The 72,089-nt window shown below is 36.8% G+C and overlaps 1 protein-coding gene across 1 annotated transcript; it reads right to left on the bottom strand.

The window, feature by feature from the left end:
• Nucleotides 1-43,337: 43,337 nt before the first annotated feature.
• TYRP1 (tyrosinase related protein 1) lies at nt 43,338-59,843 on the bottom strand. Its single transcript, NM_001297495.1, is given in 8 exon segments — nt 43,338-44,243; nt 45,146-45,292; nt 47,569-47,748; nt 50,709-50,876; nt 54,639-54,843; nt 57,406-57,728; nt 58,812-59,281; nt 59,730-59,843. Coding segments are annotated over 7 exon segments (1,614 nt in total). The 5' UTR covers nt 59,197-59,281; nt 59,730-59,843; the 3' UTR covers nt 43,338-44,037.
• Between the last annotated feature and the right edge of the window lie 12,246 nt (nt 59,844-72,089).

Raw genomic sequence — 72,089 nt, 5'->3', positions numbered from 1 at the left:
AGAAGAGTCCTTTATTTTAGGTGTGCTTCTGCTTCATACTATCACCACTTCTTGTGTGTGAGCATATTCGACAATCTAGATTTAGGACTCATTCTTTATGATAAAGGATTAATCTGTCTTGGCAAGCTTGTTTCAAAATGCAATTGCTCCCTGAAGAGTATGACCTTAGTGGTTCAGTATGCTTTCATTTATCATAAAAATTTTGCCTCTGATACAAGGGAACCCACATGGCTGGGGATTCTGGCAAGCTCAAAGCTTGAGCTAAGTGCTGAGAGGACAGAAAGTGGTACTACAAGCAGAGGCAGAGTATACTACGCAACTGAAGATGAATCTCCCATGTCACCACTTTAATTTAGAATCCATTGCATTTTTCAGACTGTGGGTCCTTCAGCCATGGTGTCCATAAAAAATAACACATATCTCTGCCATTAAGAGATACAAGGCCACTCAAGATGATGTGGATTTACTTTTCCTCTGATGAAACTTGATTGGAGAAAGAGACATTAAGTTGAAGATAGCCCAAGTCTTTGGGCCCCCACATCCATGCGGAAGATGCAGAAGAAGCTCATCTCCTGGCTTCAAATCAACCAGCTCCGGCCATTGCAGCTATTTGGGGAATGGACCAGCAAATGGAAGACACCTCTCTCTCTCTCAAATAAATAAATCTTTAAAAAAAAATTACGATGGGAGATCTGGAAGCACACATAGAGGACTGGGTGACTTTTTCTAGTATCCTCAGTAGAACTGAAGTTGAAGTCAACAGCAGGATGGATAGTTACATGCTTTGCTTGTTTGGTAGGGCAAAGGAGAAAACGAACAAAGAAGGGAATATTGCAATGGCGAGTATGAAAGTCTGAGTTATAGGCCCTGGTTTGGAAAGAGAACACTGGGGCATGGGTGGGAGGGAGAGTGGGAAGTATAACTGTTTCTAAGTCTGTATGTATGAAATACATGAAACTTGCATAACTTAAATAAAATTTTTAAAATACGATTAAAATAAATAAATACTGCAGAAGAAAGAGAACACTGCAAATTGAGAAACACAGAATTGGAGATTTTTAGGCCTTTCAGAAGAAAAAGCAAAAGCTTTAGGAAAATAACTTGTCAAAAATCCCATCAACAGTTGGGGCCAAGAAAATAAAGACAATCTGTTCGTCTCTCTTCCATTCTATGCTGTTCTCTAGAGAGAACGCTCTTACTTAATACTCTGTGGATCTCTGGGGATATAACATGGATAATTCTAGAAACTTCTCATAAAAATACCCCAGAATTATTACAAAGATACATATGAACATATTTTATAAAAAGTTGTCTAAAATTTCAAGATTCATAATATGAGAAGCTTAGCACTAACCTCTCTAGTTTTGCAATGAACCAGGTTCAGAATAGAAATATGCCAAGAAAATTATAGTTAATTCATTTCATTTCTAAATGTTAAAGATTTCTATGCTAGTAATCTTTTAGACACAAAAGAAAAACTGTAATGCATTTAATTTTCTTTTTTTTAATTATCTACTTCAAAGGCAGAATTACAGAGAGAGAGGCAGAGGCTGAGAGAGAGAGAAAGAGAAAGAGAGAGAGAACTTCCTTCCATCTGCTAGTTCACTCTCCAAATGGCTGCAGCAGTCATGTCTGGGACATGTCTAAAGCCAACAGCCAAGAGCTTCAACAGGTCTCTCACATGGATTGAGGGACTCAAACACTTGGGCCATCCTCCACTGCTTTCCCAGGAGCATTAGCAGGGAGTGGGACAGGAAGTGGAGCAGCCGGGATTCAACCCAGGGCCCATATGAGATGTTGATGCTACAGTTTACAAGAATAGAGGCTTAACACTTCTCCCAAATTTCTGCTATGAGTTCCATTGAATATTTTTTCTGGTTTTGAATCAGTTTGATTTTACAAAAATTAAATTGTGTACGTATTCCAAATGTAATAAGTTAGGCTTTTCATGATCTGCATAATTCATTAATTGTATTTTTTTCCTACATGTAAGTGTCTATTTCAAAGAGAGATTTCTCACTATGAATGCCTTGTATGAATAGACTACTGTTCAACTGTTACCCTTAATCCTAAACTGCTAATGCTTATACCATAATCAACCAGCTGAGTAAGTATGTGTATCTTAACTCACATTAAGTACTTACCTCACATTAGGTATAAGAGCTTACTTTAACTGCCATTAATATTTAGGTAAAAGTAATTTTCAGAAAAGTAAGTATAGACTTGAAAATATATAAAGTAATCCTAATCTTGATAGTGGCTGAGTCTTCTGCTTCCCCCCAATACACATGCATATTTAACATGCAAACAGGTAAACATAGATTCCAGTATATAAAACTAGGAATCCTACATGTTAAATAAATTCTGAGATAAACTGTAGCAAAATAATAGAAATAATATAGAAAATATATTTATGTTGCAATTACCTAGCTGGAACAGTTTTTTATTTAGAATTAATATCATGTCACAACAGAAGATATGCAAATCTATGAGGCAGCAAAACTTTATACTGGTAAATTGCTTTTTAAATTACATTTTGCATTTCAAAATTAGTGGAGTAACCATACTCAACTCCACTTCTCACTGAATACAGCTACAAAGCTGACCAGAATCCGTGGAGCAGCCATCTGAGGACACTTAAAAGCGAGTGGGGGGGAGACAGATTAGGAAGCAAACAAGAACACAAAATATAAATAATCCCATTGTGAGTTACTTGTGTTGTTTTGTTTTGTTGTGTTACCATATTTCCTGCATGGATTCAAATAAAGCTGAAATCTGAAACTATGCAGTAAGTAAAAACAATAAAAACACCAAAGAAACTTCTTTCTTTATTGTCTAAGAGATGACAATAAGGATAGAGAAATCAGAAAAAAAAAAACCTGTTTTCGATTTCGATCTGTTTTGTTCTTTTCTTTTTACTCTGTCACTGCCTTCAATAAAGTCCCAGTGCTAAGCTACCTTTTCGCAGCATATTGAGTGCTTAGCGCAGCAGTGATGTCAGCAGCTGGTAAACACAGAAAGTTCCCTTTCTTGAGACAGGGAACCCTCCTGTCTAACCAGAAGGCCTATGATTCCTGTGATCCAAAGAACATGCAGAGAATTTCCGTTGGTTTTTGTCTCTCTACGCTGTTGCTGATTGGCTCTAGACACCAATCAGTGACGGGAAGTATGCGGTAGAGCAGCAAAATGAATACCTTGGTTCTCTTTCCAGGAGACTAGCAAAGAGGGCCCCTGAGAGCTGGAGGGAGACAGAGTCACCCCCACCCCAGCCCAGTCACTTCTTTTTTCTGCCTCTCACATGACTAAACTAAAATGGTATCTTCCAGAAAATTAAAGAGATGATACTTCAAATTCATTTTATAAGAACAAAATTATCCTGGCGTGAAAAAACGAGGAAACAGAGACAAAATTTGCCTCATGAACACAGATACAAAAATCCTCAGCAAAAATATTAGCAAACCAAATCTAATCACATACGAAAAGAATACATAACAGCCTAGTGGAATGTGTCTTGAGATGCAAGAGTAATTCAACATTTGAAAACTGAGTTAGGCAATCCACTCTTAATAAATAAGAAAGATAAGTCACATGACTATACTCATTCCGAAACCATACATCACAAAAGCTAACATGTATTCATGATAAAAACTCTAAAGGAACCAGGAATATGAAAGGAACTTCCTTAAGCTGATAAAGGGCATCTGCCTTAAAGTAACAGACCTAATGTTGAAAGGCCATGGGGCCGGCATCCTGGCTCAATCGGTTAATCCTTTGCCTGTGGTGCCGGCATCCCATATGGGCGCCGGGTTCTGGTCCTGGTTGCTCTTCTTCCAGTCTAGCTCTTTGCTGTGGCCCGGGAGGGCAGTGGAGGATGGCCCAGGTACTTGGGCCCCTGCACCAGCATGGGAGACCAGGAGGAAGCACCTGGATCCTGGCTTTGGATCAGTGTAGTTCCGGCCATAGCAGCCATTTGAGGGATGAACCAACTGAAGGAAGACCTTTCTCTCTCTGTCTCTCTCACTGTCTATAACTCTACCTGTCCAAAAAAAAAAAAAAAAAACATATATAACATACTTTCAATTTACTTTTGAGTCACAGGCTTCACTACATAGATAATTTAACAAGTAGAAAGCAGAAAGCCCATTGTTCCACCAGAGTATAGACAAATGCTAAAAAACAATAACCAAATCTAAAGGTATCAATTTCATTAGTATGCATTACATTTTTTTGTCCCCTATCTATTAGCTTTCAGAAAACATATACATTTTTTTCTGGGTCTGGCTTATTTCACTAAGCATAATGATCTCCAGTTGTATCCATTTTGTTGCAAAAAAACAGGATTTCATTCTTTTTTATATGCCTCACACTTTATACAAGAATTAATACAGGATGGTTTAGAGATATAATTTCAAAGATATAAAATAGATTTATTTTCTTCAAAACTTTTTGAAGAAAATAAGAGAAAATGTCTATAATCTCAAGTTAAACAAATTTTCTTCTTCTTTTATTATTATTATTATTATTATTCCAAAACATGATATTATTCCAAACATGATCTATGAAAGAAAATGTTTTGGACACTGGACTTTATCAATATTAAAAAACACTTTCTGTTCCACAAAGTCCCTATAAAGAAAATATAAAGATAATCATATACTAGGAAAATAATTGTCAATCACATATTTAACAAAGGACTTATTTTCAATCCCATATTCAAAAACCTCTCATTACTGAAAATACTAAGAAAATAAATAACTGAAAAACCGAGTCAGTCATCTAAATGGACACTTAAATAAAGAAGATACATATGGGTGGCAAATAATTCCATGAGATGTGTCAGACTCATTGCAGATTAGGAAGATACAAAATAAATAAATACATAAACCACTACACAGTTATCACAGTGTCTTCACCCTGCTACATCTCTCCTGGTTCCTCTCACCTAACTTGTTTTAGTAAAGAGATAAGAACTTGCTGGTGTTAGTGGTATGTTTGACTAACAGAATTCAGGGAGAATAATATTCTTGACCTCATGCTATCATCAAAAGAATTGCAACTTCTTTTTGATCCCCTTGGAATACATTTTCATAATGCCTGTTCTGAGTTAAGGCAGCTGCTATGAAAATTACTGTGAGTCCCAGATGTGTGCCTAGAGAGCCATCATAGTCATCCTTCAGCTGTGTCATCCCAGCCCAAGCACTGAACATGTGAGTGAAGGAATCATCGTGGATATTTTAGCCTTAGTAGACACCAAATGAAGAGCCAAGACCTCAGGCATCTATCCACAATAGAGCTATGCCAGCCAGCTATGCCAGGTGGTTGTTCTAACCACCCAGATGAAGTGCTAGATATTATAGATATCACTTAACCTGTTACTGTTTGATAAATATAGAAACTGTGGTTCTTAGCTTTTAAATCAACATTTACTGGAAAATAATTACACACCAGACATATGTTAAGTGTTTTGAATATATTACTTCTGCTAATCCACATCAGCTATGTAGCAGTCATATTAATAATGCATTATCATAATTTTATAGATTATGAAAATGGGACACAGATAGAATATATTTTCCTTACGAGGATATATTTAGTAGATTGATATGGCTCCTCATGTCTCTTTTCCCTTTTCCTTGATGTCTGGTAATGTTCCACAAACAGGCAATATTTCACTATCCTGATTCCCAAAGTGATGGCTCTGAAATAGTGTGATAGGCTGTGGCTGATCAATACCTAACCTTGCCATGTGAGTGAGACCACTACAGTTTTAGGATCTCTGTTACTGTGACGTATCCCAACTTGTCTTCACCGACAGTTTCACATAGCTAATAAACAGCTGCATTCTGAATCCATGAACTTACTAGTATGCTTTCTCTTCATAGCCTCAAATAGTATCCAATGACACATTTAATGTGGAAAACTGCAGGCTACACTTAATATACATTTTGAGTCCAATATGTGTGGCTAGGGAGCCATGGTAACCACACTTCATATGCAACAGCTATCCTAACCCAGGCACTGGTCATGTAAATGAAAGAATCATGTTGAATATTTCAGTCCCAATAGACTCCACGTGGAGAAGAAATAAGACAGTAGGTACTTCAGATGTCCCTCTACAAGAATCATTCCAATCACCATATGTGTGCAAATTTCCAAATATGCTCTCAGTGAAATTATAAATGTTGTTTGCTATTCTTTCAAGGGAGTTAGTTTTCTCCATTCTGTGAGAAAAGATCATTAAAATTGCCAAATCAGGTGATCAGGCTGTGAGATCCCGTAAGCGCAGATGCTAACATACCTATAGATACAATGTAGAAAAGATTTGAAATTTAAAGTACTTAGAAAATTTAAATTCTCTCATCTATCAAATCTATTATTGTTGCAGTCATGGTTTTACCTTGCTGAGGTGGAAAGACTAGGTTTATGATTCCCAGAGACTTATGTCAAGAAGAATATATATGAGGAGGAGAGAGAAATATCCCATTAATAAGTGCGGGAAAATGGGTAAGTGACACAAAGCATCAATGATCAATATAGCATGAGAGCATTCAGGAGGGAATACTTAACATTGATGGGAGATGGACAAAGCCTTCCTTTAATGTAAATAGCACTCCTTAGACATCCAGAGAGGAGCATGCTGGCCAAGGACAAAAGCATGTGTGAATCCCTGGAGGTGAGAATAACTAGACCTTCCTGGGAATAAGTATTGTAGAATTGTTGAAGGCAGTGTCTCTCAGGGAATAATAGGAATTGAGCCATAAACTGCAGTTAGGAAGCAGCACTGAAGAAAGTACTACGTGAATCAAGCCCAATTCATCCTTTCCTGGATCTCTGAATCATCGGTCTGCAGGGATGTGGTGCTCTATGTGTGTAAGCAGCCTTTGTCTGTGAAGAGGAAATGACAGCATGGGCTGGATTCAGCTGGCCAAGTATGACTGGCTCTTGTGGGGACCCTGAGGCAGGTTTTACACAAAGTGAAAACTACTAGTTTCACATTTCTCTGAAATATAAATAAGTATCTACAATATGCAAAAGATAAAACTTAAGGTATGCAAGTCATGGTAGATAAGCGGAAGCTTGCTTGAGGAAGGACAAGTGTTTTCAACAAACGATAATGGATAGCAGAATATCCATATAATACAAAAGGAAAAGAACATTTTCCTTTGCCACATTAAAAAAAAAAAAGGAAATGGACAACATAACTATGGTCCTATAGCTAAAAGTACAAAGCTTTTAAGAGAATACTTGGAATCTTTTTGATTCATGTTATTTGTGCCACAGAAAGCAATAATCACAAAAAGTTAAAGAAACCAGACATGAGAGTATGTACTGTATGAACTCACTTATATAAAGTTCCAGAACAGAAAAAAAAAAAATCAGAACTCAGGCTTATTTTTGGAGATATGGGTGTAAAGATTCAATGGCAAGAAGTATGACAAATCTTTGTCGGGAGATGGTAATCTTTTATATTTTAGTAGGATGTTAGGGTTGGACAGATGTATATTTGTCAAAATTCTTCAACAAATTAGACAGGCATTAATGTTATTTAATGTTATGCATTCTGAAGTATATGGTGGGAAATGTACTCATAGCCACAATTTATTGTGAAATGCATCAAAAAATAATGTGAATTAATGGATGGATGGAGAAATAAATAAATAGATTACAAAGAATTTTCACTAAAATGTTAATGATACCACCTAGGTTTTAATTGTACAAGCTGTTCAGTGTATTTTTTTAAAAAATTTACTTATAAACGTACTGAAATTTTTCACAGTAAATGTTGTGGTCCACATTTTCCACTTATATACATTTAGAACAATAGCTAATTCTCATATTTCTTAGACAGTTCTAGACTCATATCCACCCACTTACCCTCCCTTCCATTAAAGCTGAAATGAAGTCACAGGGTGGGTGGGTATTGTCATGACTAGTTAATAAGCAGCTTCTTGCCACTCCTCATTCCAACATTCTGCCTCAGGGCTCGGGGCTGACAGTAACAAAAACACAAGTTCCCTTTGGGAACACAAGCTGCAAGCAGAAAGACAAGAATGAGACCAGTATGAACAGTTAAGGTTGAAGGTTTTGTTAACAAACCGTGGGAACAGGATTTTCACCAAATGATTGGGATGTCCCAGTTAGTAGAAATTTTACAGATGTTTTAGAATGTTTTTAACCTGAACAAAACTATTGGAGACAGTAAACTTCTCTCTTAAGCAGTGTCTCCTACTTACTTTCCAAATAATAAATTTTATCTTAGAACACTGTAAAGTAAAATTCATGCATTTAAAAGTTTATATATCTGTATTTTATTTGGAAAATGGACGTTTTGAGAGAGAGAGAAATTTTCCATCCATAGTTCACTCGCAGATGCAAATACCTATCAGGACTGGGCCATACAGAAGCCAGGAGCCTTGATCTCCTCTGGGTCTCCCACACGAGTGGTAGGGACCCAAGCACTTGAGGTATCATCTACTGCCTCCCAAGGTGTGCATTAGCAGGAAACTAGAATGGGAGGATAGGTAGGACTTTCTGACATAGGGGTATGGAATGCAGGAGTTCCAAACAGCAGCTTAAGCCTCTGTACCACCACCCCCATCACCAATTCATTTATTTCTCACCAGCTAACTCCTCTTATCTCGAAAGAATTATCAAACATTGAGTAATACAAGCCAGAAAACTAGTAATAATTTCTGGTTACCCTATTTCCCAATCTATTCAATCTATAATCAAGTCTTGAGAATTCCAAATGTCTCATATTCTTCCATTTCTTTCTGCTCCCATTGTCTTTCCTGTTAGTACAGGTTTTTTACATCTTTTACTTGGATTCCTGTGAGTCTCTTTGCTGGTCTTCTGATTTGTTTGTATTAATAAATGTATAACAAATGTAGATGCACGGGGTTGGGTGTTGTGGAGCAGTGAGTTAAGCTGCTGCTTGGGACACCTGCGTCCCTCATTGCAATACAGGTTCAAATCCAAGCTATTCTGATTGCTTCCAATTCAGCTTCTTGCTAATGTGCCGGGAAGGCAACAGATAATGGTCCGAGTACTAGGATCCCTGACATGTGTTTCAAAACTGAATGAAGCTCCTGGCCCCTGGCTTCAGCCTCACCCATCCTTGGCTGTTGTGGGCACTTGGAGAGTGAACTAGCAGATAAAAAAGATTTCCCTCTCTCCATTCTGCCTTTCAAGTAAATAAATAAATAAATCTTGAAAAAAATGTAGCTGCAAGATAACTTACTTAAAATATTTCATTGTTTTCTCCTTGTGCTTTGTCTTAAACCACCTTATTTAAAATAATTTTGCAAGCTCTACCTTACACCCCTGATTTATAGCTCCAGAATCATCCCATTCCATTATTGCCATGGCCAAGACAGCACACTCTGTAGACTTTCACATGCCACATCCTATCTGTGGAATGTTCTTCCCCCAGTCTTGTGTGGTTAATTGTTTCTGTTCTTTTGGGTTTCAACATAAAATATCACCTTTTTAGAGAGACTTCCTTGACCATCTTGTTCCACTTGGTGCTCACTTTTTGATATATCTTGTAGATGAGTAAGATCAAGCTTCTATCTAGGGGCTGCTCAAGTTGATCTATTCATACTGTATTTTGATAGTTCCCCAAATACTTTTGGAGATATTTTTGAAATTATTGAAAGAGATACAAAAATATATTTATGGAAACTAAGAATTGTTTTTACATTGATTTAGGTCTATTTTATGATATGTAGACGTGACACTGATTAAATAAAGCTTTAATAGTGTTTCTGAATTTCTAGATTTTGATTTTTTAATTTTTAAATTATAATTAGATTTTTATTTTTAATCTAGTAGATAATTAAAATGATAGTGCTATAATAAGAGATGCATATTTTAAAACAAGAGATGTTCTCATCCATAAAATGTCTGAGACACTATTCCATAATCAAAGTTAAATTTGTCATATGATATATATTTATCTAAAACATTTATTTATTTACTTATATGAAAATCAGAGACACACACACGCATGCACAAACACACTCAAACACACATCGAGAGGGAGGGGGAGAGAGAGAGAGAGATAGGCAGAGAAAATGAGAGACAGGGATCTCCCATCTACTGGTTCACTCACCAAATTTATGCAATAGCCTGGCCTATACCAGGTTGATAGTAGCCAGGAACTCAATTGAGGTCTTTCATGTGGGTGGGTGTCAGGAACCCAACTTTATGGGCCATCACCTGTTTTCTCCCAAGGTGTGCATTAATAGGAAGCTGGAAATAGAATCAGGACCGGGACTTAAACCCAGGCACTATGATATGGATGTGATGCCCCAACTGTGCCTTAACTGGTACATCAAATTTCTACCCTGATTTTATTTATTGACTATTTTGAATAAAGTTTTCTGTATTTAGAACTAGAATATTATAAATTAAAGGAATCATTGAGATATAATTCAATTCATTTTTTATTTTACAGGAAAGGAAATAGAAAATTAGAAATTTAAAATATCCTTCCAATCACAAGATAGGAGGGTAGAACTAACACATTGGTGTCCTGTGTTAAAATCCAGTGCTCTTTCTATTTCCCTTAGTTTCCTTTTTTAAAATTTATTTGACAGGTAGAGTTATAGACAGTGAGAGAGACAGAGAGAAAGGTCTTCTTTCCATTGGTTCACTCCCCAAATGGCTGCCACGGCCAGCACTATGCCGATCCGTAGCCAGGAGCCAGGTGCTTCCTCCCGGTCTCCCACGAAAGTGCAGGGGCCCAAGTACCTGGGCCATCCTCCACTGCCCTCCTGGGCCACAGCAGAGACCTGGACTGGAAGAGGAGCAACCGGGACTAGAACATGGCGCTCATATGGGATGCCGGTGCCACAAGGCAGAGGATTAACCAAATGAGCCACGGCGCCAGCCCCTTAGTTTCCTTTTGACACTACCCTGTAAAAACGTGGTCAGTGTGGAGGGCATTTGGTGCAGCAATTGTTTCTTCTTGGGATGCCTGCATCCCGTATGAGAGAGCCTTGTTCCATTCCTGGCTACTCCACCTCCAATACAGCTTCCTGATAATGCAAACTTTAGGAAAGAGCAGATGATGATGGCTCAGGTACTCAGGGCCCAGCCACCCAAGTGGGAGACCTGGCTGGAGTTTGGTGCTCCTGCATTTGGCCAGTAACAGTCCTGGCTTTTTTCAGCATTTGAGGGAATGAATCAGTGCATGGAAACTCTCTCTCCCTCTCCTCTTCAAATAAAATGAAAATAAATAAATAGTTTTTAATGGGGTCAGAGACCCAATTCCTAAGCTAAGTGTCAAATAAGTCCCTTCATTCTCTTTCTCTCTCCCTTTGGTCTTCTCTCTATGTATTTGTGCAGGCTATAAATTTTACTTTATCATGTGTTTATTTTTTACTGGTAGGTAAAGAAATATTTAGCCAGCTGCCAATTAACATGGAAATGACCACACAAGAAAAATGGTTGTTAAGCAAAGGTAGTGTAATTCCCTACAAGTAATCAAGTAATTGCACTGAGAACTATAAAACGTGCGCAGAAGTGCATGTCACCAGCAAAGCATCCCTTCTACTCACATTTTTCTTGAGCCTCCTGGAGCAACATAAAATCTGTTCACCGGTGCCAATGGCAACAAACTCAAAATTTGACTTGTAATAAAGCCTGATTTTCAAATGTTTCTATTGGCTATTCTATTACACAATAGATTTAATGATACAGTTTGATGTTACATGTTTTCATAGATTTCTTTTGAAAAGCCAAATTGAAGTCAGTTTTAGGGAGAAACATAAAAATTCTAAAACCCAGATGCATCAGTGTTCAATTTGCCAGATTTAAACTTAGAGCAGTTTTCACCAAGTTAGAGAGTTTCTATATCAATAGAAAAAAATACAAAACTTTCTTCATTTTAATTTACTTTGAATTCAACTTGGTCCCCTAAGGACAGATGCACACCATATTTAGATAACTGGTGTCATTTTCCTCGTACCTATTTAGTTGTTATCAGCTGAATGCTTGTAACATTCATTTGGAGCAATTGCAAAGGCAGATTCCTGAGTACCACCTTCAAAGACTGTAGTTCACTAGATCTAAGCAAAGCCAGAATACTTGATATTTTTAAGACTTATTTATTAATTTGAAAGTCAGAATTACACAGAGAGAGGAGAAGTAGAGAGAGAAAGGTCTTCCATCTGCTGGTTCACTCCCCAGTTGGCCGCAACGGCCAGAGCTGTGCTGATCCAAAGCCAGGAGCCAGGAGCTTCTTCTGGGTCTCCCACGTGGGTGCAGGGGCCCAAAGACTGGAGCCATCTTTTGCAGCTTTCCCAGCCATAGCAGGGAACTGGATCAGAAGTGAAGCAGCCGGGACTAGAACTGGCGCCCACATGGGATGCCGGCACTTCAGGCCAGGGCATTAACCTGCTTCACCACAGTGCCGGCCCTGAATACTCAATATTTTTAACAGTCATCCCTATGTGATTCTGATGCAGGTGTCTGTGGACAACACTTGGAGGAAACATTGCAAGCTCAGTGATCATCATTTTGCAGAGCACAACCTTTCTTCATCCAGGAACGTGCAACTTCAGGATGGCCAAAGACCAGACAGTGATCTTGGAGAAGGATAGTTTTCCAACTATTTGGGCTTGGTTGGAGAGATTCACCCTATGATAGCAGTAATCAAGGAATACCTATGTCTGCCCTAAGGTAAAACAGCTGTCTCATTACAGACTTTTTGAGAAGATAAACCATGAAGCTATTGCCAGACAGGAAGATAAAGTTATCCCAAATTTGGTATGCAATATTCCTTATTCAGTCCCTACCTACACAATAAACAGAGCTCACAACCATTTTACAAAGAAATAGTTCAAGAATACTTTTACTGAGGACTGTGACTACATATGAAATTATCTTGTTCTTTTGTTAATAGCTGAAATGTCCCATTAAGAAGATCTGAAAATGGGTAGCAGATACTGCTACTTAACCACATGGCTCAGCTTCCTAGAGGATCTCTGAGGAAAAGAGAGACTAGACTCATTAAGAAATGAGCTCATTAATGGAAAGTAGTGCATTCTATCACATGAATAAAAATAATTATATAAAGCCACTTCTGGAAATATATCAGAACTATCAAAATAATCCACCTTGGGCACATGTTGCATTCAGAATCCAATGAAGCTTTATGGCTTAAGTGAGCTCAGCAGGAAAGGCTTTGTATTATTAGATGTAAAGTTCCTATGTGCCTAGGTTACCACACATTTTCTGCATTAGTGCCACTGTATAATGACTGTAAATAGGCTGACAGAGGCTCATTTTACTGAAGGTAAACAACTGGACACTATTGGTTAGTAGAATTTTGGCCTAACTTTGAAGCCAAGAAGCAAGTGCTTTGAACAATAGTACATATCCTTAAAATCAGCGCCCTTGTGGACAAAGTACAATTCTACAATTTCTCAGTTTCATAGATGCCACACTTTCTGCACACAGTATCACATGCATGACACATACTTTTTGCACTATAATCATTCACAAACCATGCCGTACTTGTATTCCATGACTGAAATAAAATTTCATTAGTGGAATCCCATTTTATACTGAGGGTAATAATATATTAAATTAATAGATGAGTTTTTCTTAACTCTGACATTTTTCCTAGACCTTTTTTTTATTTTTGAAACTTTTAATATCTGCCATGCACATCTAGCAAGAGATGGCTATTCATTTACAACAGCATAGTATATTTGTTTTTGTTAAGCTTATGTAAGTGTTCTGGGCAGATTTACTAAAATATCTATGATTTTTAGGGGCTCTACCATCTCCCTAGGTGAAGACACTATTGTGATTATTTAAGCTGTAATTATAAGTATCTGAGTCGTCATGTAAAACCTCTACATGAATATGTCAGGTTCTCTCCTTCAGAGTAAGGTCATTGCTGGGCCAGTCATCCAGTAGAAATGGCTTTTTCATTTGGGAAAACAGATGTGAGATACAGAGCTCTAGTAGGAGTTCTAGGGGAATTTCCAGTTGTTAGTCCCACCCTGGAGAGTGCCAAGACATCTAGAAGAGAGCTCCTTGGAAGATGGGTGTCCAATTTCATTTCCTTAATGAGGAGGCCAGGAGGTCAGATCAGCTGCTGTAAGTTCTGCAGTTTCAGGGTTTCACAGAGTTCGTCTCTGCACTTGGAGCTACAGATGAGTTGCACCAAACCAAATAATCAGCATCAGAACCAGATTATCTGCTTGAAGGGTAACACAAATCATAAAATGCAAGAAAACTAAAATTCATGGAAAACCATTTAAATCATCTCTGATTTTAGTTTAGTAGAATAAATATAGAAGGAAAAACATAAATTTTTTTTGAAATCCATCAGTGCATACTTCTTTAAAGTAACCTGATCATTTGGGCAAAATTTCCCATCATTAATTCTTATGGTGATGGATTAAAAAGTGCAATTTCCCCTAGCATTTACAGTTTTTTTAACACTATTTTTAAAAAATAAGTAAGGAGTAGTTGTTTGATCTAGCAGTTAATTTGTTACTTAGGACACCCTGTCTCACATGGAAGCACCTGGGTTTGAGTCCTGGTTCCGGCTCCTTGTTTCAGCTTCCTGATAATTCAGACTCCGGGAAAAAAGAATAATGACTCGAGTAGTTGGGCTCCTGTCACCCATCTGGGAGACCTAGAATGAGTTCCCTGCTTCCAGCTTCAGCCTGGCCTATCTCTGGCTGTCCCAGGCATTCTGAAGCAGCAGATGGGCACTTATTCTCTCTTTGTCTCTCCTCGCTCTGTCTCTCTTTCAGATAAATTATTTAAAATTAAATAGCAATAAGTGGCACAGCATAGGGAAATGTGATTAAATATTAAAAAAACTGCTGATTAAATGTGTAAGCTTAGGATTATGACCAAAATATTAGGGTAATTAAACTTGAAGTAATCTTAAATTATCTATCCTTATTCCATTGTCTTTTATTGCCTACAGGTATCATACGTAAAGCATTTCAAGTTACCTTTTGAGGAGGAGCAGATGAGCAGATGTACTTGGGACGGTCGAACAATGGTCTTTTTCACATTGCTCATTTTTATTGCTATTAAATCTGCATGTGCTTTTGTGTATAGCATTACATCCTGCTTCTCTCTTCCTACACCAACTGATGCAGCTTTGAAAGTTAAAATTTGTTCTCCGTATCCACCTTCAGGAAATCCTTCAAAAGTATTTTTGTAACTTCCTGCATCCTGATTGAAATTTTATTTAAGATAGCTTGAGAAAGGAAGAATATTCAGTAACTCCTATCCTGTCGTAAGCCTGTTATAATTGCGGCTTGTTCAGACTAATAAAATGACCTCATCTCGTGCAAGCACAACAATGCCAAGCCATGGTTAAGTGTAGCTGGTAAGAGATAGTCAGCCAACCCACTTTCATAGTTTTTTTTGTTTTGTTTTTTTTTGTTTGTTTGTTTGTTTGTTTTCAGGCAGAGTTAAACAATGAGAGAGAGAGACAGAGAGAAAGGTCTTCCTTCCATTGGTTCACCCCCCAAATGGCCGCCACGGCTGGCGCCTGCGCCTATCTGAAGACAGGAGCCAGGTGCTTCCTTCTGGTCTCCCAGGCGGGAGATCCTCCACTGCCTTCCCGGGCCACAGCAGAGAGCTGGACTGGAAGAGTGGCAACCAGGACAGAATCCGGCACCCCAATCGTGACTAGAACCCGGTGTGCCAGCGCCGCAGGCGGAGGATTAGCCAAGTGAGCCGTGGTGCCGGCCTTCTGTTCTTGTATACACACTAAAGTATATTTGTAAAGAGACCGACAGGTCCCTTTTCTTTTTATGGACATTCATAGCTTTGATATATTAGCCAAAGCAATGATATTGTATTGTCAAAGTTACTGCCATGATACATCTGCAGAATTCTTGCCCGGGAGTCCAGGGATATTAAAAGCATTACAATAGCATAATGCTACAATATTTTCATTTGGCTTTAGCAGCAGGAAGGTGAAGATATTGGAAAGACAATGGCTGGATTATTTGTCCACCAGTCTGCTTGTAACTTTCTGAATGTATCAAGCATGGCAGATATCTGTCACACTGGGTCAAGACTTACAGTCATAGTTAAGAGCAAGTACATATTTATGATCTTCCTGATGAAGGATCAGCCATTGGATGTTATCCTGAGATAACACTGGTATCCTGAGACCCAGGCTGCAGCATATGGGACTAGAGTTGTAGATCTGATGCAAGAGTAGAAACTAGTGTAGTGTATGACATACTGATCCAATTCTTCTTACCTTTTCAGGATTCTAGACTGAAACCACTTACTAACTGAAGTCAGGACTTAAAATAGAAAGGATACAAAATCTAAGAGAAATGGAGCTATGAGATGAACTATAGTTAGTAGAGGAGGAAAAGAAAGAAAAGAGAAAAAAGAGACTGGTAAAGAGAAAAGCAGGGCATTTTGTGTAAGAGAAATGCAGAAAAACTGGTCATTCCTGTTTGCTCAGATAGCTGATGACTTGCTGAGCTCAGGTTAATGCTGTATGGTTTCCTTTCTTGTGGCTGCTGTAACAAATTATGACTTCTTGATTTGAAGCAAGAGAAACTTATTCTATCACAATTAAGCAGGCCAGAATGAGAAACGAATGTTTGGACAGAGTTGTGCTCCCTCTGGAGGCTCTGGGGAAGAAACATTTCTGTGTCTCCTCCACTTTCCAGGGGCTGCACACTTGGCTTGGTTGTGGGTCCCACAGCAGTCTCTGCCCCTGTCTTCATATTGCCTTCTCCTCTGTGCACCTGCGGCTAATCTCCCTTGACCTGCTCTTATAAGAACACTTTCCATGGCATTTACGGCTCACCCAGATAACCCAAGACAGTCTCCTCATTTTAAGATCCTTAATTTAATGACATTTGGAAAAACAAAAACCAAAAAAAGAAACACACGTTCGAAATAACATTCAGAGGTTCCCAGGATAAGAATGTGGGTGTGTCTTTCTAGGATATCATTAGTCTACCTCGTTGCTCATAAGGTTCTTTGAAACAAAGCTCATTTTTCTGAAAGGAGATTTGCTGCTGCCAGGGGTTTCTTTTGAAATTAAAAAAGGGGGAGTCGGAAGTTAGATGTGACTCAGCTCTCCATAAGGTGTACTAACCTCCAACCTTCGTGTTTGAAAGTCAAGGTCACAGTGAGGGTATCATATGAGTAGGGAAGAGGATCATGCTTCGTCTTTACAAGAAAATCATGATATAGTTCAGAATTTATCTTTGACAATCCCAGTATAGTTCTTAAATATTCATGTTCACAGATATGATCTCCAGAAAAGAAAAGATTAGAATTATCTTTCCCTAAATTAATAAAATGGTCGAAGTTATGCTACCGATATTTTATACTATTCATTTGATAATAATTATTCATCATCCATGGTTTTCCAAGTTCTATGTAAGACCCTAAGTTACAAAGTTATACAAATAGATCCCTTCCTCCAAGCAGCTCAATGGCTGATGAAAAAGAGACACACATAATAGCCAAGTGGTCTGATTTTTTTTTTGTAAAATAAGTGGATACATTGGTTAGAGAAAGCTCGGGGAATCAAGGAATTTGAAGTCTGGGAGATGGTAAGGTAGAATTTGCTGGTTGGTTGACTTTGCGAGTAGGGTGGAGTGCTAGACAGAGAACATAGGAAAGATGCCCTACTCTAGAGAATACCTTCTGGCCTCCTCATCAGATGCTTCAGTTCCACAGTGGTGGTTTTTATTTTTTTATTTTGTTTTTGTTTTTGGCGTAAAGCCTATGTAACCTGATAAACACATTTTAGAGGAAACACTTCATGGATTACCAGTTATTTATTTATGCTTTTATAGAAACTGCTTTCTCAGGTCTTTTTATGAGAGCAAGTTTTAGGGAGAGCTGTGTAGAGGGAAAATGAAGATACAAAACACTACATGCATGTGTGTGCGTGTGTGTGTGTGTGTGTGTAGTGAGTCTGAATGCTAAAGGGATACAGAAAAAAGAGAGAATAAAAGATTGTACAATGACTCTGTTGCTGCATTCTCTTTAGCATATAATCTCAATACTTTCAATGATTGTGTGAGCTGTGTCTTTTATTTTATTGTCATAATTTTGTGTAAAGAAAACAAAACTTAAAAAGTAATTCACTAGGGCCGGCGCCGTGGCTCACCAGGCTAATCCTCCACCTTGCGGTGCCGGCACGCCAAGTTCTAGTCCCAGTCGGGGTGCCGGATTCTGTCTCCCGGTTGTCCCTCTTCCAGGCCAGCTCTCTGCTGTGGCCCGGGAAGGCAGTGGAGGATGGCCAAGTACTTGGGCCCTGCACCCCATGGGAGACCAGGATACGTACCTGGCTCCTGCCATCGGATCAGCGCAGTGTGCCAGCCGCAGCGCGCCGGCTGTGGCGGCCATTGGAGGGTGAACCAATGGCAAAGGAAGACCTTTCTCTCTGTCTCTCTCTCTCACTGTCCACTCCGCCTGTCAAAAAAAAAAAAAAAAAAAGTAATTCACTCATCCAAGATCACAAAGCTGGTGTCTAACCTGATATTTTAACCCACTCAGAGCACAGTAGTTCTATCTTGGGGAAAAGATTGTGCAAAGGAACAGAGTCAAGAAAGACTTCAACTATTGTTAAGTAATGCAGTGGACTTCAATACAAAACATAAATGGGTAGTTGCAGGTGATGAGGCTGAAAAGGTAGGTAAAAGTAAGCTGGAAGTGACTCTTCACAACTTACTACTTATGGAATGGAATCCATTTTCCTCAGGTTGCACGAATACTCAGTGGAAATTACTTCAAACAGTCCAGTGTTAAAGCTACTGATAAGTCTAAATTTTTCATGTTTCAAGAAGAGTAAGTCCTTCAAGAAAAGCAGGATCAAGAGGCTCTCAGAACAGTAAGGCCTGAACTCACATGTGATTGGTAGGAAACCCATTACTTGACCAATCACTGTTGGTCTGTGGAGTCTGCATTAGCAGGAACTCAGAATCAGCAGCCAGAGCTGGGTATCAAACCCAAGCACTCTAATATGGAATGGGAACATCTGAAATGCTAACCTAAATACCTACCTCCAAGGTGATTTTTTTCTTCTCTTCTCTTTTATAACTTGCACAGCATTTTAAAAAGAAATCCATAAGTGATACTTATTAAACATTGGAAGAGTCCCCTATAAAATATGGATTTTTCTATGGAAAGAAAACAAACATTGAAAATCTTGAACTTGCATGTCATGGGGTTCAGGACATGTTATGTCAAAATGTGGCATCTTAGCATTTGGATAGTTAAAGCTGAAGGTGTTTGAGGAAATGACAAAACAGAAAGCTCTCTCTGACTTCCTGCCCTTCTCCTCTAAAGTGGGTCATAAAACTCTCATTTAAGAGGTGCCCTTACAATACCTGGAGGAAAGGAGTATTCTCCTCCACAATGGACGTTCACTGAGAAGAATCTCAGAAGACAGGTGACTACACTTGGCTTGTGCTCTGCCTCTTTTTTTTTTTCTCCCCAACTCTCCATCCTTCACCAAACCTAGCATTTAAACACTCAAGTTTAATATTTTTTCTGGGCTTCATTTTCATATGGAGGCCCCGTGTCAATAAATTTTTATACTTTTCTATTGTTAATTTGTCTTTTGTTATGGAAGACTCAACCAATGGACCTCCAATGGATACTGGAGGAGGAAAAGAAAAATTGTTCCCCTATGTATGCTCCAATGAGAATGGTTAGCTTCAGTTGGGTCTCAGCTGTTTTTTTACAAAGGTAAATGTTTCTTGATGCATAGCAGTCGTGTATAATGTCTGCTGGTCTCTGCAGATTCCTACTGCAGTTTGCTGGGATTCTTAACAAGAGTATTTGGGTACTTGCTTACCACACACTCTTTTCAGAACCATTTTATAAATGTGGATTTTCTATATAATAAGAGATAACATAGAAATATTATAGGAAATAACATCCAAAATATAGAAAACTCTATATCTTACAAAAATTTGAAAACTCAAAGTCCCTCTTGCACAGCAGGCTTGTAATATATGGAAACAATAAGCAAATACATGAAACACTTGCTACAGCCTATAATTTCTTTACTTGAAGAAGGTGTGTTTTACAGTTGCTTTGATTAGTAGACTGTAAAAGCACTTTAGGAAACTACATTTGCAGGCAAATAAGAAAAGTGCACAATGGATCATGCTCACTGAACAGGTTCTGTGTCATTGGATTTTAGCAAAGTGGCTGGGCTTTAAAAGTGATACATGGTACCCAGTAGGGCATTGCAGTAACAAACATATCTGCTTACAAAGAATTTTGTTGCATTTGCTTTTGTCCTTTCATGGGAGAAATATGTTTTGCCATGTGTCATACAAGATGATGAAAGAAAGGCTGAAAAACCTCACAAAAGAGCCATCCATTTTCCAAAATATTATTAGTTATATTAAACAATGATGGCGAAAATTTACAAAGAATAGTAACAGAGATCATTTTCAATATCTATAATTTGGTAAAAGAAGGCAGTATAGTATAATTTTAGTCTTTTTTTACAAAATTTCTTAAAATTTTAGATGCTGTAAGTGGAGGAAGAAAATAGCTGGAATAACAAAAGAAATATTTTGGTGTTGTGGGGAAATTTTTCAAAGTCCTGTTTTGGTGTTTTCTTTTTTCAAACACTTGTAGCTATTGGAAGATAGTCTAGAATTTGACAGATATTCTTCAGGTTTCCTACATTACACTTATTACTATGTGTGAAATGATAGGAAGAAAGATCAAGATGTATTGATAAAAGCTGTAAGTTAAGGTTGCCATTTTAACAAGGTTTTACTATGTAAGGGGTTTCTTTAACTCCTGAGAACCTGACAGCTTCACCACCGGGGAGCCTTGTTGTAGTATGAATTGGGAAGGGCAGTTTGGACATGCAACTGTGGTTTAATAAATCAGTCTTATCTTGGCCTCATAGTCTGTATTTGACTATATATAACTTAGAGGTAAAACTTTTCTTCAGAATAAAACTCTTGAGACCATCACTGTGGGGTAGTGGGTAAGGCCACCGCCTACAGTGCCGGCATCCTATATGAGTGGCAGTTCAAGTCCCAGCTGTTCCACTTCAGTTCCAGCTCTCTGCTATGAACTGGGAAAGCAGTAGAAGATGGCCCAAGTCCTTGGGCCCCTGCACTCATGTGGCAGACCTGGATGAAGTTCCAGGCTCCTAGATTTAGATCTGCTCACCTCCAGCCATTGTAGTCATTTGGGGAATGAGCCAGAGGATGGAAGATTTCTCTCTGTCTTTCTCTACATCCGCCTCTCTATAACTCTGCCTTTCAAATAAATCAAAAGATATTTAAAAAAAAAAAAAAGAAAGTACTTGATGTTATTTGATGTTACATGGCCTCTCAAAACCTCCTTTTATCTTCAATATAGGAAAAGGTTTATTAAAAATATGAACTGCACTATGATTGTCATTAAATGTATGGAAATAGTGCACCCCAAACAGCTTCACTTCCCTACAGGTTTTGGGACTTTATGCTTCTTCACCCATCCTTTCCAAAAACCTAATTACAGGGTGGAGAATCTGATAAGATTACCCATATTTAGATGTAAATATGTGATAAGACTTCAAGAGTCAACTGCCCTGGCACGTGTTTATCAGAGATCAAAGGTTTTAATTCAAAAGAATGAATTTTCATGGAATCTTAGGAATTAACTACTTATTGGTGGAGATATACATTTACTCAGATAGTCATTTTATACTTTGTTTTCCAACCACAAAAATGTTTTTCATAATGCTAATTAGACTACCAAAATCTCTGGATAATAAAAAATATTAGTTTTAAAAATAAAACCAACTCTCTCTCTTGAACACACACACACAAGGTTTCTTCTGTTTCTTAAATATCTTCTACCCAATATTTAAGCAAGAAGTATCTAATCTTTTTTTTTTTTTTTTTTGGACAAGCAGTGTTAGTGAGAGAGAGAGACAGAGAAAGAAGTATCTAATCTTTACTTCAAAGGAGCAGAACTCCCAAATAGAACATCATTGCTGGTAATGACATTGTTATCAAAAATATTTTCATGGCAGAATGGGTATTTGGTGCAGCAGCTAAGATGTCATTTGAGACTCCCTGCATACCATACCAGAGTGCCTGGGTATGAGTCCTAGCTCTGCTCCTGATTGCAGCTCTCTGCTAATGTGCACCCTATGAGGCAGCAGGTGATGGTTCAAGTACTTATGTCCCTACTGCCCACGTGAGAGACCTGGGTTGTGTTCTGTGCTTTTGGCTTTAGTCTGGCTCAGCACCAGCTGTTATAACTGCTCGGGGAGTGAACCAAAGGATGGGAGATCTGTCTGTCTCAGTCTCTTTGCCTTCCAAATAAATAAATAAATTTTAAAAATATTTTCACTTGGAGTTAACACTGTGGAGTAGCAGGTAAAGCTGCCGGTTGGAGTCCTGGCTGCTCCACTTCCAGTCCAGCTCCCTGTTGAAGGCCTGGGAAAACAGCAGAAGATGGCTCAAGTGCTTGAGCCTCTGCACCCATGGGGAACTTGGGTGAAGCTACTGGCTCTTGGCTTTAGCCTAGCCCAGCCCTGGCCTTTGTGGCCATTTGGGGAGTGGACCAGTAGATAGAAGATTTCTCTCTCTCTCTCTCTCTCTCTCTCTCTCTCTCTCTCTCTTCCTCTCCTTTCCTGTAATTCTGTTTTTCAAATAAATAAATTAATTAAAAAATTTTTCTTCACTCAACAGCATTAGAATTAAGGAAGCACTTGTATAGTTGCAATTCTATCATGTATACAATTAGGTAAAAGAGCTTTGATTCTTGCATAGTGAGCAAAAATATGCATTAGTTTCAATTTTAAACCCCATTTAAGATTTAGACAGAATCTCTCTAAACCAGCAAAGTTAGTGGGGTCAGCATTCTGAACTGAAATATTAGCTTTAGACCACTGTTGAGACTAATGGGCAGAGTCTTGCCATATTCTAAACTCCTACCACTCTTTTTAAATTAATTAATTAATTTACTTTAATATAAAGTTAACAGGCTTAATGTAGTTCATGGATGCAATTCTAAGAATATAATGATAGTCTCCTTCCCATTGTCTCCCCTCTCCGTCATCTCTCTCTCTCTCTTTCATTTTGTTTTTGAGAACCGATTATTTTCTTTTTTAATTTTTTTAATTTAAAAAATTTTTATTTATATAAAGAGAACAAACTTCATGTATTTTACATGTACAGATTTAAAAGTATAATAATACCTGCCACCCCACTCTGCCTCCCATCTTTCCTATTTCTTCCTATTTTTTCTTTTAATTTTTAAATGGTATACATCCTGTTTACTTCATAATCACAAGCTAAAAGCCCACTAAATAAAGAATTCAACAAGTAGTAAGTAGAAAAACTACTATTTCTTAAGACTGTAGACAAAGCCTGCAAACAATAATCAAATCTCAAAATGTCAATTTTGCTCATTTCCGCTGGTTTTTTGTACTATATACATTAGTTATTGCAAATCTGAGAAAACATTTGATATTTGTCTTTTTGGGACTGACATTTCACTAAGCATAGTGGTTTCCAGTTGCATCCATTTTGTTGCAGAAGACAGAATACTACTGGCAATTTACCCAAAGGAAATGCAATCAGCATATGAAAGAGTTATCTGTACACCCATGTTTATTGCAGCTCAACTCACAATAGCTAAGATATGGAATCAACCCAAAAGTCCATCAGCTGATGAATGACTGAAAAAAGAAACTGTTTTATAGGTATACACTGTGAAAAACTACTCAGTTATAAAAAGTGATCACTTTTTAAAAAAGATTTATTTATTTATTTGAAAGGCAGAGTTACAGTGTTAGAGGCAGAGAGATAGAGAGAGAGAGAGGTCTTCCATCCACTGGTAAACTCCTCAAATGGCCACAATGGCTGGAGCTACACCGATATGAAGCCATGAGCCAGGAGCTTCATCTGAGTTTCCCAAGTAGGTGCAGAGCCCAAAGATTTGGGCCATCTTCCACTGCTTTCCCAAGCCATAGCAGAGAGTTGGATCAGAAGAGGAGCATCTGGAACTTGAACTGTTGCTCATATGGGATGCTGGCGCTTCAGGCCAGGGCTTTAACCCACTATGACACAGTGCAGGCCCCCACATATTTTTAATTTACATTACAGTCAAAGGCTTAATGCTTCACAAAAAAAAAAAAAAAAAAAAAAAAAAAAAGAATAAGATGAGCCCTATTCATAAAGCTACAACAATTTGAATACATTGGGATAAATTTAACCAAGGATATGAATGATCCCTACAGTGAAAATTACAAAATATTAAAGAAAGAGAAGAAGACACAAAAATATGGAAGAATTTTCCATGTTTCTGAATTTGAAGCATTAATATCATCAAAAAACCATACTACCCAAAGCAATTTACAGATTCAATGCAATCTGAAACAAAATGCAAAATAGGTTTCTCTCTGATTTTGAAAAAATGGCCCCAAAATTCACATGGAATCTTACGTGACCCCAAGCAGCTAAAACAATCCTAAGCAATAAAACTAAATCTGGAGGCAACCCATTGCCAAATCGTAAGGCAGTAAGGCAGTTACAAACAAAATAGCCTAGTACTGGAATAAGAATGGAAATATGACATATGGAACAGATTAGAGATCCGGAAATTAATCCGCACATCTACACCCAAGTAATCTTTTAGAAACTAACTAAACCCACTTCCTGGAGAAAGGACAGTCTCTTGAACAAATGGTGTTGTGAAAACTGGATCTCTGCATGTGCAAGCATGAAACAAGATCCCTACCTTACACCCTATACAAAACATCAACTCACTATGCATCAGCGATCCAAATCTAAGACTTGAAACCATCAAAATGATTAGAGTAAAACAAGTCTTGGCATAAGCAAAGACTTATTGGATAACACCCCCTAAGCACAAGCAATAAAGACAAAATAGACAAACAGGGGGCCAACACTGTGGCGTAGCATGTAAAGCTGCCACCTGAAGTGTCAGCATCCCATATGGGCACCATTCTAGTCCCAGCTGCTCTGATTCTGATCCAGCTCTCTGCTGTGGCCTGGGAAATCAGTAGAAGGTGGCTCAAATCCTTGGGCCCCTGCACTCACATGGGAAGACCCAGAGGAAGCTCCTGGCTCCTGGCTTCAGATCGGTACAGCTCCAGCCGTTGTGGCCATCTAGGGAGTAAACCAGTGGATGGAAGACCTCTCTCTCTCGCTATCTCTCTGTCTCTACCACTGTAACTCTGACTTTCAAATGAATAATAAAATAAATCTTTGGAAAAATAGACAAATGAGATTACATTAAGCTAAGAAGCTTCTCTCCAGCAAGGGAAACATTCAACAAAGAGACAATCAACAGAATGGGAGAAAGTATTTGTGAACTATACATCTGATAAAAGATTAAAATACATGATATATAATGAGCTCAAGAAACTTAATAGCAACAAAACAAACAATCCAGTTAAGAAATGGGGTAAGGATATGAACAGGTATTTTTCCAAAGAATGAAATTCAAATGGCCAACAGATGTGTGAAAAGATGCTCAGAATTACTAGCCATCAGGGAAATGAAAAAAACAAACAAAAAATAAACAAACAAAAACAAACCCTACAAGAGGTTTCACCTCACCTCAATTAAAATGGCTATCATCCAAAAATAAAAAAAAAATAGCAAATGCTGGTGAGGATGTGGGGGAAATAGTACCCTAACACACTGTTGGCAGGAATGTAAACTAGTACAACCATTATGGAAGACATTATGGATATTCCTCAGAAATCTGAAAGTAAATCTACCATATGACACAGCCATCCCACTCCTGGGAACTTACACAAAAGAAACAAAATCGGCATACAAAAGAGATATCTGTACCCCAATGTTGATCTCAGCTCAACTCATAATACCTAAAATTTGGAATTAACCCAGATGTCTATCAACTGGTGACTGGATAAAGAAACAGTGGGATACATACACAATGGAATACTACTCAGATATAAAAAAGAATGCTATCCTGCATTCACAACAAAATGGATGCGATTGGAGACCATTAATTAAACAAGCCAATCTCTAAAAGACAAATATCATATATTTTCCCTGATTTGTGGCCACCAACATCCAGAGTACCAAAAAAGTGATGTACATGAATGAAATTGACATTTTGAGATTTGTTTATTGTTTATAACCCTTCCTATCATCTCTATCATCTTGAGAAACAGTAGTTTTTCTACTTACTATTTGTTAAATTTTTATGTAGTACAATTTTAAGCTTATGATTATAAAGTAAACTGAAATTATGTCATTGTAAAAGTTAAAAGAAAAATAAGGAAGGAGGAGGGAGGGTGCGAGTGAGGCAAGAATATAGGGTGGAAACCATCATCATGTTCTTAAAACTGTATATATGAAATACATGAAATTTGTTCCCTTTCTAAAAATGGAAAAATAATTCAATAAATAAAAACTAAAAAGATCACAGTTCATTCGGAATAAAGGCAAGAGCTAAAAATAATAATCAAATGAAAATGTCAATTTCACTTATGAATAGTTAATTTTTTATTGCTTCACTGTCACCAGTTATACTGATAGGTAACATTTAAGTTGATCTGCTGAACTGCAGATAATTCAAAGGCTACTACAAGGTCTATTGTATAGGTGAGGGAAAGGTGGCTTAGGTGACTAGGTGCTCATAAAAAAAACTGGTTCAACAGATTCCAGCCCAGATGGTTGAAACCAAAAAGCAGTTTGTGTTCTTTCAACTTTAAGGCCAGATGCAAGTCCTGTGTTTACTGGCTTATCTTATTGTCTCTAATCATCATCATCATTTAGACTCTCAATTTCTTCTCTATACTAGGTACTTTAAATGCATCATAGGTTTCATAATGTTTAAACTTACATTTCATAGCTTAATGGTAAGCTTTATCCAGTTTTTACAATAGAAACAGAGAGTGACAGACTTAAAATTATACTAAGCAAGTTTTTAAAAACCTTTGGGTGATAACACTATCTGTAAAAATGACCCTAGATCCCTTTGGTTTAGAAAGATGATTCATATGTTCTCCATGATCAGCAACAACTAACTGAGCACCAAATGGGAAACCTGTTGAAGTGAAATGGACACTATGAGAAACAGTGACCTGATCAGCCCTTGTCCTGACTGTTGATGTACAATGTAATACTTTTATCCCTTTTAGTATTTTTTTTTTGTTCTAGTACTATTGGTTGAACTCTGAAATTAACACACAATTATTCTTAGGTGTTTAAATTTTAACTGAAAAGTGATCCCTGTTAAATAGAAGAGTGGGAATAAGAGAGGGAAGAGATGTACAATTTGGGACATGCTCAATCGGACTTGCCCCAAATGGTGGAGTTAGGAACGTGCCAGGGGATTCCAGTACAATCCCATCAAGGTTGCATGTACCAATGCCATCTCACTAGTCCAAGTGATCAATTACAGTTCACAATTGATCACACTGATAGGTCTAAGTGTCAAAGGGATCACACAAATAAGACTAGTGTCTGCTAATACTAACTAATAGAATCAAAAAGGGAGAGAACGATCCAACATGGGAAGCAGGATACACAGCAGACTCATAGAATGGCAGATGTCCTAAATAGCACTCTGGCCTCAGAATCAGCCCTTAAGGTATTTGGCTATGGCTGAAGAGCTCATGAGAGTATTTTAGGCATGGAGAGCCAAGACATTCTGGGGAAAAAAAGACCTAAATGAAAGATCTCTGCGAATGAGATCCCAGTGGAAAGAATGGGGCCATCAAAGAAGGAGGTAACGTTCTCTGAAGGGAGGAGAGAACTTCCATTTTGACTATGACCCTGTCAGAATAAGATCGAAGTCAGCAAACTCAAAAGGCTTCCATAGCCTTGGCAACTCATGACTAGAGCCTAGGGAGATTACTGATGCCATAAACAAGAGTGTCAAATTGTTAAGTCAACAACAGGAGTCACTGTGTACTTACTTCTCATGTGGGATCTGTCTTTAATGTGTTGTCCAATGTGAAGTAATGTTATAACTAGTACTAAAACAGTATTTTACACTTTGTGTTTCTGTGTGGGTGCAAACTGATGAAATCTTTACTTAATATGTACTGAACTGATCTTCTGTATATAAAGATAATTGAAAATGAATCTTGATGTGAATGGAAAGGGAGAGGGAACGGGAGATGGGAGGGGTGCGAGTGGGAGGGAAATTATGCGGGGGGAGAAGCCATTGTAATCCATAAACTGTACTTTGGAAATTAATATTTACTAAAAAAATAAAGTCTATCACTCCATAAAAAAAGAAAGATGATTCTAACAACTATCCAGTAATTTATATTCTAAATTTTTGCTTTCACAAATATCATCAATGACGTATCAGTTTGACCACCTGTATTGCACTTGTGAGTAGAACTCCATTGCCAGAAGAACTCCAGCGTTGAGTAGAACTCCACTGTGCACACGTACATGCACCATCCTGGGTGTACACATAGGCAAATACCCTAACTCCATCTTTGCTTGAGCTCCTGTATTTGTGATTTTTGTCTCTATTGAGAATAAAATAGTGCCTTCTGGTGGAAGTTGGATGATATGACAGTAGGCCTTTGCAAGTTCATTCAATTCAGTTTTGTTCAATTTGATAAATATTGACTTGGTCCCACCTTGTGCTAGGTACCCTGCAAAGTATCTGGTCAAAGAAATCAGTAAGATGTGGTTTCTTGAAGGCTGCACTTGTGGAAACTACCGAAGATGTGTCTTAGGCAAGCAACAGTGCAGAGAAGGACCACAGTCTAGAGGAGCTGCATGACCTTGCTGGGTGTGGGAGATTCTTGCCTGGAAGACTCCTGAGAAGTAGTCAAGTGTGAAAAAAGTAGATCCAAGGGAATAGCATTAATTATAGCACAGAAAATTTTATAAGTGGGCTTTTAGAAAAACAAGCAGCTGGTAGCCCTAACACTTAAAATTTGGATAGAGGAAGTGATGAAGGATGAGCCTGCTCTTGGTAACTCTTCTTTTCAAATAAATAACAAATCTTTTAAAAATAAAAATAAGGTTCAGATTTAGTGGACAAGCCTTTTGTAAGACAGAAGGATAACATCAAAAATCAGAAGACTGTGGTGGCTCAGCTTCAGGTTCTATCAGTGAAGGAGAGGCAGGGCAAGGGGAATTGTAGGAAGGTCACATGGACCTGGACTCAGAAAGTCTCAGCTGTAGACAGCCTTACCACTAGCTTATGTTTTTATTAAACTATATTTTTAATCATTATTTTGTATTGTTTGTCTATTTAAAAAAGATATTTACACAAACACTATATCCCAGCAGCATCGTAAGAGATCTCATTTTACTGTGTATCTTGTTTGCATTGGGAGGCCACATTCAGCTACTGACCCATACCATTTTCATTTGTGTAAGTACACATGTGATATTTGCCCAATGGGCAAATTGCCTAGGGATGCATTTTTCAGAGAATATCCCCATTGTTAAGAAGTACATAATTGTATAGAGATTTGGGTATTATTATATTACAGAGGGTAATTAAAACTGAGAATGATTGAAACCACTTAAGCAATTTGTATCCTGCAGAGAACAGTGGACCAAGGATGCCCCCATGGGACTCTTCTTAAGTCTAAATGATAATTTTAGCAGGTCAAGTGAATTAACCTTTCTTATGAAAATTGTGGCTCTTTTTTTTCAAAAAAGGAAAAAATTAGATTCAAGAGAAAGATTTTGAAATTTTCCTCTAAATGGTAAGAACAAAATGTCTACTATGAGGATAGTTGCAGTAGAAATATAGAAAAACAATTTTTTTTACATGCAGAAGAGGGAAAATAACTGGAGAGCAGGAAATTTCATGGATGATTTATGAGGATAAAGCAGAATTCTTCAGTCAGTTTTATAGTCTGGATTCACTGTCTTCCATCATTGCCAGGAGAAAGGCTAAGGATAAACTTTTCATGGCAATTTAATGAAGAAAATGAGGAATTTGGAACTATTCTCATTTTTTACAGGTAATTGCTGAGGCAATTTCTCAAAATAGGCATACAAAAAGAGCATTTATGATGTACTGAAAAATAGCCCCCAAAATATCTGCATCCTAATCCTTGGAATCAGTGGATGTGCCCTAGATGGTGAAATAGACTTTACAGATATAATCAGGGTGAGCGCTTTGAGAACAGGAAGTTCTCCTATATTACGTCAGCTGGCCCTACATTCACTCACAGCATGCCATTATAAGATGGAGAAAAGGGAGATGTGACAAACAGAAGCCAAGAAGGTCATGTGATAAAAGCAAATAGCTAGAGTCAGAGAGAGAAGATGGAGTCCAACAGGGTTTAAAGATGGAGAAAGGTACCGAAACCACAGCATGCAAGGGATGATGTTCTAGAAGATGGAGAAAGCAGGAGAAAGATTCTCCCACACCACAGACTGGTGAGGAAGCAGGATCCTGACTGCTGATTGGTTTCAATGCAGTGAAAACGATTTTGGAACTGTGGCCTACCGAACTGTACATAAATTTGTATTGTTTTAAGACACTTTGTTACAGTGGGAAATAGGAAACCAAAATGATATATTTTGAACTTAGAAAATAACTTCTCTGAGATCTCCCAAAATATGCTTTAAAAAAAATCCCTTAAGCAAAAACAACAAAAAATGGAGCATCAAAAAAGTTGGCACCATTCCAAACTTTCTGGAGCCCTTTAAGAAACCATCTCTGACCTTCAACTACAAGAACAACATGATCAGTACACTGAATTGGTTACGGAGCTATGAAAGCAAAACAAGTAGACTAAAATGTGATGCTCAGGATAGATAAAAGTTTGTTTCTCATCCAAACTGAAGAATGAATAAATATACATTTAGTTAGTAGACAGGGCCACTTCATTGTGGTTTCTAGTTGAATTTAGAGTGGTTTTGTTTGCTTTAAGTTTCTGCCTCCTTTGATCAGATAGGGACCACTGAACATCTTGCTATAATTGGGGGGGGGGTCATCTGTGAGGTCATTAAAACTCCATTTTTAAATTTTCCACTTCTCCAAGTTGGCTCTCTTCTCAGATAACAGATCCATGTTAGTTAAGCAAGTCACAAATTGTCCAGAGTGATCAGAGGCTGTGATTGCTCTGACTCTGAACTGAGAGCTCTGAGAGGGATCTCAAAGACCCCACCAGCTTAGTATCGCTTCTTGATTGCTGGACATGGATGGGATGATCTGCCTGGATATCTCCAGGATTATCTGGAGACAGATCATACCAGCAGGCATGTAGACACATGCAGTGCTATACACGCACAAACATCTTCTATATGTCATATAAGATTGAACTGAGAAGTTTATGGAAAACCATCAAAGTTATTTACATTATCTAAGTTTTTTATTAAATCAATTTCTAACTCCCAAGATAGGGAAATATTTACCCAAGAGAAAGAAAATGCAGCAAAATGTTAACAATTGACAAAACAAATTCAATATATGTGAGAAATAATTTTTGGTTTCTTCAAATTTCCAGGGGTTTGACATTTTTAAAAAATGTTGGGAGAAAAATTAAGAGCTATAGTATAATGCACTTTTGAGACTCATTCTTTCTAAAGGTGCATAAATATCACTGTTGTTTCTCTGTCCTCCTCATTGGGAAGCATCCAGTTGGTACCAAGGCATCTTAATTTGGAGAGAAAGCAGAGAAGGCTTCTTTATGGCTAGAAGAATGAGAATTCCAGTGTTGTAAACATCAATGATACATGCATTAGAATCTGTGTATGTTGTTGTGTTATAATTATGATTCTATATAGTCAAAACTAAGCAAACCTACACTTGGTACAAAAAATAAGACCCCATAGCAAGGGGCATGTTCAATTGTGTCCAATTCTTGTAGTGAGTAATAATAGCTATGTAAGATCAAGTATTGAGCTTTTAAAATGTTATGTTTTTATATAGGACAGGACAAGTTACATTCAACAATGAATGATAGGCTTTTGCAAAGCCAAAAAAAGATGTAGAAAACAATGTGTGTTTGCAGAAATATATCATGGCTACATTTTGTTCTTTTTACTACAAAATCCATTCTGTCATGTGCAAATGAACATTCACAGTTGCAAATTTAGTTCACTTTCCAAAGAAAAATCTTTCAAATGTATAAATAGTACAGACTGGCAATAAACATTTATTTTACTGTGCTTTTTTATTTTTTCATTAAATCAAAGGTTTGCAAGTTCTGAGACTATACTGACACCTAGAGGATATCAGATTTAAGCATCATTTATTTCTAGTGGGCTTCACAGGCTCTTGCTGATAAATTCCCCATGGCTAGGGCTTATTTATTGTGCTGTACTTTCCCCTTCTTTTCTAAGCATGCTTTGAATTTAGTTTCTATAGAAATATCTTGCAATTAAAAGTATAAAATAATGAACAGAATAGAGAAGAAAAGAACTTCATCTGTTAGTGGGATAAGAATTCATATACACATTTAACTGTCTGTGTCACTCAGTAATGCTTCGCTGTGGACTCCATAGTTGAGAGGCAATTTTTAAAATTCAGATATAATTCATTTTAATAAAATGTATTATGCAGTATATTTGGAAGAATAAAGTTCGTATTGACATAAAATTATATTACAAATATATGCCTGATGGTTTGGGACTTGTTCTATGTCTACACATGCTGGAAGAGTTTATTTCTGTGTTTTAAATCCAAATTGGAAGATCAGATAAGGAAATACATTTTCCCCTTAATTTGGAAAACCAGATATGCAAGTCTGATATTGTCTTAAATACAGTTCCTGCAGGGTTTGAATTGAAGTATCACAGTCACTATGACACTAAATAGAGAGCACTAAACATTTGGGAAGGGTTTTAGTCTTTCCATGCTAAAGGGACATAAATACAATTGGAGGATGCAAGAGATCTATTTTGAGGTTGCCTCAAAAGCTGGGAAAGCACAAAAGAGGCAGACGGTGCAGCCACAAATGAGGCTTCTGAAAGGAATGTTGCCAAACCCAGGAGCTCCCACAGCTATTTGCATAAGTGCTAGCAAAGTTCCTCAGCCGATCTGGTCCTGCACCCCAGACGCGGAGAAGCAGATGAGGCAGCAGATGACCGTCTACATTGCCAGGGTGTGTGAACCAGCGAACATCCCCCACATTACTCACTAAGTAATGAGGAGGGGACTTCGATATGTTCCACAATTCAGATGGGCCTGCCAGTTGGCCCCTGGGCTTCATTCTGTGTGATCCATACACAGCGGAGACACTCAGGAGGCAATGCAAATGAATCAACAGACAGCGCTGAGGTCCCAGCAGCAGCAGGCAAGGTACAGCCTATGCAACAGGGCGTGATGACAGATAATTAGCTGTGACATGCCCCTCGATGGCAGTAGGATGAGAGCGTTCAGTTGGAAACCAGCGTGCAACAAGGAATCAGGAACCAAGAGATTAAAGTTTGGAGCATAAATTCTTTTTTTTTTTTTTCTTGCCAAGCTACTTTTGTTTCAGGATGTTGTTAGATTTAAGGTTTCAGGATTCTAGGAATAGATTTTAAAATTTGTTAAGCACTTGCTACATTTCAAGTGGGGGATATATCATGCTTTATCACATTTAATGTTCTAAGAATCTATTTGTAAAAGCAGTCTTTATTTTAGGGATTTGAAATAACACAGTTCACTGGAGAACATTTTGTTAATGAATAGAAGAAACAGGAAACCAATCTAGATATGTGTGGCTACAAAGTCTTATAATATTTTCTATCATAAACAGATGTTGATTTTTTAAATTGAATAGAAGTCCCTCACCATGCTTCCCCATCCACACATATACACTCTTTAATATATGTTTTTATTCAACTTGGGTTAAACAAGTTTCTCTTATGATGTTGGAATTTTATGTCTCTGTATTTTTGTTTCTTCTACAAAATTGAGTTGATCACTTAAAAAATTTCCTGAAAAACTGCCTAACAATGGGGGAAATTTAGATGAGGTTTATGTATTAGAAGACATCATTAAACCCATATTAAATTTAATGAAATTTACAATTTGGTTATATTTTTTGGAGGTTCACACTGAAACAAGAATAAAGGACCACAGTATCTGCCATTCACTAGATATACTTGGATGGACAGAGTGACAAAATAAATGTGCAAAATATTGACGATTGATAAATCTAGGTACCACATATTTGGGAATTCTTTGTGTTCTTGAAACTATTCCATAAATAGGAATTTTTTTCAAGGTACAAAAAATGAATTATCTTTTCTAGCCAAGTTCTAGGGCAGATTTTCTATGAAAGCTTTAGGTGTACACCTACAAAGTTAACTATCGCTTCCAACAATTGCATTCTCAGTGGCTCAATAGAGCTGATTCCCATAGCTGGCTACCCTTTCACCCTTGTCACAAATTATCAATGTCTTTGTTACTGGCATAATCATCAATTGTATGTGAAATCATTTGGGTGCTATGCCACTCACTCTTCATTTTATGGCCGGAAGGACCGGATAATCAGTGATCATGATGAGGAGGATGTATATAAGTGCTTTGACTGATAAAGAAGGCGTATTTTTGTCATTATTATTTAGCTGGAAATTTCAGCTGTGTGGAGATTATTAATTACACAAATTCTTGCACCAAAAAGAAAATTGCAATTCTCCTGCTTTCAGATCACAGGCAGAACTTCACAAACCAGAAAAGGGACAGCATATGTCTTAACTGTTCATTTCAGTTGGAGGCATTTGATGTTCATTACCAACATTTTGAAATATGTTCAAAGCTGCCATCTTGTGGTAATAGTCTGTTCAATTTTTAGCAGATCTATTGACAAAAGCCTGTCTAAACATGAAGACTAAAAGGAAACAACAATACAGTAATACATTTGATGACAAGGCAGAAGGCTGTATTTTGAAGCCTAAATGTAAAAAAAAAAAAAATGCCAGAGTGTATTTTCATGTGATCAAATTGATTAATTAAGTTGTTGCCCACTATCCTAGCAGTTTATGTACAAAAGTAATGACAAATTTTGTTTGCTCTTTTTTCCATCTTTCATAAAGTAAAGGTCTAACATTTTCTATATAATAGAGGAGACAATTAATTATAAATGTCCTGCATAGAAGTTTTGAAACAAGCTGTTCTTCACTGAGGGTTCCAGAAGGAGCATCTTCCTCTTTAAAATCTCTGCCTTGAAAATTGAGTTATGGGCCGGCGCCGCGGCTCACTAGGCTAATCCTCCACCTAGCGGCGCCGGCATACCGGGTTCTAGTCCCAGTCGGGGCGCTGGATTCTTTCCCGGTTGCCCCTCTTCCAGGCCAGCTCTCTGCTGTGGCCAGGGAGTGCAGTGGAGGATGGCCCAAGTGCTTGGGCCCTGCACCCCATGGGAGACCAGGAGAAGCACCTGGCTCCTGCCTTCGGATCAGCGCTGTGTGCCGGCCACAGCGCGCCAGCCGTGGTGGCCATTGGAGGGTGAACCAAAGGCAAAAGGAAGACCTTTCTCTCTGTCTCTCTCTCTGTCCACTCTGCCTGTCAAAAAAAAGAAAAAAAAAGAAAATTGAGTTATGAAGATGTGGACATGCCCCCACTCCAACCTCACACACAAATCAGTTATTTCAATCCCTTCAGATAGCTTCTTCTGGTTGTGTCTCTTTGTTTCTAAATAGTGTGTTTAAATTCATATTTATCCATATTTTAAATTTAGGTATAGTATGTTTTGAAGTTCCTGTGTACATAATGAAGATTTGACTTTCATCATAGTCCTGCCGCCTGTGCATTCCATGTCACCCTGTTCTCCATTTTCTTGTTTAGTTATGCCATATTTTTTGTTGTTAATATATTGTTTTCAGTACTTAGATTGAAATTTTATTGTTTTTAACTTTCTAAATAGTATATTACAATTGCATTTTCTTTATGATACATAAGACCATTTTCTTGGAGTTAATACTTTCCTCACTTTTTAAATTTGCTAAGTGTTTTATGTACTAGGATGAATTAATCTCCCTAACTTGATAGAACTAAATATGTCATTTCACTAAAATTATTGTACTCTTTTATTTGCTCCTTTGGAAATATGTCTATTATAGTTTTCTATCCCCTTTACTTAATATAAAATGTAGTTTTTAAAAAAGATTTATTTATTTATTTGAGAAGAAGTTATAGACAGGGAGAGAGAGAGATGGAGAAAAAGGTTTTCCATCTGCTGGTTCACTCTCCTAATGGCCACAATGGCCAGAGCTGTGCTGATCCGAAGCCAGGAAACAGGATCTTCTTCTGGGTCTACCATGAAGGTGCAGTGGCCCAAGGACTCGGGTCATCTTCTACTGCGTTCCCAGACGATAACAGAGAGCTGGATTGGAAGAGGAGCAACTGGGACTCGATGTGGTGTCCATATGGGATGCCAGCACTGCAGGCAGATGCTTAGCCCACTACGCCATAGCGCTGGCCCCTAAAATGTAGTTTTAATGTTTGATCATTTCAAAGGAATAGATGAGGTTTTTTTTTTAAGTGGCAGACATTATTTGGGCTAGCTCAATGTTGAATCTTCTATATAAAGGCTAAATGCAGAACTTTACATACACATCATTCATGGATATAAAATAGATCCTAAAGTAAAGTTGTATCTTACTGATGTGTTGAGATTTATGAGAAATGTAATTTATGAATATACAATGGGATGTTTGATTTGCAAAATATTTGCAAATATTTATTTTTTCTTTTCTTACTATAAAATTCATACAAATGGTTAGATTTGCTTACTTATACTTGAAATAATTGATAATGTAATTAATATTTCAGTAGTAATTCATTCAGGCCATAAGAATTATTGAACTACTTTGTTGTTTATATAAAATACATCTTTCCAGTAAGAGAAATGTTTGTGTTCCCAACTTATTATTCTCTGCATTATCAATTTTAAAAATTCTGGTACCTTAATCTCCTTCCTCATTCTGATATCATAATTGTTGTCTTTCATTTGCATTAGCTATGGCATCATTCTTTCCAACATGTTATTACTTTTTATAAGCATTTACCCATACACATAACACAGACACTCCCCTAGGAATGAAGATGGATGACAATATTGCAATGAACCTGGACTTTAATGTACTCTGGAAACAAAAGTGTTCTTTAAAGACATTGGCTTAAGTTTAGGGAGATTTGGGGGGAATTTATGGGTGCTTCAGCCCTTGATGGGGAGGGATGGATGCCCCAGGAAAACAATGGATAATAGGTGACTTTATAAACAATTGTATGTCAGCAAATTGTGTAACTCAGAAGAGATGGAAATAGCTTAGAAAAATTCAATTTGAGAAGAAATATAAACCCTGAACAGATTAACAATAAGTACCAAACACACACAGACAAAATTGTGGCCAGGATGACTGCATAAGGAAATCGTACCCAATAGTCAAAGAACAGATAATAAAAATCATAATTTCTCCTAAAACATACAAGAATGAGGAATATTTCTCAATTTTTTAAAGATTTATTTATTTGAAAGGCAGAGTTACAAAGAGAGAAAGGGGGAGAGAGAGAGAGAGAGAGAGAGAGAGAGATCTTCCATCTGCTGGTTCATTCCCCAAATGGCCACAACAGCCAGTACTGGATCAGAATGAAGCCAGGATCCAGGAGCTCCTTCCAGTGTCCTGCTTCGGCAAGGGACCCAAGCACTTGGGCCATCTTTTGTTGCTTTCCCAGGTGCATTAGCAGAGAGCTGTATTGTAAATGGAGTGGCAAGCATTTAATCAGTGCAGGTGGTAGTTTTAGTCACAACACCACAGTGTCGGACCCAACATTTCTTTTTTTTTTAAAGATTTATTTATATATTTGAAAGCTAGAGTTATACACAGAGCGTAGGAGAGGCAGAGAGTGAGAGACTAAGAGAGAGAGGTCTTCCATCTGCTGGTTCACCCCCTAATTGGCCACAATGGCCGGAGCTACGCAGATCTGAAGCCAGGACCCAGGAGCTTCTTCCAGGTCACCCATGGGGATACAGGGGCCCAAGGACTTGGATCATCTTCCACTGCTTTCCCAGGCCATAGCAGAGAGCTGGATCGTAATTGGAGCAGTCAGGACTTGAACTGGCGCCCATATGGGATGCCAGCACTGCAGGCAGTGGCTTTACCCTCTAACTACAGTGCCAGACCCAATATTTCTAAGCTTATTTTTATGGGGCACCATCACCCTGATACCAAAGCCAGAGAAAGCTAATGTAATAAAAGAAAACTATAGGCCAATATACCTGATGAAATATTTGTACAAATCTTCTGGGTTTGGTTCAATATACAGAAGTCAGTAAATGTGGCATAATATATTGACAGAATAACCTTTCATGGTAAAGCTGCCAACAAATTCAATATAGAAGGAATTTGTCTCAACACAATAAAGTCCAAATATGAAAAGCCCATAACTTATATCATAATCAGTGGGGGAAAACTTAAAGCATTTCTCCTAAGTTCTAATACGAGGCAATATTGCCCATTCTTACCACTTTTATTTAATGTTATTCAAGTCTTAGAGCAATTAAATAATAAGAAAAATAAAACTGGAAATAATACATAAAGTAGAAAACTATAAAGACTCCACAGAGAAGGGTTAGAACAAATTATCCGTTCAATAAAGTTAAGGTATACAAAATCAATATACAAAAATCAGTTGTGTTTCTATATACTAACAAGAAACTGTCCAAAAATGAAGGTAAGGAAACAATTCCTTTGCAACATCAAAAATAATAAATTATTTAAGCATAGATCATACAAAGCATAAGAAAGATACTTACTCTACAAACTATAAAACATTGATGAAAGACATTGAAGAAGGTGCAAATAATTTGAAAGATTTCCCGTATTCATTGTTAGAATGTCCATACTACTCAAAGTAATCATGAGATTTATCCTTATCAAAATTCTGATATGTTTTTCAACGTAATAGATAAAGCAATGCTAATACTCAAATAGAACCATAAATGATCTTGAATAACCAAGGAATTTTTAGGAAAGCAGAAACAAATTGGAACTGTCACTGTTTCTGATTCCAATATACATTATAAGCCTACAGTGAAAAATAGTGTGATATTGTGCTACAAATAGACATATCAACTTAGGGAACAGAATATAGAACCCAGAAATAAATCCATGTAAAGCCATTCAACTAATTTTCAACAAGAGGAGGATTTGCAAGAATACACAATAGGGATAAGATAGCCTCTTCAAGAAATGGTGTTGGTAAAAATGTATTCACATGCAGAAAAAGTGAAATTGGATTCTTAATTATACACAACACATAAAACAACTAAAACTGGATTAAGACACACTTGAGATCAGACGACCAGACATTGTAGAATTCATAATAGAAATTATAGGGACAAAACTCATGCATAGCAAAAAGAAGAATTAACAAAATGAAACAGCACCTACAGACTGGGAGTCAATATTTGCTAATATGTGTCCGATAAGGGGTTAATATACAAAATATGAACTCATACAATACAACAGCAAAAAAATAAACTGCCCAATTAAAACAGGACAGTGGACTGAATAGCTGTTTTTCTAAAGACAAATAAACGATCATCAGTATGTGAGAGTTCTCAGTGTTACTAATTATCAGGGAACTGTAAGTCAAAACCACAACAGGTTATCACTTCTCATCTGTTAAGTATTAGCAAAAATATCAAAGGAGAGCAAGCCTTCTTGAGAACATTTATAAAATATAATTCTTATACAATGTTAACAAGAATGCATATTGACATGACCATTGTGGAAAACAGTATGGCTATTCTTTTAATTTTTAAAGAGTTATTTATTTATTTGAAAGGCAAAGTTACAGAGAATCAGAGAGAGAGAGAGAGAGAGAGAGAGAGAGAGAGAGGTCTTCAATCTGCTGGTTTACTCCCCAAATGACTGCAACCGCTGCAGCTGGCTGATCTGAAACCAGGAAACTGGAGCTTCTTCTGGGTCTCCCACACGGGTGCAGGGGCCCAAGGACTTGAGCCATCTTCTACTGCTTTCCCAGACCATAGCAGAGAGCTGGATCAGAAGTGGAGCAGCTGGGACTTGAACCAGAGCCCATATGTGTTGTCAGTACCGCAGCTGGAGGCTTTACCTGCTATACCACAGCACTGCCCCTGGAGATTCTTAACAAAGTAAAAGTATACTACAATATTATTCAGCAATTCCAGGTTGGATATTTGGCCAAAGAAACTGAAATCATGATTTCAAAGAGATATTTATGCAGCAATACTTATTGTAGCATTATTCATAGTAACCCAGATATGGAATCAAGCAAAATGCTCATGAGCAGGTGAATGTACAATAAATTTTGTGTGTGTGTGTGTGTACAATGGAATATTATTTGATCTTACCAGGGAAAGAAAACTTGCCATTTTATCGTATACATGTATTGCCATACATATCTACTGTAGTGCTATTTTTGATGCGTATCTATAACTTATGTTAGTATGTTGCATTTTTGTTTGATCTGTCTTGAGACGTATTTTAAATTCCTTTGGATTTCCTTAGACCCAATGATTGTTTAAGAGTGTGTTGTTTAGTTTCTACCATCATGAATTCTCACTTACTTTCCTCTATTGATTTGAATTTTTATTCCAGTATTTTCTGAATAAATACCTGAAATGATTCCTTTTTTAATTTGTGAAGACCTGTTTTGTGTCCTCATACATAGTCTATCTTGGAGAATGTTCATGTGAACCTGAGCACATGTTGCTGAAACTGTCTGTTTCTGTTGGGTGGAATGTCAGTCATGTGTATGTCTCTAAGTTCCTGTTGGTTTATGGCATTGCATAAGTCCTCTGGTTCCTTACTGATTTGTCTGGATGCTTTATCCATTCATAAAGTGAGATATTAGTCTACTAATGTTATTATATAGCTGTCAATTTCTCTCATCATATTTGTCAGTATGTGCTTTATATATATATTGCTATATTTTCTTGTTGAATCGATCCTTTTATCTTTCTTTCTTTTTTTTTTTTTTGACATGCAGAGTGGACAGTGAGAGAGAGAGAGACAGAGAGAAAGGTCTTCCTTTTCTGTTGGTTCACCCTCCAATGGCCGCCGCGGCCGGCGCGCTGTGGCCTGCGCACCACGCTGATCTGAAGCCAAGAGCCAGGTGCTTCTCCTGGTCTCCCATGGGGTGCAGGGCCCAAGTACTTGGGCCATCCTCCACTGCGCTCCTGGGCCACAGCAGAGAGCTGCCCTGGAAGAGGGGCAACCAGGGGGAGTAGAACCCGGTGTGCCAGAGCTGCAGGAGGATGATTAGCCTATTGAGCTGCGGCGCCGGCCGACCCTTTTATCTTTATATAATGACTTTTTACATCTTCAGAGACAGTTTTTGATTTTAAATGTATTTTTATCTTATATAACTTTGAACACTCCTGCTGTCACTTGGTTATCATTTTTGGAATATCTTTTTTCATCCATTACTTTCAGTCCAAGTGTATTTTTAAATCTGAAGTGAATTGCTTGTACACAGCAAGTCTCTGTTTTTGTTTTCGTTTCATTTTTTTTTATCCTTTCAACCACTCTGATTTTTGATTGATGAATTTAATCCATTTACATGAAAACAATTATTGATAGATGAGCACTTTACTGCTGTTTTGTTAATAGATTTCTCTGTTTTTCTGTTTTGTTCCTCTCTTTCTCTCTTCTTATAGCCCTTTGTTATTTGAAACATATTTAGTAATGATTTTCTGAAACCTATATTTAAAAGATAGTAGATGTAGCTTTCTCTCCTGGGTAAGATTATTTTGAAATAATGTTTATATATTTTTAATTTATTAATATAAACAGAACTGATTTCATGCATTTCATAGATACAATTCCAGGAAGATAACCATACTTCCTTCTCTCCCTCCCTTAATGGCCACTCTTTTCTTCCTTTCTTTGCTTCTTCTTTAATTTTTGCAACCATACAATTTGAACTTATTTGTAAGCACTGACTTAATGCATTACTAACCATAATGTTCAACATGTAAAAAGTGGAAAGGCCACCATTCCACAGGTGTGTAGACAAGGGCTAAGAGCAATAATCAGGTTGTAAGATGCCAGTTTCATTCTTCTGCTTTTTTTGTATTCTATTAATTACCACAAATCAGAGAAAACATATGATATTTATCATTTGGAGACTGTGTTATTTCACTATGCATAATGGGTTTCCAGTTGCATCTATTCTATTTTATGGCCGAGTAATGTTTAAATATTTGGGATAGGCACTCTTTTTTGCATCTATGAACTATTCCATATTAAAATCCCTTGATCTCTGCTGTAGCTATTCCTCATCAACATTATTTACAAATATCACCACAGCTCTTTTTTTTCTAAAATGAAACTTAAATGTGAGCATCATCTCTTCCCCCTTTTCTGTAGTATGAATCCCAATTTTTTAGCATTGCATATAGCACACTTTGATGTTATTCCCAATTTATCTTTCTACTCCCTTCCATGAAAACTATGTTCTATTCACATTGACCTACTTTATATTTTTGAATGTTCCATGCTCTTTCAAACTTCTGTGCCTTTGCACATGCTGTCACTTCTGAATAAAATGCCCTTCTCTACTTTTATATTTGGTAAATCCATTGGCATTCCTTGAAGCCCAGTCAAGTATGACCTTCTCAATTTTATGATTCTTTCGTCTCCAAAAGTCTAGAGCATGTTGAACTATCTCTGAAATTTTGTACATGTTTAATAAATGTTTCTTAAACGAGTAATCAATAAATCTCTGTACTGTGCCATTTTCTGTTGTGTATAATTACTCTTCTTATTATTTATTTTGCTATATTTAATTAAAATATTATTTCACTTTTGAGCAACCTATGTATTTCTTTTTAAGAATATTATTTTATAGCATGGAACACAAGGGGAAAAGCATACTTGTGTAACTGGATAGAAAAAGTGGATCAATGAGGTAATATTTTAACATTTTATTTTAAAACTGCATAAAATGCTGGTATATGATAAAAAGTATGGTATTTCAACACGGTGATCAGAAAAAAGGACTATGAACTGTGGTCTCCAAAATGATGTATTTACGGGTTTCAAAGGTACTGCAAGGGAAATTAGGAGGTGAAATGTATGGATGGGTCTTTCTTTTTTTAAGTGAATTGAGAGGCAGGGGAACACCATGGCAAACATAAGCTATACCAGCTATCTGTTAACAAAGTGAAGCTTTTACTTTGCCAAAGTATGACAAAGATTGTGATTTCTTAAGGTCTTGAATTTCAGACTAAATTATATATACTGACTCCCAAATGGGAAGATCCGTTTGAAAAAGTGAGTTGAGACCCTATTTATTTATAACTCCACATAATTCGTTTTAACAAATGTCACTGCCTTTACAGTTGCTGACCAAAATCAGTGAATGAAAATGTTTTTACATTTTAATACTGTAGAAACACTCAATCATGTATTTTCTTTTTGGATTTATTTATTTATTTAAAAGACAGAGAGTTACAGAGAGGCAGAGGCAGAGAGAGAGAGAGAGAGAGAGAGAGAGAGAGAAGTCGTCCATGCACTGGTTCACTCCCCAGATGGCTGCAATGGCCGGAGCTACACCGATCCGAAGCCAGGAGCCAGGAGCTTTTTCCAGGTCTCCCCTGTAGGTGCAGGGCCCAAAGATGTGGGCCATCTTCTACTGCTTTCCCAGGCCATAGCAGAGAGCTGGATCAGAAGTGGAGCATCTGGGACACGAACCAGCACCCATATGGGATCCTGGCACTGCAGGTGTTGGCTTTACCGGCTATACCCCCCACTCGTGTACTTTAAAGAGATTCACTATCAAACATTATTTCCTTTACAGATAAACAGAGCATAGAGATTATTTACATCATATAGTCACCCTTTAAGTATGCTGAATACCTTTACACTATCCATTTAAATAGGGAGTTGGTGCAACCCAATATTTTAAATGGAGCTGAACATTCGGACTCACAGAAAAAATTCTGTATGACTCTTCTGAGCTCTGGAAAATATGCCTGAAGCTTTATTTCTAACATATGCATGTGTAAGAAAGAAAGTAACAAAGTGACAGAAAATACAGTTAGTAATTCTATTATTTTCCAACCAGGTGGTTTTGTTCAGGTAACACATAGGAGAGTACGTGGGTCACTTGTCATCAGACCATGGACTGATTTGGATTCTGGATTTTTTCATAGTCTCCAGCATAGTGTTGATACTGATCAGTGAGGAGAGGCTGATTAGCTTCATCCATTCTGTTTCTGGCACGAATCAGGCAAGAAGCACCCACAAAAATGACTGCAATCAGCAATAAAGCAGCAACTACTGCTATGGTAATAATCTCAGATACACTAAAATTTTGACCTATTTGAAAAAGAAAATAAGAAAAATATTAAAATAGTTATCTCCAAAACTTCAACACCCCAATTAACACACTGTTGTAGGTACTTTAACAGAAATTCTCAAATTGAATTTTTGTTGACTACATAGACTAACCTAAACACCTGTCATTTAAAAAGTACTTTCTAATTTCTTTTAAGGAGTGAACGCTATTGGAAGAGATATTGTTATTTCCATTCTAAGGTGAGGAAATGATGGCTCAAAGGACTTGAGTCACCAGTCCAACGTCACTTAGTTAGAAGACAGAGTTGGTCAGAATAAAAACTCTGCTTTTGTGGTATGCCCTACTGCCTTTGTTGAGAAAGAAACTTAAAAGTAAATAAGTTATGCATTTTAAAATCTCAGAAAAATAGCTTAGAATATCTTACTTCCTCTTCATTTAGGATAAATGAATGGAGGTGACATGCTGTACAAGAAAAGTTGGGACCTATGGCATGGGCCTACACTCAAAATTGATTTGCTGTTGTTGGAAATATGATCTTTGATAATTAATCTCTCTAAGCCTCACCTCTCTGAAGGTTGCAGGTGGGAGGGACATTATGGGGGGGAAGCCATTGTAATCCCTAAGCTGTACTTTGGAAATTTATATTCATTAAATAAAAGGTAAAAAAAATAACCACAAAAACAAAAAAAAAAATAAGGTAAGACTCACCCCCAAAGAACTATAAAGATTAAATGAGATAGAGCACTATATAAACAACTCAATGCATGCCAGGTCAGAGTTCTGAACATATATTAAAGTACCTCTCTTTATCCCCAAATAAAATTCAAACTGAAAATGTAAGCCTCAGCATACTGTGGTTACTTTACTTTAAAGATAATTTATATTTGGAAATTACCACAGTAAAATACATTTCAATGCTTACCTGGCCATTGAACTTCATAAGTATATCCAAGGTTGTCTGGAGCAGTAACAAACATCTCTATATTGGTAATTGGAGGCCAGAATGGTACCATATTGTATTGTCTATTATGTCCAATAGGGGCATTTTCCAATGGAAAGGTGGATATATCTAAAATATTCCAAAGGCAACTTGTTAATATTAACATGAATATTATTCTCAAGTTGTCCAATATTCAAGGATAACATGAAAAGATGTTCTCCAATATTTTACACTGAATAAAGACATAAAGAAAGTTCATAAAGCAGAACAGGGAATTACATAAAACAACTGAAGTGCTTTGAATAAAGCACTGAAATAGCTCTCAATAGAAAAAAAGTTTTCAAAACAGAAGCTTGAGTACTTTACTATCTATGAATAACATGAAGTGTTTTGTTTCTAAATTATAGAAGAAATTGGAATAAAACTTGTTAAACTTATTTTTCAAAGCCAAAACAAAAAAGAGACTTGTAAGTGGCCATACCATCATTTGCTAAAGTATATTAAGGAATAATTATAATTGTAAAAAAGAAGGGGTTGTCCTTATATTTGTTTTTTAAAGATGTATTTATGTACTTGAAAGGCAGAGCTACAGAGAAGAGAGAGTGGGACAGAGAAAGAGAGAGAGAGAGAATCTTCTATCTGCTATATCACTCCACAAATGGCTGCAATGGCAGGGGCTGGGCCAGGCCAAAGCCAGGAGCCAGGACCTTCTTCTAGATCTCCCACATCAAGCACGTGGGCCATTCTTCTGCTGCATTCTCAAATACATTAGAAGGGAGCTGGATCAGAAATGCAGCAGCCAGGTCTTGAACTGGTGTCTATATGGCATGCTCTCCTTGCGGGTATTGGTTTTACCCCCGACACCACAGTGCAGGACCCAGGATTATCCTTATCAAGTTGAATGCTTTGGAAAGATTTGTCAAATATGAAGGGCTGAAGTGCTACATGGACTAGGAAGTGGGTCAAATGATTGTAAAGGATTAATATGCATTTAGATTGAATCACTAAACTTGTGAATTTCTTGTTTTGCTTTGTAGAAACTGACAGTATAACTGTAGATAATTCATTATGATTATAGTTATATATGTAAATACATAAGAAAAATGTGATGGCACTCCAATTAGTGAATTTATAACCAATTGACAACTGAACAAATATTTGTGCGTAGGTTATTTGTATTTTTTAAATGATTTCTGATACAGGAAAATATGTTGACTAATCCATCAATAAGTGGTCTTGACCAAGTTGAATTAGAAGTGGTTCTTCTTCTTCTTCTTCTTTTTTTTGACAGGCACAGTTAGGCAGTGAGAGAGAGAGAGACAGAGAAAAAGGTCTTCCTTTTTACCCTTGGTTCACCCCCAAAGTGGCCACCATGGCCGGCTTGCTGCAGCTGGTGTGCTGCGCCGATCCAAAGCCAGGAGCCAGGTGCCTCCTCCTGGTCTCCCATGTGGGTGCAGGGCCCAAGCACTTGGGCCATCCTCCACTGCCTTCCTGGGCCACAGCAGAGCTGGACTGGAAGAGGAGCAACCGGGACAGAATCTGGCGCCCCAATCGGGACTAGAACCCAGGGTGCCCGAGCCGCAGGCGGAGGATTAACCAAGTGAGTAGAAGCTCTTCTTGTGCATGTACACACCAATATACATACACACACAGAAAAAAGGAGACTACCTAATTCAGTAGAGAAGTTAGTAGATAGTTATTTTCCAGTATCGTGTTTATGTGTATGATGAATTAAAGGCACAGACCCCAAAACTTGGAACATTTTACAAGTATAGAAATCAATGATGTGTTATCAGTGAAATCACTTTCATTGTCTTAAAAAGTCATGTAAGTCTCTCACAGGTGAGTAGGAATGCAGCTAAAGAAGCCTTTTAAACAATGTTTTAAAGAATACATTGAAATGAACTTGAAAGAACTTTCCTATGGTGTGATATAAAAACCAGCATTAACTTTTCAAGTCGAACAAAATTTCCATTTATGAGAGGTTATAAAGTAATAGGGGTGTGGGTTATGAGTATAAAATTTTTAATCTTTTGAGATATCAAAGAAGAGCTCTCGAAGATTTTCCTATTCATATTAAGAAGTAATGAGAACATTTGTTGAAAGATATGGGGAAGAAAAATTTGGAAAAATGGTAGTCATTTTTCAATATTAAGAATAAGAAAGGATTACCTGGCTAGCCCTAGTGAATAATAATAAAGGTCACCTTCCAGTGACTATTCTGAGATACTTGCCTACATTTTCAAAGTGGCTCTGAATCCTCGGAAATTGCTAGATATTATAGCTATTATATCCTTATTTTGAGTGTATTCTGTGTGTGTCAAATGCTTAGGCTAAACTGCTAACAGTGGCATCTTAATAATCCCCCTTGCTGAGCTTGCAAAAGACATTTGAAAATATCTCACCAGCATTGTATCTCCTTAGCCATTCATCAAAGACTGCATCAGTGAAAGTATGCAGGAGGACAAAAATAGGATCATTTGGAGACAAATGGGTTTGTCCCCCTGTTCCATTCAGGAATAGATGGGCTAAATTGTGAAGACTCCGAACAGCAGGATCGTACTTTCCCGTGGGAGCACTGTAACCTAGATTTAAAGTAAGCAGGAGAAGAGTAAAAACCATTGCAAATATTTTACTTTTCAAGTTAACAGCAGTGATTATGTTGGGAAACAGTTTTTTCCCCTAAAGCTTTTCAGGCCAAATTTTGCCTTACTACAATAGCAATGCATGTCTGTACCAAAGGTTGATGACGTTTGCTTGCTATACCCAGAGCTAGTTTGGTTTAAGCTAGTGCATGATATTCTAACTATAGCACCTAGGCTAAAAATAATGAGATGTGATGGATGCTGGCTAAAATATGTAGAACACTCTATTTTGACAAGGCTGTCAACATGGAATTAAAGGTAGTAGAAATCTCTAGTTTCTTTTAAACTGCTGACACAATTGGGAGAACAAAACTCTCATTGTCCTAGAACCTAAATTGCCAGATGTTAGTTTAGTCTCCAGCCTTACTCATTTGAATGACTCTCAGCATGTTTATTTTTGAAAAATTATTTTTGTATGAAAGTTAAAATTTTTCTGAACTTTTCTAGCATCTTTGTAACCTACTGTCAAAAATTTATATAACTTTCAATATAGATCACTATTTCCCATACATATTTTCATATATATATTCCATTGGTGGAATTCTGTAAATATCCCACTGATATTAAGGAGAAGATGAAGATAAATGCAGAGTAGGTCACAAATAAGAATGAAGGGCTCTGACACGAGGTGTCTTATTGGCTTGAGGAAACAGAAGTAGGAGAGCAGGTAAAGACAGTATATTACAAAATGAAATCAGTACTTAAAATATGTTAATCTTTTTTCTCTTAATCTTAGATTAATTGAAATAGTTACTTCTGGTTATTCATTCATTTCTTATGCATTAATTCCATTGTATTTTGATTTAGAAAACAGTTAAGATTGTCTATAATCTATATGGTGTGTTGCTAGGCCCCACTCTTTTCATACATTACATCAGAAAATCAGTGGAATTTACTTTCTGCACATTATTTAAGAGATTGACAATTACAGCCTTAGCTTATAGGTACTAGCTTAGTCAAAACATAGTGCTTATTTTTTGGATGATATCCAAATCAGTGTATTCATTTAGCTATAAAAATGAAAATAAACAGATGGAAATTGCATGCAACTTTGATAATCATAGGGGAGATAATGAAAAATAATTATCAGATAAGTATCTCAGATCATGGGATGGAAGAACCTATTCCCAATTTTTGTGGAATGTGTGGGGTGCATCTAACATGCAATTCTATATTAATTGTAATTTTTGAAAGTACCATTTATAATACAGTTAAATATACTTGCATTTCTTTAAATAGCTAAATAAATACAATAATTATTTAAAATTATAACATGTATTATAAAATACATTAATACAGATTCTGGACTTAGAAAATTTGAATCTGGCTCTAACTTACTGGCTGAACATCTTGGGAAAGTCACTTCACCTCTTTGAAGTTCAGTTTCCCCAACTTTACAATGCCTTTTTTTTTTTTAAAGATTTTATTTATTTTATTTGAGAGAGTTACAGACAGTGACAGGGAGAGACAGAGAGAAGGGTCTTGCATCCATTTGTTCACTCCCCAAATGGCCGCAACAGGCAGAGCTGTGCTGATCCAAAACCAGGAGCCAGGTGCTTCCTCCTGGTTTCCCACGTGCGTACAGGGGCCCAAGGACCTGGGCCATCTTCTACTGCTTTCCCAGACCATAACAGAGAGCTGAACTGGAATTGGAGCAGCTGGGACTAGAACCGGCTCCCATATGGGATGCTGGCGCTGCAGGCAGAGGATTAACCTACTGCGCCACCGGCCCCTACAATGCGTTTTTAAAAAGTATTAAATAAAGAAAATCAAATTAAATATCAGGAGGTGCTAATTCAAATTTTGTATACCTTTAAATAAAGTTATAGGGTGATACCGACCTAAATTAAACATGTACCCAAATCAGATGGTCAACTAATTGTTTTTGATTCTTTTATTGTTTGTATTTTAAAATCTATTTTTATTCACAGAGTGATAGAAAGGGATAAAGATAGACAGAATTTCTATCCACCGTTTTCTCCCTAAATGTTCCCAACATTTAGGATTGGCCCAGGTGGAAACCAGGAGCCTCTGCATCCATCTCATCTCTCATGTGGGTAGCAGGGGCCACTCTTTAGAGTCACCAGCTGTGGTTTCCTGTGAGCATTAGCAGGAAACTGGGTCAGAAATGAAGCAGCTGAAGTGCAAGGTGGTGCTCCAATATGATATGTGGGCATCCTAAGCAGTAGCTTAACAGCTATGCCAGAAAGTCCATCCCTTGTTGATTTTTATTTTATTATTTTTTTATTTTTATTTTTTTCTCTTTTCTTTTTTTAAAATTTTTTATTTAGTAAATATAAATTTTCAAAGTACAGTTAATGGATTACAATGCCCCCCCCATAATTTCCCTCCCACTCACACCCCTCCCATCTCCCGTTCCCTCTCCCATTCCATTCACATCAAGATTCATTTTCAATTACCCTGGTTGTGTTTTTAAAAGAAAATACAAATGTAAGATGTTGTTAAAGGCTTGAATATTATTTACCAAGGCTAGACTTTCATAGCTAAAATAGCTATGTTAAATATAGCATAGTTAAAATAAAAATAAAATAAAAATAGCATAGTTAAAATAAAAATAAAATAAAAATAGCATAGTTAAAAATATTGGCCAGCTAGCTATCAAATTTAGCTTAAACAGATTTTAGATGTTTAAGAGTTTGGAGAACAGTTCCAACCTCTTAGCTGCAATAGTGCTTCTCTTTTGATAAGTTAAAATGAGCTTTATAAAGTCTTTTTTGAGCCATTATTTATAACCAAATCATAATAGGAAATTCCATTTATATAAGCTCCCTGGATCAATTTGGTATTCAAAGCTTTACCAAAGAAACTGATTTTGAATGCTTCAGTTTATTCTAATAACTCAGCTAGACCAGTTGGAAGCACACATTTCATTTACTTGCCTTCCACTGTGTTTCGGAAACTATTTGTGGAATTGGAATAAAAAGGAGGTGTGTCAAATACACCAACTTCCAAGCACTGGGTGACATCCTGTGGTTCAGGAAGGCGCTGCACCATCGGTCTAGCCACATTTCCAGCTGGATTCCTCCTGATTGGCCCATTCTCAGTGCCTGTGAAAAAGATGGGGTAGGTCAACGCTTAGAATCTTATTGTTGTTCTTGAAAACTCTGTATCTAATGTGACTATCGAAACATGAATTCTCCCTTGTAGAAGGGAAAAATTTTAAATGTACACTTAGTGGCATTAAAGTGAGAATATTGACGTGACCATGTCCTACTTCAGTAAGTAGAGTAGGTATGTGATACAAAAACATCTGAAGGAAAAAAAAAATGATCACACTAACAGATGCAGGTCCTTGTATTTGTTAATTTGACATATGTTCTTTCATGAAAATGTATTAAAATGAAAATTCCATAGAAAATTGAATTTTGCCAAAATAATCTCATAAACCTAAATTCCATACTGAAATCCATATTTCATATGTTACATGGGATTTTGCACCCGAATGCCATCTGTCTCAAGCCTTTAGAAAGAAGAAAACACCTTAAAGGTCTTTGAAAAGTAGTACATATTTCAATCAAAACACATTTTTAAGTTTATTCAGCAAGTAATTCAAGAAATAAACTTTTTTGAAGACAAGTTAAAAAAAACAGGCAAAAAAGAACTATGATGCTAAGTATAGATAATATGAAATAATGAAGAAATGAAGGGGAGATTGGGGGAAGCAGAGAGAGCGAGAACTCACTCCCACTTTCATTCATAAAGATGGATTTACAAACAGTTCTGAATGATATAGGAAAATTTCCACAGATGAAATAGTAGGAAATTTACAAGGCAAACATTTTACGCTCAGAAAATATAGGCGAAGATAGGCTTGCTTCTATTTATAACAAAAATCCCATCAGAAGAGGAGCTCTACCTATTCCTGTTCAGCAGTGTCTCCCTCAGTCTTGGCACAGGGCCTGGCATTTAATAGGTGTTGAAGAGTCCATGGGAAAGAGCATGTTAGCTGTAAAAAAGGACTTGTTTAGGGAATAGTTTGCCTCAAGGATGTGGGAAAGATGGCAAGCTAGGTCAGAGCCAAATTGTGAAGAAAACAAATACCAAGGCGAGAAAGTTATATTTAATTCATGAGGAAGTGGAAAGAACTTGAAGCCTTGGAGCAGTGAGAGGCTAGGAGATGGGTTAGAGCATTTTGTACCAGTCTGGCCCAGTGGTCTCAGGAGAGAACTGTGCATGGAGCAGTGGCGTAAGCAACATAATCCACTGGCCTGGGAGAGGAAATGGTACACCTTCAACTCACATTCTTTTTAACTCTTTTATTAAATGTCTATGTTGTAAACTTTATAATTAATTAATAATTAGCAATGGTGAAATAACATAATCAATTTTAAGCTATATATAAATAAAATATATGCCTGCATTGGGACGGTAAATTGAGTGTACATATTTTGGGTGTATATTATCACCAAAATCTTTCAGATACCATTAGTTAAATTATCAATTCCAACTGATGATTTAGGGAGTACTTATTAAGGGGCTATCAAAAATCCTAAAGATAATATTTATTATTTGTATTTAGAAACCCTGCACCTCAATTTGCCTTCATTGAATTTCTTACAGGAGAAATCTGATAATAAAGAAACAAATTAAACTGGTTCACTTTCAGGCTAGTGATTTTTAAATTTGTTTATACATGGGTAACTTCAGCCATTGCACCTATTAACATCCTATACACCAAAATTTTATGAAGTTTCCAGGTAGGAATAAGTGAAAAGTCCGTAATGTTTGAAAGAGAAAATAGGTTTGATCAGTATTTAAAAGGAAAAATGATGAATTAAAGAAGACATTTGAATGTTATGAATGAATATTTTAAGGTTATGCATCTATAATTCAGTTTTTCAAGCCATCAAGTTTGGTGCATCGATGGAATAGTAGAGAGATGAGATGCACTAAGTAATTGAAGACATAGGTATTGAAAATCTAATTTGACCTAAAGATTACTGGCATGGGTCTTTTATAAAAGATAGTCAGTGAAATCACAGGATTGGAGAAGACCATCCAAGATAGAAGAAAGAATAGCTATGAGGGTTAAGGAAGAGACCATAGTAAAGCACTTGGCACTCCATCAGGCATATAATGCAGGCACAATACAATTTTAACTTCTTTTTTCTTCCCATTCTCTAATAAATAAAATAGTTTGCATTTATATATTCTTAAAAATTTTTTTTAAATTTTATTTGAAGGAAGAGAGAGAGAGAGAGTGCTTTCATTTGTTAGTTCACTGCCCAAATACCTGCAACAGCTAGGGTTGGGTCAGGATAAAGTCAGGAGTCAGAATACCATTTGAATTGGGGTAGAAGGGGCCCAAGAACTTAAGTCATTATCTGCTGCCTCCTAGAGTGGACAGGAACAGGAAGCGGACCAGAAGCAGAGTAGCTGGGTCTTGAACCAGGTGCTCTTATATGCGATGACACACACTAAAATAAGGGGGTGATCTTAAAATCTGATCATCCTAAAACAAATAATTTTTGCCATGAACTATGCTCTGATTAGATTTATTACATTAATTCACAGGAGGACCTGAGACGCAAAGGAAGTCTCTTGCACTTGTTCTCCCTTCCTAAACTTAGTAATTTTATTTCCCCATGTAAATGGTGTTTTATTTTAGCATCTAATTATTACAATGAATAGAAAATGTCTTTAAAATGTCAATTCCAAAATTGCTTGATCAGAAAGAGATGCGTATTTTGGTATTTGAAGAAATACTCATCATCAGTTTAATTTCTCTGCCACAAGGTGGGATCACTCATTTGGCATGCCAAAAAAGATGTATTCTAATTTTTAAACTTTTACAAAGGAAAATTCCACACAGTTTCACTTTTCTTATTCCTACATGGAATTAACAATCTAATGTTGCAAAAAAAAAATCTTAATTCCCTCTGATCTATTTAGAATATTCTTATTTATAAAAATAATTTAACATGATGTATAAAAGAACATTGACAAGTATATTTCATTAATGTGCTCATAATAATAGAATAAATCCCTACAACTCTGGTTGTTAAAGTTCCAATTAGGCAGACATGCCTGAAGAAGAAACATAAGATGGGGCATGAGGACTCTAATAATAAAGGCCTGGTGTTAGTAGCACAAGAGCAGATAACAATTTGATCCAAAGATGAGAATAATAGGAAGCTCAGGAGTAGATCTGCATGTCATAGAAACTTAATTCTGACAGAGGTATCTCTTAGACGACTGCAGGAAGAATGCTTCAGCAACTAGTTAGGCGTTGCCCTGTGTTTTGTGAGAGCTGGAAAGCAACTAGCTGGCTAACATCTGTACAAGAGCTTCCTTTCCTGAATGATATTACCCATATTTCCTTTTGATTTATAACTCTGAATAAGCATAAGCAATGTTTTCCAATTCTTTCACTCTCTTCTTCCCTCCCTTCTTTCCTGCCCTTTTCCCTCAGCTCCCAGAGCATTTCCAGATCTTCTTCAATGTTTCTGATTTTAGGGGGAAAATATTTTCTGTTAAATTCGGTCAGGACACATGACTGCTAAACAATGTTAAGAGGCTTGATTTTTACAACTAGACTTTTCCAAAATAAGGAAGTTAGCAATGCTCTGGACCCAAATTACTCAAGAAAAGTATTGTAAGAAAATGTAGGCACTTTCTATTTCTCCTGGAGTGCCTCACAGATTGCCTTGAATATGCTAGATGCTCATTGAGTAGCTGCTACACACTAATTCTGTGAAATAAAAGTAGGTTTTAGTATTAAGTCTCCAGTAGAATGAAGAACCTTCCAGGCAGCTCATTTAATCTTTTTGGTAAGAAATTCTGACTCCTAGCTGTAATTTGGAACTTACTGTTACAAAGTGTTCCGAGGGTATCATAATCTTCCAAAGATTCGCAGACCACTCGCCATTGAGAGAAGACGGAGTTTGGACTTATAAGACTGGAATCGAAGTTGCTTCTCGATCCCATCATGTCATCAGTGCAGATATCGCATATGTTTTTGCCAGTTGCAAAATTCCAGTAAGGAAGGGAGAAAGTAGGTTCTTGCAACATTTCCTAGATCACAGAGACTCTGTTAGTATTCTCTGCTTGTATTTACAGTCTGTCTCTTTGCTTGTCCTACTCCCGGCAGTCTGTTTCTATTAACTTTCTTAAGCCACCAAGGAACCAGTAAGTGCATGGCCAGTGTCTAAGGGGCCAGGAGAGGTTAAATACCTTATTTTACAAAGCTGGTAGTTTATTGTAAGAAGTGATTTAAGCACTGGAGTAAATGAAACTCAACTCATGCATGCACAAGTTCTTACAGAAGATTGGGTAGGAAGGGAGCTTTTTCTTTTCTTTTTTAGGTAGGTGATTTCTATTGGTTGCACCAAAAATTATAAATAGCAATACTCACTCCTTAATATTTCCACATTCTTCCATTTTCCAATCTTTAATTCAGGCATCACTGATTCAGTCTGGAGCCAAATCCAGGCTTTAAATGTATTTTGTGGAACAGTGATTTTTGTTACATTTCCGTTTTTAAATTTAATTTGAATGAACTCAGCCTTTAATTTCTGCTTTTCCCACAGGCCATATTGGCTCCTTCATTCTTACCTTATCTCTCTGGGCACTACAGGTGTATTATTCAGACACTGCTGCCTCAGAGCCTAACTACTAAGTCTCAAGCTTCTTCCTGAAACTCATACACAGGCCGGAAATGCTCAACAGGAGCACAATAATTCTTTTTGCCCATTGTTCTTTAGGCCAGAGACATAGTTTACATTTAGAGCTAATCTCGTATTTTTTTCAAATGCTAGATTCAAGAGCACACACTTATTTTACTGGGTTCCTTAAAACATATGTTTATTTGTTACTTCTCATTTTTCTTGGCTTTTGGGGAGTTATATTTAGACAGTGGGATTTAAATGTAGGAATTATCATCCTTTTATCTTACCTCTCAAGCACTCACTACATTGCTACTGCTTTCACTTTAAATCCCTTTCTAGGAAGCATTTCCTTATCCTGGGCTTTTTTTTTTTTTTTGACCAAACGCTCTCCACGACCTCCCGTTATTGATCTCCAGGGGTTTGTAGTCCTCTTTTAGAAGCCATCATTGCGGTTCACAAAAATTAGTGACAGCTTCCAAGGGATCATTAAGAGTCAGCTTGTGGTTCAGCAACTGACATTTGGGAGCCCGAGCATATTCATGTGGCATTTCAAGTGTGTGTCACATTTAGATTGTAATTTGTTGGATCCCTTGTGCTGCTTGGTTTTAAAAGTGTAAGTCAGAGGTTGAAGTTTACACAGGCAAAATTGAAGCTTTTAGATACTTTCCACCTGCCCTTTCATTTTGGTGTGCCCGTGGGAAAATGGCTTAAAGGCATGAAGATTTGGAGTCGATTACAAATGACAGATTTATCTACTCATAATCTACCAAATGTCTCACTTGTATCAAAGCTATAAAATATGATGTTCAGAGTATTAGATGAATCCATTTAATCATTCTCAAACTGCATAAGGATAGATTGCTTCCCAACCAATATTTTATTCTGTGTTTTGTGCATTAATTTTCTCTTTTCTAATCATTTTTTTTCTTGGAATATTGCTGACGCACACATCTACAAATCAGTAAATGAATCTGAACACCTTTTCTGTCTTCAAATCTTTTAAAGTTACTTTACATTTTAATTTGAAGGGAAAGATACATTGCTGTTGTTTCACACAGAAAACATTAAATTTGTGACTTTCAAGTTGAGAGTTAAAATTTAATATTACTTTTCTCAAAAAATAGAGCATTTGGGGAAGAAAAAATGATATATCTATGTTAACAAATATTTTAATCGGTTTTGAGCTTATCTACCTGAGAAATGCTTGAGTTGAACTCCTTGCCAAGAAAAGCCATTGTTTCTTAATTAAAAATAGCACCTGAATGATGTGATTTTGGGTCTTAAGTTTTTTAGGTATTTAAGATACACAACATGATGCTTTGATATGCATGTGTACTGTGAAGTGATTTCTGTACACATGCAAATTAATATTGCCATCATTTCACATAGAAATGAGATGCTTTTAAATAGGTTCCCTCTGCAAAATCATAGTAGTAGGGGTCATGGGAACTAGTTTAATGAAAAGATAACAGTCTAAATAGAAAGGAACTCTTTTCATAATTTAAATCGTATATTATACTGGAAAGCATCATTGAACTGGTATGATGAGGTATTTGTAACTGAAGCCTGAGACGTATTTACTACACAATTGCTTCATCCAGACCAGGCATGGTATGTACTCACATTTGTTAAAGAAAGACATAGCCTATGAGATTATTTTGCTTCAAGCTTTCTGAGAGTCAGTTTTCAATTTTAGAGCTGTAGAATATTTCAAAACTTTTAATTGACACCTAAAAATATTTCCACTGACTTTCCCATCAATACTACTTCTTTTCACTTCACTAATGATAATTAGTAAGTAAGTAATCAGAAGAGAGAGAAACTTTACTGAATGACAAAGGCAGACTAATAAACTGAAATTACTTAATCAACAACATGTGATCACTTGGAAAAACAATGAATTAAAATGACTCACAGCAAAGGCATCTCGTCTGTAAAGGATCTGAGACTGGAAATGTGTTGTGTTTACCTGCATGTCTCTCTCCAGCTGCAGTAGGTGGTACCTGTGCCATGTGAGGAAAGCCGGTCCTTCATGAGAAAAATCAACTTCACCAAAGCTTTCCTGCCCCGGACCAAGAAAAGTCTTTTTGACTGAGTAATAGTGTGTCCAAACAAAGTAGTTATAAATGGAAATATTCTCAAATTGTGGTGTATTGCCATCTGGCCCCAATATTTCCTCTGATCTCCTGGTGGCAATGACAAACTGAGGGTGAGCTGTGCGCTTGGCCATATCCAGGGCTCGGACGAAGTGGTTCTTTTCCTCAATACTTAAATCCAGAATATTTCTCCTGACTTTAGGGATAAAAAAGTCAAACATGAGATATCTGCTTTGTGGGAGATTGATATAGGATGCATAAAATCATGTTGTAGCACATTAAGTCCAATTCATTCATTAATGGTTATGTGTACATGTGTTCTCTGTCTTAAATTATTTTATACTTTGGAAAATAAATGAAAAATAATAGAGACCTTCCTTCAGACCTGCTTTCTTTCTGTGTCTTCACCTCTCTGCAATTTGCTCTAGGGATTCCATTTCCTTTCTGTAATCATGTGCATGTAATGATTCTGGGATTCTTTCATATTTATTTTTGCTCACTCTTGACATTTTTAAAAATTTTCTCTGTTTTTAACACCAAAATGCTTGCAAAAACAATATCGACCATGTGGTCTAGTGATTAAGAACAGAGACGTGTTCTATGACTTCTGGAAGATTTTTCTAAACTTCAGTTTTTCATCTGTAAATACGGAAAAAATAATACCTACTATATAAAGATGTATAGATAAGAGATCATACACATAGAAAGCAGTTAGATCAAGGCCTGGCATATGATAAAGACTCAATAAATGTTATTTATGCTCTTGGTCTGGTATGGCACATAGAAAGCAAGTATTTCTGGATTTTCCTATTTAATGCTGTTTAGGCTGCAGGCCAGGCTCAACATCTAAAATGCCTTATTTTGATCATCACAGTGGTAAATTTTTTGTGTGGTCCATGACAGGTAGTGGAAGAGCTTAAATAAAATACTAGAGCTAGACACAGTGTCAAGTTGATCAACTACCAGATATGTGAATCCAAACCTTCTGAAATACCTTGATGAGTTACTCAAAGGACTAGTTATAAATGCCTAGCCTATTTCTTGGCATATAGTGGTTGGCTGACAAATGTCTGGGGAAGAAATATTATCAATTAGCTTCCACCCCAACCCTTGAAGCTAAACAAGTTTCTTAATCTTTCTAAGCCTCAGTTTCTCCTACTTTGAAAAGAGTTGTTTGAACAAGATGATTGCCAGCTGTTCTTCCAGATCAAATGATATAGGATTCTGTTAAGGGCTTTGAACCTCATACAAGCCTGTACTCATTCTTATCTTGTCTTACCTGTAAGAATCCTCTGGTCACAGGCAGCTCCCCTCCAGCCAGGACGGCAAGTGCCACAGTTGTGTCCTGAGAAGTTACCATTGCAGTGGCATGTTCTATTGAAGAACCGTGTGGGCCAGGCCTCCCGATCATCTCTGCCATCATGGGGGTAATGGGGACTGTGGGGTCGGGAGTCTGCAGTCACTGCTTCACACCTGCCTCTGCCTGATGATGAGCCACAGGGGTCAGTCCCCGGCCCAGCTAGAGGGGACAGGTCTGGGCAGCACACACCACTTCTCAAAGCCTCAACGGTGGCACATTGGCGTGGGAACTGAGCCCAGGATTGCTGGAAAAGCAGCACAAGGGAAAAGATACAGTGCAGAGACAACAATTTCTGAGCTTTCATTTTCCTTGAAGCAAGAGTGCAGTACAAAGTTCTGGTTTGCAGCCCTTTGAGTAGAGAAGACTGAGGCATATAGACCAAAGTCCAGCTGTAAAGGAGGAAACAAGAAGGAATTACGGAATGTTTTTCTGTACTTTCACACATGCCATGAGTCCTTCCAAACTTACCTTCAAAATGAAGCCCACATCTGTAAAATGACATCCCAAATAATAAAAGAAGTCATTTATCTTTAAACATTTCACATGTGCAATGCCTACACAATTAAATCCTGGGCCATAGTCATTTAGGTTTCTTTATATATATATATATATATATATATATATATATGTAAATACACACACTCACACACTTAACCTGAATATCATTCATCAAAAGCATTCATTAGCAGGTCACTGCCATTAATTACACTTATCCATGGAGCTTAAAGAAGATTGGAAGCAGATTTCCAGCAAGTTAATTTCCATGATTGGATGTCCCTTATCCTAACGGAGTTTGGGCAGGAGTCCTCTGTTCCCCACAGAGCTTCTCTACAGTACCTCCAACTCCTGTGGTGTCCTTCCGCTGAGCCTCCCTGAGAGCTGAGTGTTTTGTATTTGCTTGTCCTCTGCTGTCAGAGCCCTTAATTGCATGTGAGTGACTGCTTCATAAGTAATCCCAAATCTGCTCACCCAAACTGGGAGGGGCTGGTCCTCGTCTCCACCCTTTACTAATCCTTTTTCACGTCAGTGAGATTTTCTGCCCTTTAACTGTTTGATTAGCACATGATTCTCTTCCCACTGATTTCCTTGTGATGCTGAAAGTTTTAAGAAAAGGTCAGAAGTGCTAATTTGTAACACAAGGCAGAGAAACTAGAGTTTTTTGTTTTCACTGGAAAGACAGTAATTTTCCCATTAGTAGTATCCCTTTGGAGGATGGAACAACATTTATTACTTTTTTTTTTTTTAGTTATGTAAAGATCAGGCTAGTGCTAAATTTAGTTGTGCTCTTTCTGGAAAAAAGATGTTGCCATTCTTATAAATTATAGAATCATTGTAGTGGACAGCAAAGGCATCAGGTACAATTACACCATATTGAATGACATTGGCTATCATGATGTGTGCTCGCTTTGACATTGTTGGGTACTCCAACTCCATCAGCTCCTTCTCATAAAGCTATTTTCTGTCTCTGTGGGGAAGGATCACAAGGTCACTGCTACCTCTATTGTTTAGAATAAATGGCTTGTTTCTTACTTTCTCTGCAAACATTCATAAGCCAGTGGCACTTAGGGGAAATGATTTGTGTATTCCAAGAGGAATTTTCTAATAGAGTTGAAAACTTATGCAGGAGCTTTCACTGTGGTATATCAGGTTAAGGTGCTGATTGCAATGCTGGTATTCTTCATTGGAGTGCTGGTCTAAGTCCTGGCAGCTTTGCTTTTGATCCAGCTCTTTGTTCAATGTTCCTCAGAGGGAGTAGATGATGGCCCAAGTGCTTGGGTTCCTGCCACCCATATGGGATACCTGGATGGAGTTCCTGTCTCCTAGCTTCTGCCTGGCCCTACCGTGCTGTTGAGGCCATTTAGGAGTAAACCAGCAAATGAAGGTTCTTTCTTTTCTCTATCACTGTTTTTCACTTTCTCTCTCTCTCACTCTTGAAGAAGAAAGAGGAGAAGGAGGTGGAGGAAGATGAGGAGGAGGAGGAGGGAAGTAAACAAAAACTCATGCATTTGAAGTCTATCTTCAAATGTAAAAATTTGTTTGGAATACATAATAGATGTACAAATGTTATCAGAATTCATGACCAAAGTTAGATGTCCTCCATGACTAACAGACATAAAATTGTCCAGAAAAACAAGGTAATTGAATGTATAGATACAAATAAAAACCATAATTAAGGCCAATGGTACTAAGGGTAATATACTTTTGTATTTCAGGATAATTTTCTTCTGGAGTTCTACTTAACTATAAGCCATAAAACTGTCCAGAAAATTATATAAAAGTGTGAAAGCTATGGTTATAAGCAAAGGACAACTAAGGCTATGTCTATAAATTTAGGTAAGAAAAAAATGAAAGAATCTTCTGTTTAAAGGCCCTGCCTGTGCTAACAACTGGTTTATTACAACTGCATCAAACCACAGTTATTCAGATGCCTTCTTTTACTTATTTTTAGTTTTTGGTTGCTACTTATGTGAGAACTAGTTGATGTATACACATATTAGCATATTTCCTAAACTGCTATGAAAACAGACTTATTCTGGTGATGATTAATCCTTACACAGGGGTCAACATGTTTTTCCTTTTGGGTCTCTGGGCTGTTAGAATCCCTAAAACATTTTTATGACTATATATCTAAAACTCAGTAACCAGAACTTCTTTCACTAATGTGCTGTCTCTAAAATGCTCCAAGGCTGTGGCATGAAAATACTGTAGTGATATTTTAGATTTTTAAAATGACAGTTTGATAAATTATAAGAATATACTAAGATATGTTAACCCATTTTCCTGTTAGTAGACATTTACGTTATTTTCCAGGATTCTTTTTGTGTGTGTTTTTCTTATGAATAATGCTACCATAAATAGGCTTTAAATGTTTCCTGATGACATATTTAGCACTCATTTCTTTGGCTTCAGATGAAGCAAATTTGAATGTATATAAATTATATATGTGCATGTATATATGTGAGTATGTATCATACATGTGTATATAGGTTAGAAATAATTTCTTCATGGCAAATATCTAGAGAAAGGATTATTAGTCACAAAATAATTCTAAATTACTTTCAAAATCATAACAAGTTTTTATTCACCCAAACTTTTTTTAGATTTACTTATTTATTTATTTGAAAGGCAGAGCAACAGAGAGTGAAAGAGATCTTCCATTTGCTTTTTTTTTAATTAATTAATTTATTTGAAAGTCAGAGTTACACAGAGAGAGGAGAGGAGGCAGAGAGAGGTACAGAGACAGAGGTCTTCCATCCACTGATTCACTCCCCAAATGGCAGCAACAATTGGAGCTGTGCCTATCTGAAGCCAGGAGCCAGGAGCTTCTTCTGTATCTCCCACATGGGTGCAGGGGCCTAAGGACGTGGGCCATCTTGTACTGTTTTCCCAGGCCATAGCAGAGAGCTGGACTGGAAGTGGAGCAGCTGGGTCTTGAACTGGAGCCCATATGGGATGCTAGTGCTTCAGGCCAGGGCGTTAACCCACTGTGCCACAGCGCCTCCCCCTCCATTTGCTTCTTTACTCCTCAAATGGCCGCAATGAATGAACCTGGGCCAGATTGAAGGTGGGAGCCAGAAACTCCATCTGGTCTCCCATGTAGGTGGCAGGAGAACAAGCACTTGGGTAACCACCTGCTGCTTTCCCAGATGCATTAGCAGGGAGCTGAATTGGAAGCAGAACAGACAATAATCAAATTAGTTCTTTGATACAGGATGCTGGTGTCAGAAGTCGTGGCTTAACTGTGCTAAAATGCTGGCCCAAGGGGCTGGCGCAGTGGCTCACTTGTTTAATCCTTCATCTGCGGCGCCAGCACCTGAGGTTCTGGTCCCGGTTACTTCTCTTCCAGTCCGGCAGTGGAGGCAGTGGAGGATGGCCAAAGTGCTTGGGCACTTGTACCCATGTGGAAGACCAGGAAGAAGCACCTGGATCCTGGCTTCAGATCAGCACAGCGCCAGCCGTGGTGACGGCCATTTGAGGAGTGAACCAATGGAAGGAAGACCTTTCTCTCTGTCTCTCTCTCTCACTGTCTATAACTCTACCTGTCAAATAAAAAAAAAATGCTGGCCCCATTCAAGAAGGTTTTTTAATTATTACTTTGTATACATATATGAGGCAGAGTTTGGTAATTCAATACATATATTCAGTAGTTGATGATCAAATCAGCTTATTTAGCATTTCCATCTCTTTGACATTTTTATAATACTGCTATAATTTTTTTATGAATTCAATAGCTTGCTAACACTTAGATTAATAGATGATTGTCAATGATAAAATAATACTCCTTCATTATTGTCAGTTTTGCTCTGTTGTTTTGGCTACCCAGGGTCAATTGCAGTTTGAAAATATGAAATGGAAAATTCCAGAAAGAAGCAACTCATAAATTTTAATTCTTGGTTATTATATCTACTATTATAGTATAAAGTGTTTGCATTCAGATAATTCTTGTTTTACTTACTAATGTCCCCAAAGGACAAGAATAGTGATCCTAGAGATTGGATCTGCCAAGAACAATAATGTGCTTCTTTATGGAAAAAGGTAAAATTCCTGATTTAATAATAATTTAAAAAATAATATGCTAAGGTTGCTAATATCTAGGGTAAAAACAAATGGAAAGAAATCAGTACAGAGTTCAGTACTACCTATTGTTTCAGGTATCCACCAAGGATGAAGGGGTACTACTGTATCTCCTGAACTTTTTTTCCATTGGATAAAATATCATAAAACATTAATAACAGTGGCTATTTTTTCATGAATACTTAATTAATAATTTTTATTTTGCTGCAAGTTCTTCATTATTCCAGTAAGTCTTATGAAATTTTAATTTCATATTGCTTCCTTGGCTTACTCTTCTATGGGTTTAATGCTTAGGGCAAAGTATAATAAAAATAATGCAAGATTTTGAGCTACATTGGGAAACTGGTATGGTAATTATAGAATATCATTTCTTTACTTCTTTCACATAATTTCAAAGAATTACATTCTAATTTGAATATGGTAAAATTAACATATATTTGTTACTATTTCATAAAAATCATCTTTCTGAACTTTTGTATTTCCTATTTACTTAGGTCCATTATTATAATGAGATGTTTATCATCTGTAATCAATTTATTAGCATTTTTATATAATAAGATATTAACTCCCTGCTTATCTTTCATACATCAAATGCATTTTTAAGTTTGTAATATGTTGTTCAAAGTTTCTTTGTGGTGTGTTCATGTACATCTTAATATCACAGCCAGGGCAGGTGTAGTGTTGTAGCAGGATAAGTCACCACTTGCCATGTCAGCCATCCCATATTGGAGTGCCAGCATGAGTCCTGGCTCCTTGATTTCTGATCCAGCTTCCTGTTAATGCACCTGGGAAGGCAGCAAGAAATGGCCCATGTGCTTGGGCCCCTGCCATACGTGTGGGAGACCTGGATGGAGTTCCTGGCTCCTGACTTCTGCCGGGCCCAGGCTTGGCTGTTGGGACTGTTTTGGGAGTAAATACGCAGATGCAAGATCTCTCTCTTTTCTTACACTGTTTTCCAAATAAACAAGGATTTAAAAAGTCAAAAGTACCAGGGATTTAATTCACTGTCTCTTATAATTTTTGGCTTAGAAAGTTCCTCTTCATTTAGAAATTGATCTTTTCCCCCTTCCTCTTAAGTCCTTACCACATCCAGAATTCATGTGACAAGTGATTTGGATAGATATAAATATGTTTTTTCAAATGTTATCCTATGTTGTAAAGTACCACCACTTGGTCGTGGGTATTCACGTGCTAATTTTTGTTTGCAGAACTATTGAGTTATCTTCTATAGAAGATGAGCACTCTGGTCTACTGACGCCTACCTCACTGTTCTTCAGTACCTAAAGGCATGTAGTGTACACATATCTTTGAGTCAGTAGCCTGGGACTTGTTTGCTATAGTCATACACACACACAAAACAAAACAACACAAATACACACACACAAAAAAACAAAAAGACAAAAAAAATCTTCCCCTCTAAGAAAACAAGCTGACACTTTATTACTATATTGTAATGTATCTATTGCCAGGAGATTAAAGAAGTATTCCAGAATCTTTAGCAGGTGATTCTATAACCAAAAATATGATCTCAAATCACCAGGCTGAGTACACATGTTAACGTTTGTGGTTGTTTTTCTTGTTGCTATAAGTTGAAAATTAATGATGCAAATTACTTCACAATTACCCAAACTGTATTTGATAACTGAACTAGATTAATAGCTAAAAATATGCTTATTTATGTCAAATAGATCTATTTATTTACAAATTTCCCCATTGAGTTATATAATTGCAAAATATATATAAACTAGTGTTTCTTTTGTTTCAGTACAAGTAACAAAAAGATCTGACATAACCTTCATATTTTGAGTCTCCTAAAAGTAACACATGTAGCTTATTATATAGGGTGTCTTACAAGACACCACAGTTTACTTCCATCTTCTAACTTGTGACACAGCCAGAACTAAAATCAGAAAATTGTCTAAATGCCAACAAATACATTAAAAGCTTCATCTGCATTTAACACCAATTTTTGTCTTCTGTTATATTACCAAATAGTAGGTATGACCCTGTGTAATAGGTCAATGTAAGAAGATAGAGAAAAATGAAAGTTAATTAAGAAACAAATCTGTTATATGTAAAATAAATTACAGCTGAGAAACTTTGATGGACTTGGTCCTAAAATTCAGAGCAAAGACATTTTTCTAGAGATCTGAACATACTTCCCATGATACTCTTAATGGCCCGAGGCAGAGATCTAGTTATAGGCAATTATGAGCAACCTAGATGAAGCTAACAATGTCTTACATCTTAGTTGGATTACTAATTTTAGGAAAAGATAATTTATTTTTTCTACCTTCCTGAAAGTTTTGGAAGTATATATTTTATAGGTTATATATTAAAGGCAGTGGGAAAGTGTTCAGATAATTTTAAGCTAAATATTTTATAAATTTATTGTGAGTATGCAGTTATAGATATTTACTTGAAATTCTGTTTGTCATGAAAATTATTTCATGAAAACCATATTTTCCATGGAAAACAAATTTTGTATGAAATGAGTCATTATTCAAATATTTCCCTTCTATTATATCCATTTGTTGTATTTTATAAACACGCTTCCAAAGATTTGGTAATCAAAATCTTCTTATTGTGATTGTAATCGAGTTAAAAAATTCATTCAACCATAAAGAATCTCCCAAAAGTAGCAATGATGCTTAAGATGAGTTTGTTTAAGCAAACACAGAATATAGTTTCTTATAAATTTATGTCATATATGTTATACTAAGCCAACAGGTAATTATAAACATTAATTTTGTAGAATTTGGTAAAACCCTGGATTGACTATTACGCAGACTTAAGTATTACTGAAATTTGGTATTTGTCTTTAAATTTCCATTGCTTAATTTTAGCATGTCTTGCTAATTCTACTAGTTTTATGCACTCATTAACCAATATCTCAGGGCATAGTTAAATGTGAAAAGCAGTGAATATTAAATGATACTGGGTTTTGATTTTCTTAGTCTGATTTCTTAATACATATAATTAGGTTATCATTTTGATCTCTTGAATAAAGTTAATAGCAATGTATCAATGCTGGCTTATTAGTTTTGACAAAGGTAGCAAAGTAATGTTTGATAACATTAGGAAAAAGTGGTTGAAGGACATATGGAAATTTTTCAAATTATCTTTGCAATTTTTCTGTAGATCTATGATTATTCCCAATAAAATGCTAATTTTTAAAAAATTATTTATTCATATTTGAAAGGCTTAGAGACAGAGGCATACAGACAAATCATAGAGACAGAGACATACAAAGAGAGATCTCTGCCAGTTCACTTCCAAATGCCCCATACAGACAGGAATGGCCCAAGCCTAAGCCAGGAGACCAGAGCTCAGTCTGGGTATCCACATGGGTGGTAGGGCCCTAGGTCACAAGCACCTACTGGCTCCCAAGGCATGCATTAGCAGAAAGCTGGAACTGGAAGTGCAGTCAAAACTCAAACCCAGTTATTTCAATATAGAATTTGGGCATCTTAGCCATTGCACCAATTATCTGCCACAAAATATTTATTGTAAAGAGCTACCTTATAAACTATGTAATCTACTCATGTATCAATTGGCCCTCTATGTGGGTGTTCTGCTTCTGTAGATTCAACCACCTATGGATCAAAAATTTTCAGTACTGACTGAACACATACAGAATCTTCCATTGTCATCATTCCATAAACAATAAAGTACAGCAACTATTCACATAGCCTTTACACTGTATTAAGTATTATAAGTAATCAAGACATGATTTAAAGGATCAACATAAGTTAAATGAAAATACTCTGCATCTTTATTTAAGAAACTTGGGCATCTGCAGCTTGTAGTATTCTGGATGGTCCTAAAATCAATCTCCCATGAAAATTGAAGGGCACCTGTATTTACCTATAGAAATATAACTAACAGGAAGCCTGAATACAGTATGATACAAGAGGTACTGGTATGGACCAAGAGAATGCCTCAGGGCCAAAACACAAGAGTTATTAAAAATAAAAGTAAATATAAGATGATGGCCTGATCCTTTTCTTCAGGACTCTAATGGGTTTGTTTATCCTCAGAAGGATTATTATTTATAAACATATATCTTAAATGCTATACATATATTGTTTATTATTCTCTAATATATTACTAACATATTTCTTTCTTCTCTGTTTTTCAGATGAGAAAACAGCAGCTTAGGAAAGTTGAGAAACTTTTTAGAGTCATATTTTTTATGTGGCAGAATCAGACTTTAAAGCAAAATAGTTTATTTCCCAAATTTTATCTCTCACAAGTATTGCTTTGAATCTTACATATCACAGTCTAACACAACAAGACTGGGTATAGAAAGAGTGCTGTATTTTAATCACAAAATATATCAGCTTTGCTGCAAAGAGCAGCAAAGTCTTTGTTTCTCTGAGTAAAAGGACATAATAATATATGTGTTGGGACAGGTAAGCTTACATAAAAATATAATTAAATAAAATAAATAAATAAAAAGTAATAATCTTAAAGTAGATGAAAAATTCTGCAAGTAACACTTTATTTATACCCATCTTAATATTTGTAGACTGAATTTTTTCTTAATATTTTATTTTATTTATTCAAGAGGTAGAGTTACAGACAGAGAGAGGGAGGGATAGGGAGAAATGTTTTCTATCTGCTGGTTCACTCCCCAGATGGCCACAACAGCCAGAGCTGAGCCATTCTGAAGCCAGGAACCAGAAGCTTCTTCCAGGCCTCCCATGCAGGTAAGGGGTACCAACCACTTAGGACATCTTCTACTGCATTTCCAGGCTATAGAGAGAGCTGGATCAGAAAAGGAGTAGCAGGGACTTGAACCAGTACCCATATAGGTTGCCAGTGCTACAGGCAAAGGCTTAGCCTACTACATCACAGTGCTGGCCTGGACTGGAATGCATTTTACACAATGCCTTCACTATTATCAATCAAAGGTAACAATATCCAATCACTGTTGTGAATGTTCTTATAAATAAAAATTTAAGACTTTGAAGAAAGAGGAAAAGCTGTATTAATTATCAAGTCCTAGAACCTGACCACCAGTTAGAGAATCTTACTACACACATACTGCCATCATTTTTCTGCATACAGGTGTTTTTTAAAGGAAAAGTTTGGTGCAAATCTTAAAGAGCAAAATGTACTTAACTCTTCCTTCTTTGGCTGAAAATTGTGGAGTGGTTAAAATGCAATAGTCCAACAAAGCCATTCACAATATAAGTCAAAAATGAATGTTAAAATTAAGTGAAACTGATCTTATTTCTAAGATTTCATGATGAAAATTACATTTTGTGATATGGTTGCCTTATGGTAGGATAACATGCTAAGTTTAATGCATTTGCCTACATGAGTCAAGCAATGCATTATTAAAGGAAAAATGAATAATTACTTATTGTTACCAGTCAGTAATAGCACATACTCAAAGATCCTTAAATGAATGATACTGCTGAGTTGTGTGAATTATTTCTTAACATTACTGCACTTTTGAAGCAAAGAAATAGCTTTGAAGAGAATGAGAATTAAGCAGAAGGAAGAGTACTTGACAGAAAATTAAGAATTAAGCTGTTCAGAAATGCACAGATTGGCAGAATCATATGACCCAGTAGTAATCAACTTTGTAGTGCATGTTATACACTCATAGTTGATGTTAAGATAATATTGTAGGAAAAAGGACTGATTCCCACTTCCCATTTTTTTAAGTCTCATGATTGTCATTTATAAAATAGTTAATATAAAATCTATATGATGAAGGTCACGAAGTTAGGTTAAGTTAAGGGAAAAGAATTGTAGAAGCATCTGTACTTTTTCAGTAAAATTATTAAGGAATATTACTTTCTTTAGTGATCATTTGTGGCAAATGATATTGAATACTGTAATTGTCAAATTGGATTACATATTATTAAACTGTATTCTTAGTTGTGCTAAGCTTAGATTAATGGCTGGAATTCCACAGGCATTAATTCAGCCCAAAGTCATCTGTTAGGTCAGTCATGTGTTTTCACCTCATGGAGAAGCTTAAATTCAATGGAAGCAATAAGGAAAAATGTAAGGCTTAGGCATATTAAGTCCAAAACAATGTTTTTATTTTAGGGCAGAATATTTTGTAGTTGAGAACTCAGATAACATGGACTCTGGTAAGCTGTGCTATTAATTTTTTAACTGAGCTTTCAAAACTCAACATAAATGTGGAAATACTGAAGTAAAACCAGTTAACAATAATTTGACTTTCATTCAATGAAATTATCTCTTGATAAATTGAGATAAAAGTTGAAAATATTCCTTTTATTGATATTCTGCTCGTTTTAGCAAGTGACCTTGTAAGATTTTCCTATAGAGACATTTCTAAGTACATATGTATGAGGCATCAAAGTCAAAATAATCATAGATATTTTTGCTTGGAATGGAATTGAGCATTGCATTTATTGTGTAGGTGAAGTTATTATGCTCATTTCCAAAGATTAAGCCTGCACTGCAATATTGGCAAAAGGTAAAGTTTCAGTTATTTCCACATTTCTCAGTATTTCTATATGATCAGCATCCTGTTACTTACTTAGCATGTGCTATGTGCAAGATGTGAATCCAGGACAGATACTTTGTCAAAGACGGTTGGTTTATCCATTATATTTCAAAGAGTTAATTACACATACAATATATGATATCATGTGTGTGCAGACACACTCATACTATATATATCATAATGAACAAATAGTCTCTCTTTTTATGTTTTATGCTGGGTTTTGAAATGATGAAGAAAAGAAGAAAATATAAAGCTCTACATGTATATCAATACTATCAACACTTTTTTAAACTTCTATTACTAGATTCATAACCTAAGGTATATGGATAGAAATAATTTTATTAGCAAAAGAAGTTAAGAAGTCATAGCTCTACACTAACAAAAATGTCATCATTTACTGAATGAATAACTAAACTTCTTATTAACTGCTTGAAAAATCTAACATATGGCTAATGTATGGGATAAGATATTTATGTATATTTAATGTATGGATTTATAATGTTTCCATATATTTCTATTATATGACATATACTAGTTATAAAAAGTATAATATATATGAAATAATCTATGTATGTTAAATAAAATATATATACATATGTCGGTATTATTTTTGGAATGCCTGCCTTATCAATTGTCTCAATTAGAGCATAGAATTGAATCATATTTGATATGCATGTGAAACAGATGTTGAACTATTTCATGTTTCTGAGACTTTGCTTTACTTGGAGAAGCCATATAGCTTTTTTGTTGCATCCTGAATAAGGTGAAGTTACAGTTTGGGGGATGATATTTTTTCTTCCCCTTTTCATCATGATATTATGTGCAAAATGGAAGGATGCCTGAATATATGCTTTTTTGTTCAACAAAATCATTTATTTTTATTTGAAAGGCAAAGTTCCAGAGAGAGAGAGAGAGAAATTGAGAGAAAGGGATTTTGCATCTGTTGGCCAGGCTCCTCAAATGCTTGCGAGTGTCAGGATTAGTGCAGGTTGAAGGCAGGAGCCCTAAACTCCCTTTGTGTCTCCCATGTGGGTGGCAGGGACCCAAATATTAAGCCATCACCTCTGCCAGTCAGAGTGTGCATTTTTAGGAAGCTGGAGAAGGAATAGAATGGGATTTCAAAACCAAGCAGTCAAATATGGGATGCTGGGATGCAGAAGTCTTAACCCCTGAGCCAAATGCTTGTCCCTATGTGTTCTTTTTAAAGATTTGTTATTTAATTTTTTGAAAGGCACAGCTACAGAGAGAGAGGAAAGGACACGCAGAGAGAGATATCTTCCATCTGCTGTTTCACTCCCCAAGTGGCCTCAAAGGCCAGGGCTAGGCCAGACTGAAGCTAGGAGCTAGGAGCTTCATCCTGATCTTCTATGTGGGTGCAGGGGCCCAAACTATTGGACCATCTTTGGATGCTTTCCCAGGGGTATTAGCAGGGAGCTGGAATGGAAGTGGAACAGTCTGGAATTGTACTGGCGCCCACAGAGGATGCCAGCAATCGCAGGCAGTGCTTTACCCCACTATGCTATGATGCCAGCCCCCTATGTATCCTTTTAACTATAACTGCATATATAGGCAAATTTCAGACACTCAGTTAATTACCATAACTGGTGATTTTCTACTTATGTGAAGGCTAAACTGGGTGTTCCTAAATGGAGTTCTTCTGTAAGTGAAAGAACCCATAATTATTCCAGTTTGTAAATTTTCAATTTTTAACACCTTACTTTTAAAATTAACATGCATTTTTTATCAAGACAGTAAAGAAGGAGTACAGAATGCTAATTGATGGGAGGTTTTTAATAGTATAAACCTGAAAATTTCTTACATCACTTCCTACAAAATCCCATTAGCTAGCATGTATTTATTTCGCTCTACCCTATTAAAATGGAAGTTGGAAAATGTACTCCAGCTATGTGCCTAGGAAAAAGAAGAACTATGCTTGGTCATAAGTTGGTAGTGTCTATTCCTCTACAATCCATTGACTATTTTAAAAGGTTCAAAATAAACAGTGTAATAATTATAAATAAATGGGAATTGATATTGCAGATGGAAGATTAACCATATTTGTGACAACGAGATCTCAGTAATGAATCTGTTGTCTTTCCTGATCCCCTTTTCTCTGATCTAGGCTC

Source organism: Oryctolagus cuniculus, chromosome 1, assembly GCF_051225735.1.
Source record: "Oryctolagus cuniculus isolate XC-2025 breed Fujian yellow rabbit chromosome 1, ASM5122573v1, whole genome shotgun sequence".
Lineage (NCBI taxonomy): Eukaryota > Metazoa > Chordata > Mammalia > Lagomorpha > Leporidae > Oryctolagus > Oryctolagus cuniculus.
Note: the sequence above shows the minus strand (reverse complement) of the source record. Positions and strands in the feature narration are given on the sequence as shown.